Source organism: Zea mays, chromosome 1 (genome assembly GCF_902167145.1).
Source record: "Zea mays cultivar B73 chromosome 1, Zm-B73-REFERENCE-NAM-5.0, whole genome shotgun sequence".
Classification (NCBI taxonomy): domain Eukaryota; kingdom Viridiplantae; phylum Streptophyta; class Magnoliopsida; order Poales; family Poaceae; genus Zea; species Zea mays.
Window position 1 is genome coordinate 183,586,403 of NC_050096.1, and position 71,846 is coordinate 183,658,248.

A 71,846-nucleotide genomic window follows, 5' to 3' on the forward strand; every position below is an offset into this window, starting at 1 on the left:
CATCGCCGACTAGCACATGTTGGAATGAAGAACTTTCACAAGCTTCTAAAGGGAGAACACATTTTGGGACTAACAAATGTTCATTTTGAAATAGACAGGATTTGTAGCGCATGTCAGGCAGGGAAGCAAGTTGGTGTTCATCATCCACACAAGAACATCATGACGACCGACAGGCTGCTTGAGCTACTCCACATGGATCTATTCGGCCCGATAGCTTATATAAGCATCAGCGGGAGTAAGTATTGTCTTGTAATTGTGGATGATTATTCTCGCTTCACTTGGGTGTTCTTTTTGCAGGAAAAATATCATACCCAAGAGACCTTAAAGGGATTCTTGAGACGGGCTCAAAATGAGTTCGGCTTGAGGATCAAAAAGATTAGAAGCGACAACGGGACGGAGTTCAAGAACTCTCAAAATGAAGGCTTCCTTGAGGAGGAGGGCATCAAGCATGAGTTCTCCTCTCCTTACACGCCACAACAAAATGGTGTAGTGGAGAGGAAGAATCGAACTCTATTGGACATGGCAAGAACCATGCTTGATGAGTACAAGACTTCGGATCGGTTTTGGGCCGAGGCGGTCAACACCGCCTCCTACGCCATCAACCGGTTGTATCTACACCGAATCCTCAAGAAGACATCTTATGAACTCCTAATCGGCAAAAAGCCCAATGTTTCATATTTTAGAGTCTTTGGTAGCAAATGCTTTATTCTTGTTAAAAGAGGTAGAAAACCTAAATTTGCTCCTAAGGCTGTAGAAGGCTTTTTACTAGGATATGATTCAAACACAAGGGCATATAGAGTCTTTAACAAGTCTTCTGGACTAGTTGAAGTTTCTTGTGACATTGTGTTTGATGAGACTAACGACTCTCAAATAGAGCAAGTTGATCTTGATGAGATAGGTGATGAAGAGGCTCTGTGCGTTGCGCTAAGGAACATGTCCATTGGGGATGTGTGTCCTAAGGAATCCGAAGAGCCTCCAAATGCACAAGATCAACCATCTTCCTCCATGCAAGCATGTCCACCAACTCAAGATGAGGATGAGGCTCAAAATAATGAAGGAGAAGATCAATAAGTTGAGCCAACTCAAGAGGAGAGCAATGATCAAGGGGGAGATGCCCATGATCAAGATGAGGAAGATGAACAAGTTCCACGACCGCCACACCCAAGAGTCCACCAAGCAATCCAACGAGATCACCCCGTGAACACCATCCTCGGCGATATTCAAAAGGGGGTAACTACTCTATCTCGTGTTGCTCATTTTTGTGAACATTACTCTTTTGTTTCCTCTATTGAGCCACACAAGGTAGAGGAAGCACTTCAAGATTCGGATTGGGTGATGGCGATGCAAGAGGAGCTCAACAACTTCACTAGGAATGAGGTATGTCATTTAGTTCCACGTCCTAACCAAAATGTTGTAGGAACCAAGTGGGTCTTCCGCAACAAACAAGATGAGCATGGTGTGGTGACAAGGAACAAAGCCCGACTTGTGGCCAAGGGGTATTCAAAAGTCGAAGGTTTGGATTTCGGTGAAACCTATGCACCCGTAGCTAGGCTAGAATCAATTCGCATTTTACTTGCCTATGCTACTTACCATGGCTTTAAGCTTTACCAAATGGATGTGAAAAGTGCCTTCCTCAATGGACCAATCAAGGAACAGGTCTATGTTGAGCAACCTCCTGGCTTTGAAGACAGTGAGTATCCTAACCATGTTTATAGGCTCTCTAAGGCGCTTTATGGGCTCAAGCAAGCCCCAAGAGCATGGTATGAATGCCTAAGAGATTTCCTAATAGATAATGGCTTCAAAGTCGGAAAGGCCGATCCTACTTTATTTACTAAAACTCTTGACAACGATTTGTTTGTATGCCAAATTTATGTTGATGATATTATATTTGGGTCTACTAACGAATCTACATGTGAGGAATTTAGTAGGATCATGACACAGAAATTCGAGATGTCGATGATGGGGGAGTTGAAGTACTTTTTGGGATTTCAAGTGAAGCAACTACAAGAGGGCACCTTCATTAGCCAAACGAAGTATATTCAAAACATTCTAAACAAGTTTGGGATGAAGGATGCCAAGCCCATCAAGACACCCATGGGAACCAATGGGCATCTCGACCTCGACACGGGAGCTAAATCCGTAGATCAAAAGGTATACCGGTCGATGATAGGTTCTTTACTCTATTTATGTGCATCTCGACCAGATATTATGCTTTCCGTATGCATGTGTGCAAGATTCCAAGCCGACCCTAAGGAAGCTCACCTTACGGCCGTAAAACGAATCTTGAGATATTTAGTTTATACTCCTAAGTTTGGGCTTTGGTATCCTAGGGGATCCACATTCGATTTAATTGGTTATTCGGATGCTGATTGGGTGGGGTGTAAAATTAATAGAAAGAGCACATCGGGGACTTGCCAGTTCTTGGGAAGGTCTCTGGTGTCTTGGGCTTCAAAGAAGCAAAATTTCGTAGCTCTCTCTACCGCTGAAGCCGAGTAAATTGCCGCAGGCCATTGTTGCGCACAATTGCTTTGGATGAGGCAAACCCTTAGGGACTATGGTTACAAATTAACCAAAGTTCCTCTTCTATGTGATAATGAGAGTGCAATCCGCATGGTGGATAATCCCATTGAGCATAGCCGCACTAAACACATAGCCATTCTATATCATTTTCTAAGGGATCACCAACAAAAGGGAGATATCGAGATTGCATATATTAACACCAAGGAACAATTAGCCGATATCTTTACCAAGCCACTAGATGAGCAATCTTTTAACAAACTTAGGCATGAGCTAAATATTCTTGATTCTAGGAATTTCTTTTGATGTCTTGCACATATAGCTCATCAATATACCTTTGATCATGTCTCTTTCTTTGCTATGACTAATGTGTTTTCAAGTGTATTTCAAACCAAGTCATAGATTGAAAGGGAAATGGAGTCTTCGGCGAAGACAAAGGCTTCCACTCCACTCTACTCATCCTTCGTCGTCGCTCCAAGCTTCTCTCCGTCTTTGGTATAATCTTCACTCATATTTTGTTTGCCAAAGGGGGAGAAAGTAGTAAGAAGAGCTTATATTTCACTCAAAGTATCCGTTTTTGGCGATTCATGCCAAAGGGGGGGAAAGTATTAGCCCAAAGCAAAAGGACCGCACCACCACCAATTTCTCAAAATTTAAAAGGTCTTGAAAAATGATGAATTTTTTCAATTAGTATAGTGTTTTCCAATTGGTATCTTATTCTTGATAGAATTTCAAATTGGAACACCATCTTTAAAAACTAATATCTAAAACCCTCTTGAACACAAAGAGGAGGATTTTATTAAGGGGGAGTTTTGTTTAGTCAAAGGAAAAGCATTTGAAACAGGGGGAGAAAATTTCAAATATAGAAAATGCTTCTCAAAATCTTATTCATTTACCTTTGACTATTTGCAAAAGTACTTTGAAAAGAATTTACAAAAGAATTTGCAAAAACAAAACATGTGGTGCAAGCGTGGTCCAAAATGATAAAAATAAAAGAAACAATCCATGCATATCTTATGAGAATTTATATTGGCTCAATTCTAAGTAACCTTTGCACTTACAATTATGCAAACTAGTTCAATTGTACACTTCTATATTTTCTTTGGTTTGTGTTGGCATCAATCACCAAAAAGGGGGAGATTGAAAGGGAAATAGGCTTACACCTTTTCCTAAATTGATTTTGGTGGTTGAATTGCCCAACACAAATATTTGGACTAACTAGTTTGCTCTAGTCTATGAGTTCTACAGGTGCTAAAGGTTCACAATAAGCCAATAAAAAGACCAAGATAGGGTTCAAACAAAGAGAGCAAAAGACAACCCAAAGGCACCCTGGTCTGGCGCACCGGACTGTCCGGTGTGCCAGGGAACTCGAAGCTGAACTTGCCACCTTCGGGAAAATGGAGGGGTGCTCTGCTATAATTCACCGGACTGTCTGGTGTGCCAGCGGAGCAATGACTACTTCACGCCCAACGGTCGACTGCAACACATTTAATGCGCGCCTGCGCGCGCAGAGGACAGAGCACGCGCAGAAGGCGCACCGGACAGTCTACAGGACCTGTCCGGTGCACCACCGGACAGCCAGGCGGCCCCACCAGCCAGAGCTCCAACAGTCGGAACCCAACGGCCCGCTGACGTGGCTGGCGCACCGGACAGTGTCCGGTGGCGCACCGGACTGTCCGGTGCGCCATGCGACAGCAGCCTCCCAACGGCCACTTTTGGTGGTTGGGGCTATAAATACCCCAACCACCCCACATTCAATGGCATCCAAGTTTCTACACTTCTACACCTTACAAGAGCTATAGCATTCAATACAAGACACACCAAAGAGATCAAATCCTCTCCCAACTCCACACAAAGCTTCAGTGATTAGAGAGAGAGAGATTTGTTGTGTTCATTTGAGCTCTTGCGCTTGGATTGCTTCTTTTCTTTCTCATTCTTTTGTGATCAATTCAATTGTAACCGAGGCAAGAGACACCAATTGTGTGGTGGTCCTTGCGGGGACTTTATGTCCCGGTTGATTGAGAAGAAGAAGCTCACTCGGTCTAAGTGACCGTTTGAGAGAGGGAAAGGGTTGAAAGAGTCCCGGTCTTTGTGACCACCTCAACGGGGAGTAGGTTTGCAAGAACCGAACCTCGGTAAAACAAATCATCGTGTCTTGCTCTTTATTCGCCCATGATTTGTTTTGCGCCCTCTCTCCCGGACTCATTTATATTTCTAACGCTAACCCGGCTTGTAGTTGTGCTTAAGTTTATAAAATTCAGATTCACCCTATTCACCCCCCCTCTAGGCGACTTTCAAGCACCAAATGGGATGACCATGAGATGGTCAAGGTTATTCTAAGATCACTTGTTTTTCTTAATCCTACACAAGTTCAATTAATTTTTGGTGATCCTAGATACAAGCTAATGTCTCCCGAGGAGGTTATATGAAAATTTGTGAGCTTTGAATTAATGATCAATGGCTCCAAGAAAATCATCGAGCAAGGCGCCACCTCCACACCCGAGGTGCAACCCGTCGCCTTCAAAGCGACGGGAGAGAAGAAGGAAGAGTCTACGTCAAGTAGGCTTCCCATCGACGCCTCCAAACTCGACAACGAGGAAATGGCTTTAATCATCAAAAGCTTTCGCCAAATCCTCAAGCAAAGGAGGGGGAAGGATTATAAACCCCGCTCCAAGAAGGTTTGCTACAAATGTGGTAAGCCCGATCATTTTATTACAAAATGTCCATTATCTAGTGATAGTGACAGGGGCGACGACAAGAGGGGAAAGAAGAAGAAGAAGAGATACTACAAGAAGAAGGGCGGTGATGCCCATGTTTGTCGGGAGTGGGACTCCGATGAGAGCTCCACCGACTCCTCCTCCGACGAGGATGCTGCCAACATCGCCGTCAACAAGGGTCTCCTCTTCCCAAACGTCGACCACAAGTGTCTCATGGCAAGAGACGGCAAAAAGAAGGTAAAATCTAGAGCCTCCACTAAATATGCAACATCTAGTGATGAGGATAACTCTAGTGATTATGAGGATAATTTGCTTGCTCTTTTTGCCAACCTCAACATGCAACAAAAGGAAAACTTAAATGAATTAATAAGAGTTATTCATGAGAAGGATGAACTCTTGGATAGCCAAGAGGACTTCCTAATTAAAGAAAATAAGAAGCATGTTAAGGTTAAAAATGCTTATGCTCAGGAAGTAGAAAAATGTGAAAAATTAACTAGTAAGCTAAGCACTTGCCATGACACTATTTCCAACCTTAGATTTGAAAATGATAAATTGATTGCTAAGGTTGAGAAATTAAATGTTAGTGACGATTCTCTTGTCAACCTTAGAAATGATAATGCTAATTTGATTGATAAGATTGACAAATTGAATGCATCTCTCTCTAGCCTTAAAATTGAGAATGAAAAATTAATTGCTAAGGCTAAAGATTTAAATGTTTGCAAAGTTTCTATTTCCAATCTTAGAGATGAGAATGCTATTTTACATGCTAAGATTGTTGAATTAAATACTTGCAAACCCTCTACATCTACCGTTGAGCATGTTACTATTTGCACTAGATGTAGAGACATTAATGTTGATGCTATTCATGATCACCTAGCTCTAATTAAACAACAAAATGATCACATAGCTCAACTTAGTGCCAAAATTAATGAGCATGACTTAGAAAATGAAAAAAATCAAATTTGCTAGAAGCATGCTCTATAGTGGGAGACGCCCAAGCATTAAGGATGGCATTGGCTTCCAAAAGGGAGACAATGTCAAGCTTAAAGCCCCTAAGAAACTGTCTAACTTTGTTACGGGCAAGGCTCCCATGGTTCAGGATAACTGAAAGGGAAATAGGCTTACACCTTTTCCTAAATTGATTTTGGTGGTTGAATTGCCCAACACAAATAATTGGACTAACTAGTTTGCTCTAGATTATGAGTTCTACAGGTGCCAAAGGTTCACAACAAACCAATAAAAAGACCGAGAAAGGATTCAAATATAAAGAGCTAAAAGTCAGCCAAAGTGTGCCCTGGTCTGGCGCATCGGACTGTCCGGTGCACCAGGGACACCAACTCCGAACTTGCCACCTTCGGGAATTCTGGAGGCCGCTCTGCTATAATTCCCCGGACTGTCCGGTGTAGCACCGGACAGTGTCCGGTGGCGCACCGGACTATCCGGTGTGCCAGCGGAGCAACGGCTACTTCCGCGCCAACGGTCGCCTGCAACCGCATTAAATGCGCTACAGTGCGCACATAAGTCAGGTACGCGCCAGAAAGGCGCACCGGGCAGTCTACAGGACCTGTCCGGTGCACCACCGGACTGTCCGGTGGCCCAGAAGACATAAGCTCCAACGGTCAGAATCCAACGACCGGATGACATGGCAGGCGCACCGGACAGTGTCCGGTGGCGCACCGGACTGTCCGGTGCGCCATGCGACAGCAGCCTTCATCAAACGGCTAGTTTGGTGGTTGGGGTTATAAATACCCCCAACCACCCACACTTCAAAGCATCCAAGTTTTCTGAATTCCCACACCTTACAAGAGCTATAGCATTACAAGACACACCAAAGAGATCAAATCCTCTCCCAAGTCCATAGATCATTCCCAATCAATTAGTGACTAGAGAGAGTGACTTGTGTTCATTTGAGCTCTTGCGCTTGGATTGCTTCTTTTTCTCATTCTTTCTTGTGATCAACTCAATTGTAACTGAGGCAAGAGACACCAATTGTGTGGTGGTCCTGGCGGGGACGTTGTGTCCCGTTTGATTGAGAAGAGAAGCTCACTCGGTCTAAGTGACCGTTTGAGAGAGGGAAAGGGTTGAAATAGACCCGGTCTTTGTGACCACCTCAACGGGGAGTAGGTTTGCAAGAACCGAACCTCGGTAAAACAAATCATTGTGTCTCACTCTTTATTTGCTTGCGATTTGTTTTTGCGCCCTCTCTCTCGGACTCGCTCATATTTCTAACGCTAACCCGGCTTGTAGTTGTGCTTAAGTTTGTAAATTTCAGATTCGCCCTATTCACCCCCCTCTAGGCAACTTTCAATTGGTATCAGAGCCCGGTGCTTCATTAGAGCTTAACCGCTCGAAGTGATGTCGGGAGATCACGCCAAGAATTTGGTGATCGGCGGTGAGAAGACCGCTACAAGCCACAAGAAGGCTCCATCAAGGGAGTCCGCCAACAACAAGAAGGATGGATCCCCTTCACGCATTTGATCGCACAAGAGTGGCAAGAAGAAGAAGAAAATTAAGAAAGTGGTCTACTACGAGACCGACTCTTCATCGCCCTCTACATCCGGATCCGACGCCGCGTCCGTCACTTCTAAGCGCCAAGAGCGCAAGAAGTATAGTAAGATTCCCCTACGCTATCCTCGCATTCCTAAACATACTCCATTACTTTCCATCCCATTAGGCAAACCACCGACATTCTAGGTGGAGTGATATGATGAGATATCACCTAACCTCACTCCACAAAAGTATATGTGATGTTGTTGAGTTTGGTGTACAGGTACCATCCGTAGGGGATGAAGATTACGATGAGGACGAGGTGGCCCAAATCGAGCACTTCAACTCACAAGCCACCACTATACTCCTCACCTCTCTAAGTCGAGAGGAGTATAATAAGGTGCAAGGGTTGAAGAGCGCCAAGAAGGTTTGGGACGTACTCAAGACCGCACACGAAGGAGATGAGGTGACCAAAATCACCAAGCGGGAGATGATCGAGGGGGAGCTCGGTCGGTTCCGACTCAACCAAGGCGAGGACCCTCAAGCCATGTACAACCGGCTAAAGACCTTGGTCAATCAAGTGCGCAACCTCGGGAGCTCCAAATGGGACGACCATGAAATTGTCAAGGTTATTCTAAGATCACTAGTATTTCTTAATCCTATGCAAGTACAATTAATTTGTGGTGATCCTAGATATAAGTTAATGTCTCCCAAGGAAGTTATAGGAAAATTTGTGAGATTTGAGTTGATGATCAAAGGCTCAAGGAAAATCATCGAGCAAGGCGACTCCTCCATGCCCGAGGCACAACCGATCGCATTCGAAGCAGCGAAGGAGATGAAGGAAGAGTCTACATCAAGTAGACTCCCCATTGACGCCTCCAAGCTCGACAATGAGGAGATGGCGCTCATCATCAAGAGCTTCCGCCAAATCCTCAAGCAAAGGAGGGGGAAGGACTACAAATCCCACTCCAAGAAAGTGTGCTACAAGTGTGGTAAGCCCGGTCACTTTATTGCAAAATGTGCATTATCAAGTGACAGTGACAGGGATAACGATAAGAAGGGTAAGAGGAGAGAAAAGAAGAGGTATCACAAGAAGAGGGGCGGCGATGCTCATGTGTGCTGCGAATGGGACTCCGACGAGAGCCCCACCAACTCCTCCTCCGACGAGGACGCCGCCAACATCGCCGTCACCAAGGGCCTCCTCTTCCCCAACGTCGGCCACAAGTGCCTCATGGCAAAGGACGGCAAAAGGAAGAAGGTAAAATCAAAATCCTCCACTAAATATGCAACATCTAGTGATGAGGATAATTCTAGTGATGAGGAGGAAAATTTGCTCACCCTTTTTGCCAACCTAAACATGCAACAAAAAGAAAAGTTAAATGAATTGATTAGTGCTATTCATGAGAAGGATGAACTCTTGGATAGCCAAGAGGACTTCCTAATTAAGGAAAACAAGAAGCATGTTAAGGTCAAAAATGCTTATGCTCTAGAAGTAGAAAAATGTGACAAACTATCTAGTGAGCTAAGCACATGCCATGATGTTATAACCAACCTTAGAAATGAGAATGCTAGATTTATTGCTAAGGTTGATTCAAATGTTAGTGATGATTCAATTGCCAATCTTAAAAATGATCATGCTATTTCTATTGCTAAGATTGAGAAATTGAATGCTTCTCTTGCTAGCCTTAGGATTGACAATGAAAAATTGATTGCTAAGGTTAAAGACTTAGATGTTTGCAATACTTCCATTTCCAATCTTAGAAGTGAAAATGACATTTTACATGCTAAGATTGTTGAACTAAAATCTTGCAAACCCTCTACATCTACCGTTGAGCATGTTTCCATTTGCACTAGATGTAGAGACATTAATGTTGATGCTATTCATGATCACCTAGCTTTAATTAAGAAACAAAATGATCACATAGCTCAACTTAATGCCAAAATTAATGAGCATGACTTAGAAAATGAAAAATTTAAATTTGCTAGAAGCATGCTCTATAGTGGGAGACGCCCTGGCATCAAGGATGGCATTGGCTTCCAAAAGAGAGACAATGTCAAACTTAATGCCCCTCCTAAAAGATTGTCTAACTTTGTTAAGGGCAAGGCTCTCATGCCTCAGGATAACGAGGGTTACATTTTGTACCCTACCTGTTATCCCGAGCACAAAATTAGGAGAATTCACTCTAGGAAGTCTCACTCTGGCCCTAATCATGCTTTTATGTATAAGGGTGAGACATCTAGCTCTAGGCAATCAACCCATGCAAAATTGCCTAAGAAGAAAACTCAAATTGCATCAAATGATTCTAACATTTCATTTAAAACTTTTGATGCATCTTATGTTTTGACTAACAAATCCGGCAAGGTAGTTGCCAAGTATGTTGGGGGCAAACACAAGGGATCAAAGACTTGTGTTTGGGTACCCAAAGTTCTTGTATCTAATGTCAAATGACCCAAAACCGTTTGGGTACCTAAAATCAAGAACTAAATTTGTTTTGTAGGTTTATGCATCCGGAGGCTCAAGTTGGATCATCGATAGCGGGTGCACAAACCATATGATAGGGGAGAAGAAGATGTTCTCCTCCTATGAGAAAAACCAAGATCCCCAAAGAGCGATCACATTCAGGGATGGAAATCAAGGTTTGGTCAAAGGATTGGGTAAAATTGCTATATCACCTGACCATTCCATTTCCAACATTTTTCTTGTAGATTCTTTAGACTATAACTTGCTTTCAGTTTCGCAATTATGTAAAATGGGTTACAACTGTCTTTTTACAGATATAGGTGTTACTGTCTTTAGAAGAAGTGATGATTTAGTAGCATTTAAGGGAGTGTTAGAGGGTCAGCTATACTTAGTAGATTTTGATAGAGCTGAACTCGACACTTGCTTAATTGCTAAGACTAACATGGGCTGGCTCTGGCATCGTTGACTAGCACATGTTGGAATGAAGAATCTTCACAAACTTCTAAAGGGAGAACACATTTTGGGACTAACAAATGTTCATTTTGAGAAAGACAGGATTTGTAGCGCATGTCAGGCAGGGAAGCAAGTTGGTGTTCATCATCCACACAAGAACATCATGACAACTGACAGGCCACTCGAGCTCCTACATATGGATCTATTCGGCCCAATTGCTTACATTAGCATCGACGGGAGTAAGTACTGTCTAGTTATTGTGGATGATTATTCTCGCTTCACTTGGGTATTCTTTTTGCAGGAAAAATCTCACACCCAATAAACTTTGAAAGGATTCTTGAGACGAGCTCAAAATGAGTTCGGCTTAAGGATCAAAAAGATTAGAAGCGATAACGGGACGGAGTTCAAGAATTCTCAAATTGAAGGCTTCCTTGAGGAGGAGGGCATAAAGCATGTGTTCTCTTCTCCCTACACGCCACAACAAAATGGTGTAGTGGAGAGGAAGAATAGAACTCTATTGGACATGGCAAGGACCATGCTTGATGAATACAAGACTTTGGATCGGTTTTGGGCCGAGGCGGTCAACGCCGCCTGCTACGCCATCAACCGGTTATATCTACACCGAATCCTCAAGAAGACATCATACGAACTCCTAACCGGTAAAAAGCCCAATGTTTCATAATTTAGAGTCTTTGGTAGCAAATGCTTTATTCTTGTTAAAAGAGGTAGAAAATCTAAATTTGCTCCTAAGGCAGTAGAAGGCTTTTTACTAGGTTATGATTCAAACACAAGGGCATATAGAGTCTTTAACAAGTCCTATGGACTAGTTGAAGTTTCTTGTGACATTGTGTTTGATGAGACTAACGGCTCTCAAGTAGAGCAAGTTGATCTTGATGAGCTAGATGATGAAGAGGCTCTGTGCGTCGCGCTAAGGAACATGTCCATTGGGGATGTATGTCCTAAGGAATCCGAAGAGCCTCCACAAGCACAAGATCAACCATCTTCCTCCATGCAAGCATCTCCACCAACTCAAGATGAGGATGGGGCTCAAGATGATGAAGAAGAAGAGCAAGAAGATGAGCCACCTCAAGAGGAGAGCAATAATCAAGGGGAAGATGCCCATGATCAAGATGAGGAAGATGAACAAGTTCCAAGGCCGCCACACCCAAGAGTCCACCAAGCAATCCAACGAGATCACCCCGTGAACACCATCCTCGGCGATATTCAAAAGGGGGTAACTACTCGATCTCGTGTTGCTCATTTTTGTGAACATTACTATTTTGTTTCCTCTATTGAGCCACACAGGGTAGAGGAAGCACTTCAAGATTCGGATTGGGTGGTGGCAATGCAAGAGGAGCTCAACAATTTCATAAGGAATGAGGTATGGCATTTAGTTCCACGTCCTAACCAAAATGTTGTAGGAACCAAATGGGTCTTTCGCAACAAACAAGATGAGCATGGTGTGGTGACAAGGAACAAAGCCCGACTTGTGGCCAAGGGATATTAACAAGTCGAAGGTTTGGATTTCGGTGAAACCTATGTACCCGTAGCTAGGCTAGAGTCAATTCGAATATTACTTGCCTATGCTACTTACCATGGCTTTAAGCTTTATCAAATGGACGTGAAAAGTGCCTTCCTCAATGGACCAATCAAGGAGGAAGTCTATGTTGAGCAACCTCCCGGCTTTGAAGACAATGAGTATCCCAACCATGTTTATAGACTCTCTAAGGCGCTTTATGGGCTCAAGCAAGCCCCAAGAGCATGGTATGAATGCCTAAGAGATTTTCTTATAGATAATGGCTTCAAAGTCGGAAAGGCCGATCCTACTCTATTTACTAAAACTCTTGCAAATGATTTGTTTGTATGCCAAATTTATGTTGATGATATCATATTTGGGTCTACTAACGAATCTACATGTGAGGAATTTAGTAGGATCATGACACAAAAATTCGAGATGTCAATGATGGGGGAGTTGAAGTACTTATTAGGATTTCAAGTGAAGCAACTCCAAGTGGGCACCTTCATTAGCCAAACGAAGTATATTCAAGACATTGTAAACAAGTTTGGGATGAAGGATGCCAAACCTATCAAGACACCCATGGGAACTAATGGGCATCTCGACCACGACACGGGAGGTAAATCTGTAGATCAAAAGGTATACCGGTCGATGATAGGTTCTTTACTATATTTATGTGCATCTCGAACGGATATTATGCTTTCTGTATGTATGTGTGCAAGATTCCAAGCCGATCCTAAGGAAGTTCACCTTAGGGCCGTAAAACGAATCTTGAGATATTTAGTTTATTCTCCTAAGTTTGGCCTTTGGTACCCCAGGGGATCCACATTTGATTTAATTGGTTATTCGGATGCCGATTGGGCAGGGTGTAAAATTAATAGAAAGAGCACATCGAGGACTTGCCAGTGCTTGGGAAGATCTCTGGTGTCTTTGGCTTCAAAGAAGCAAAATTCTGTAGCTCTTTCTACCGCCGAAGCCGAGTATATTGCCGCGGGCCATTGTTGCGTGCAATTGCTTTGGATGAGGCAAACCCTTAGGAACTATGGTTACAAATTAACCAAAGTTCCTCTTCTATGTGATAATGAGAGTGCAATCCGCATGGCGGATAATCCCTGTCGGCGTTTCAAAACCCGGGGTCCCTGGACCGACGAGTAAATTGTCGCCGCGTGCCCCAGCCCAGATGGGTCGGCGCGAGACGGAGCGCGAAGGGGGGAGAGAGGCAGGCGTGAGAGGTGGAAATTCTGCGGCCTTCGTGTTTGTCCAGCGCCCAGGTCGGGTGCGCTTGCAGTAGGGGGTTACAAGCGTCCACGCGGGAGGGAGCGAGCGGCCTCACGCGAGCGCCGTCCCGTCCTTCTCCGCGCGGCCAACCCTCTGTAAGAGGGCCCTGGTCCTTCCTTTTATATGCGCAAGGAGAGGATCTAGGTGTACAATGGGGGGTGTAGCAGTGTGCTAACGTGCCTAGCGGAGGAGAGCTAGCGCCCTAAGTACATGCCATCGTGGCAGCCGGATAGGTTTTGGCACCCGGTTCGTGTGGTGTCGTGGCCGTCGGAGGAGCGCTGGAGCATGGCGGAAGGACAGCTGTCGAGGCTGTCGAGTCCTTGCTGACGTCCTCTTGCTTCCGTAAGGGGGCTGGGAGCCGCTGTCGTCATAGAGCGTGAGGGGCGCCATCATTACTTGTCTAGCGAGCCAGATGGGACGCCGGTCTTGTTCCCCGTAGCCTGAGTCAGCTTGGGGTAGGGTAATGATGGCGCCTCTTGTTGACGTGGTCGGTCCGTGCCCTAGGTTGGGCGATGTGGAGGCTCCTCCTAGGTCGAGGTCGAGTCTGTCTTCCGAGGCCAAGGTCGAGTCCGAGCCCCTGGGTCGGGCGAGGCGGAGACCGTCGGCTAAGGCCAGGGCTGAGTCCGAGCCCTGGGGTCGGGCGAAGCAGAGTTCGTCGTCTTCCGGGGCTGAGCCCGAGTCCGAGCCCGGGGGTCGGGCGGAGCGGAGTTCGTCGTCTTCCAGGGCTGAGCCCGAGTCCGAGCCCTGGGGTCGGGCGAAGCGGAGTTCATCGTCTTCCGGGGCTGAGCCCGAGTCCGAGCCCTGGGGTCGGGCGAAGTGGAGTTCGTCGTCTTCCGGGGCTGAGCCCGAGTCCGAGCCCTGGGGTCGGGCGAAGCGGAGTTTCCCATGGCGCCTGAGGCCAGGCTTGGCTGCTGTCAGCCTCACTCTGTCGAGTGGTACAGCAGTCGGTGCGGCGCAGGCGGCGCTGTCCTCTTGTCAGACCGGTCAGTGGAGCGGCGAAGTGACTGCGGTCACTTCGGCTCTGTCGACTGGAGGGCGTGTGTCAGGATAATGGTGTCAGACCACCTTTGCATTAAATGCCCCTGCGATTTGGTCGGTTGGCGTGGCGATTTAGCCAAGGTTGCTTCTTGGTGAAGACTGGGCCTCGGGCGAGCCGAAGCTGTGTCTGTTGCTGGAGGGGGGCCTCGGGCGAGACGTAGATCCCCCGGGGTCGGCTGCCCTTGCCCGAGGCTGGGCTCGGGCGAGGCGTGATCGCGTCCCTCGAATGGACCGATCCTTGGCTTAGTCGCACCCATCAGGCCTTTGCAGCTTTGTGCTGATGGGGGTTACCAGCTGAGATTTAGGAGGCTTGAGGGTACCCCTAATTATGGTCCCCGATAGTAGCCCCCGAGCCTCGAAGGGAGTGTTAACACTCGCTTGGAGGCTTTTGTCGCACTTTTTTGCAAGGGGACCAGCCTTTCTCGGTTGCGTTTTATTCCGGTGGGTGCGCGCGAGCGCACCCACCGGGTGTAGCCCCCGAGGCCTCGGAGGAGTGGTTTGACACCTCCGAGGTCTTAATGCCTCGCGCAATGCTTCGGCTGGTCTGGTCGTTCCCTCATGCGAGCAGGCCGTAGCCCGGGTGCACGGTCGGGTCCCAAGTTCTCGGGCTGGTATGTTGACGCTGTCAACGGTTTGGCCGGAGCCGGGTTTGCGAGAGCAGCCCCCAAGCCTCTGCACAGGGCGAGAGGACGGTCAAGGACATACTCGACTTTTTTACATACGCCCCTGCGTCGCCTTTCCGCAAGGAGCAGGGGGGGAAAGCGCCATGTTGCCCTCGGAGGGCGCCGAACATGGTGTCTCTGGTGAGCTGCTGGCGGGTAATCCGAGTGGACGTCCGTGCCCCATTTGTTAGGGGTCGGCTAGAGGCCCGGAGGCGCGCCCAAAAGTACTTGCGGGTGATCTGCCGGACCCGGTCCCCTTTCTACGGGGTCCGAGGGCTCGATGCCTCCCTCTGATGGGATTCCGTTACAAGATCGTTCCCACTGGTCTTGGAAATGTCCTAGGGTACCTCGGGAGCGTAGCCCGAGCCTTGGTTATGTATCGAATGTACCCAGGGTCATCCCTCGCTCTGTGTCTGAGGCGGCTGTGAACCCTTCGAGGGCTAGCCTACGAACCCCTGATCAGTAGTGGGCATGGAGCCCGAGTGGCCTGAGGCAGCCGTTGAACCCTTCCGAGGGGCCGGCCTTCGAACCTCTGACTAGTAGTGGCCGTGGAACCCATGCGCTCTGAGGCGGCTGTTGAACCCCTCCGAGGGGCCAGCCTTCGAACCTCTGATCAGTAGGGAGGCTCGGGGCCTGTTTCCTTCGCGGGGAAGGATCCTTTTCGGGGTATCCCCCTTTCCCGGTCCCTGTTGTAAGAGAGAGAAAGAGGAAAAGGAAAAGGATACGAAATCGAATGACGTGGCGTACCTTTTCTGACGCGGTCATTATGGCGAAGGCGAAGCGTCGCTCGCTTCTCCTGCCAGGGGCGCCGCCTGTCCCACCACGGATTTAATGCGACGGGGCGAGTGGTTCGCGAGGCGGCCGTTGCGCGTGCGCGAGCCGTTCGAGGAACGGAACACGGGCGCGTCGTCTTCACGCCGTGAGAGAGGGTTCTCTCGCTGCCCCTGGATGGGACGTAAGCTTGGATGACGACGTGACCGCTGCTCCTGCCCGCCTGCCACCACCATTACTGACGGCCCACTTTTGGCCGTATTGACCGTCGCGCCTGGCTGGCACTGCTGGGCCGTACGCAGGGTTGCCTCGAGTCGCGGTACTGGTTCTGCAGTCGAGGAGGCATGGTAGTGGTGCAAGTGGCGGTGCAGTCGTTCGCACGTAGCAACCGGCGCGCCAGTTGAATGACACGTGGGCCTGGGCCCCCATGCTGGGTGCGTTGGAAGTCGGAGGGATGCGCCCACTTGGCGCGGTTGCATGCCGCCTGCATGGCTGCCCGCCCTTTCACCCGCTGGTCTGGGCGAAAGTGGAGGAATGCTTGTAACCGCCGGGCAGTTGCATGCACCGCGCGCGGCGGTTTGGATTCTTCTGCCCTGGGCCAGCTTGCATGACGCGTGGGACCCGGCCCTCGCGCCATGGGGGGAGGACCTTGGAGCGTGTTGGAGAAGACTCAGCCCGCGACGGCTGGGTACGCAGGTAGGGAGAGTCGCCTTTAAAAGGAGGGTGACCCCCTTGGAAAGCGACCATGTCTTCGCGCTCCCTCATGCATCGTGTCTTTCCACCTTCCGAGCCCCCGGATGGGGAACACCCGCAGTCCCTCCTTGTCGTTGGAGGAACGCAACTTCGTGGAAGTTGGTACCTTTCAGCCATCGTTCGGCTTCAAGGATTTTCATCAGTCAGCCCGGCTGCATCCCCTCGTCGGTGGTCACCCAAGACGGTGACCACCAGCCCCCTGGGTGGGGAGAAGCAAGCCGGGCTGCGATCTTGGTCCCGCCCTCAGCTTCAAGGATGTTCATCATCCTCGCTGGGGCGGAGGACGGGCTGGGCCGGAGCTCTACCTCCCGCGCGGGTTCGTGGGTCAGCCTCTCCTTCAGCATTTGAGGGAGAGGGCGCTCACTGGCCCTGCGAGAGGGGCGGACTTCGACAACGCGGGGCTGGTCGATGGCGGGCGTCGTCAGCTTCAGCGCGTTGGGTTCGTCGGCTTGGCTCCCGGCGCCCCCTCCTACCGCAAGGGCGGTTGTCGCGCCGCGCGCACGGGAGGACCGCCCAAGACGTCGCGCGTTGCTAGGGCGGCGTTCGTTTTCTGGGGCTGTCCTGCCTTTGCACCGGTATGGCGCCTCCGCGCGGAGGTCGGTGCCCCGCTCGTTCGGGAGGATCTGAGTGGGGATCTGCCGATGGGCTGACGGCCCCTGTCGTCGGTACCGAGGTGGAGGCGGCTCGAGAAGTCCCCGTCGCCGACGGTATCACCGCCACCATCCGCGCTCCGGGCCTCCGGCTCTTTGTACTTGTCCTCGCCCCTCGAGCATCGGCGTGGGCGAGGGCAAGGTTGCAGCGGCGTTCGCCTTGTGGGGGCCTCGTTGCTCCGCGGGCCCCCTGATGTGGGGGGTTGTTCGTACCCGCGGAGGTGGAACCGGAGCTCCGTTCGTGATGGCATCTTGAATGCCGGTGTCTTGTTCATTGTGGCTGCCGAGGCCTGAACATGTGTGTATTTTTGGCGCGGAGCCGTGTTTTTTCCTCATTTCGAGCACTAAGACTCGCCTGTCGGCTATTTGAACCGCTTCACCAAGCGTGAGTTGCCCCGTGCAAAGGTGACGAGTGAGGTATCCGTATCCCGGAGGCGTAGGAGTCCCTCGGCTCGGTCGGCCTTGCTGTCCGAGGCTTCTCTTACTTAGTTAAAGGAACCCCTCGGCTGCTCTTCGATGAGCCGAAGCCAGGGGTAGCGGAGTTAGCACGGACAGAGGTAGAGTTGGCTCGAAAAGAAGGCTTGGTCGGCCGGAGCCTGGCCGGGTCGTCAGCTGGCGGGACCGACGCCGGAGTTGAGTCGCCGAGGCCTCGGGCCGGGCTGATATCTTCGGGGGACAGCTGGCCGAGGCCTCGGAGTGACCGGCCGAGCCGTCTGCTCGGGCCGGATTCTTGGAGAAGACCCTGGCGGCGATGGCCCAGGCGTGGCGACGATGTCGTCCTTCAGAGTGGAGATTCTCCGACTGCTTCGCCGTCCGAGGCTAGGTCGGACCCCACTGAAGGTGTGGTTGACGCCGAGGGTGCTGCTGCTCCCTTCAACTTGTCAAGATCCGAGCCTGCAGGATCGGATTATCTTGTAGTGTGTGTTTTCTGCGGCCGCCGAGGCCCAAACACACCATCGTCGTGTTGTAAAGCTGTGTTTCCTTTCCTCTTGCTTCCAGTATCTGGACTTGTTTGTTGGTAACAGAATTGTTTGTGCGAGCGAGAGTTGCTTTTCACGGAAGGTGATGAGTGAGGTATCCGTATCCCGGAGGCGTAGGAATCCCTCGGCTCGGTCGGCCTTGCCGCTTACGCGCACTCTTTACTCGTCCATTGGGTTATGCCGCCGACACAGTCGAGAAGGCCCGAAATATCGTTCCGGCAGAGGAGCTTTCGGGCGTGAAGACTTGTTCGGTCCGCGGAATCACTTATCCGAGCGTGAGTTACTTATCGCAGAAGGTGACGAGTGAGGTATCCGTATCCCGGAGGCGTAGGAGTCCCTCGGCTCGGTCGGCCTTGGCTGCTTACGTGTACTCCATCGTTTTCAGGATCCACTTTCGAAGTAGTCGAAAAGCACGAAAGACATTCTGGCAGAAAAGATCTTTTTTCGAGGAAAAATTCGACGCAGAGGGGGTTCCCCCCTTTTAGCCCCCGAGGGAGGGTCGGGCTTTGCCGAGGCAAGGCTGACCCTTCCTTGATGACTAAACTTTGTGTGTGAACGAGGTGTACGAACAACTTGAAAGCATCTTAAGGGTAGAAGCAACGTAGCTGTTGGATGTTCCAAGCGTTGTCGTAGACCTCGCCTTGACTGTTGGCCAGCTTGTATGTTCCGGGCTTCAGAACTTTGGCGATGACGAACGGCCCCTCCCAGGGAGGCGTGAGCTTGTGCCGCCCTCGGGCGTCTTGTCACAGCCGAAGCACCAGGTCGCCCACTTGGAGGTCTCGGGACCGAACCCCTCGGGCGTGGTAGCGTCGCAGGGACTGCTGGTACCGCGCCGAGTGTAGTAGGGCCATGTCCCGAGCCTCTTCCAGCTGGTCCAGTGAGTCTTCTCGATTAGCTTGGTTGCTTTGGTCGGCGTAGGCCCTCGTCCTTGGGGAACCGTATTCTAAGTCTGTGGGCAAGATGGCCTCGGCCCCATAGACTAGAAAGAACGCTTTGAAGCCTGTGGCTCGGCTCGGCGTTGTCCTCAGACTCCAGACCACCGAGGGGAGCTCCTTCATCCATCGCTTGTCGAACTTGTTGAGGTCGTTGTAGATCTGAGGCTTGAGTCCTTGTAGAATCATGTCGTTGGCACGCTCTACTTGCCCATTCGTCATGGGGTGAGCCACGGCGGCCCAGTCCACCCGGATGTGGTGATCCTCGCAGAAGTCCAGGAACTTTCTGCCGGTGAACTGGGTGCCGTTGTCGGTGATGATGGAGTTCGGAACCCCAAAGCGATGGATGATGTTGGTGAAGAACGCCACCGTCTGTTCGGACCTGATGCTGTTTAGGGGTCGGACCTCGATCCACTTGGAGAATTTGTCGATGGCGACCAACAGGTGCGTGTAGCCCCCGGGTGCCTTCTGCAAGGGGCCGACGAGGTCCAGACCCCACACAGCAAAAGGCCAGGTCTGCAGGGCCTGAGCGGGCAGGTGGGTCTGCCTTGCGTAGAACTGACACCCTTCGCAGGTGCGGACAATTTTAGTGGCGTCGGCCACCGCCATCGGCCAGTAGAAACCTTGTCGGAAGGTGTTTCCAACAAGGGCTCAAGGCGCTGCGTGATGGCCACAAGCCCCCGAGTGTATCTCTTGTAGGAGCTCCTAGCCTTCGGCGATGGGAATGCATCGCTAGAGGATGCCTGAGGGGCTGCGGTGGTAGAGCTCCTTCCCGTCTCCCAGCAAGACGAACGACTTGGCGCGCCGCGCCAACCGCCGAGCTTCGGCTCGGTCGAGGAGTAGCTCTCCTCGGTGGAGATATTGCAGGTACGGGGTCTGCCAGTTTCGATCAGGCGTGACCCCGCTTTGCTCCTCCTCGACGTGCAGTGCCTCACCCTCGGGGGCCGAGGGTGCCTCGGGCTGGGCCGAGGGTGCCTCGGACTGAGCCAAGGGTGCCTCGGGCTCAGGCGTGTCGTCGATCTTGACGGAGGGCTGATGCAGGTCTCGGGAGAAGACGTCTGGGGGAACAGTTATTCGCCCCGAGGCTATTTTAGCCAGCTCATCCGCAGTCTCGTTGTAGCGTCGAGCGATGTGGTTGAGCTCGAGCCCGTAGAACTTGTCTTCTAGGCGCTGAACCTCATCGCAGTAGGCCTCCATCTTCGGGTCGCAGCAGTGGGAGTTCTTCATGACTTGGTCGATGACGAGTTGCGAGTCACCGCGAGCGTCGAGGCGTCGGACCCCTAGCTCGATGGCGATGCGCAACCCGTTGACCAGAGCCTCGTACTCAGCCACGTTGTTGGATGTTGGGAAGTGGAGGCGCAGCACGTAGCGCAGGTGCTTTCCGAGGGGTGAGATGAAGAGCAGGCCTGCGCCTGCTCCTGTCTTCATCAGCGACCCGTCGAAGAACATGGTCCAGAGTTCCGGTTGGATCGGAGCTGTTGGGAGCTGGGTGTCGACCCATTCAGCCACGAAATCCGCCAGCACCTGGGACTTGATGGCCTTCCGAGGGGCGAACGAGATCGTTTCGCCCATGATTTCCACTGCCCACTTTGCAATTCTACCTGAGGCCTCTCGGCACTGGATGATCTCCCCCAGGGGGAAGGATGACACCACAGTCACCAGATGAGACTCGAAGTAGTGTCGCAACTTCCGCCGCGTGAGGATCACCGCGTACAGCAGCTTCTGAATTTGTGGGTAGCGGATTTTGGTTTCGGACAGTACCTCACTGACGAAGTAGACTGGCCTCTGGACGGGCAGTGCATGCCCCTCTTCTCGTCTCTCAACCACAATCGCAGCGCTAACCACCTGAGTGGTCGCGGCGACGTAGATTAAGAGGGCTTCTCCGGCAGCGGGAGGCACCAAGATGGGCGCGTTCGTGAGGAGCGCCTGTAACGCCCTGAATTTGGGGGTAGAATTTTTTCTTCTTTTCTCTCACCAAATTCGGCCGTTACTCTCTTTTCTCTTTCCTGTTTCGCTACTTCTTCCCAATTTCAAACCAGTATAGCGACAGTTGTCCGTGTCATGTATAAACCAAAACCTAAGTGTCATGGGTGTTGCATCATGCCGAAGCACATTTCTTTGTCTGATGTTGAGTGTTCGTCTCGTTCCGTTCCGGATTTCGATTCGCGATTTAATTCCGTTTAGTGGCCGTGCACGTCGTGGGTTTTCGATCCGCGAAGTGGCCCGGCCCAACCCAACCCAACCCAGCCCGGCCCGGCGCGCCCCTGGCGCCCACACCTCCCATGCGCCCCCTCTTCTCTCTCTCTCTCTCTCATTTGGATCTCCCGCGCAACAACCTCCCTCTCCCTCTTCCACCTCTCTCTCCCCGTGGTGCCCTAGGAATTGGAGACGGCGATCACCGGAATTTGGACCCCGAGGTGAGCCCCCCTCCCCTCCCCTTCTCCTCTCTCTCTCCCTCTCCCTCCCCTTCCCTTCCCTGCGCGCCCCCCTTCTCTCTCCCCTGCGCGCGGCGGCGCCCGCCCCACCCCGACCCCTCGCGGCGGCGGCGCCCGCCCCCATCCCGGCGCGGTGGCGGCGCCCGCCCCCCACCCTGGCCCGCGCGGCGGCGCCCGCCCCCTGCCCACCCGGCCCCGCGGCGCCCGCCCTCTGCCCTCCCAGCGCGGCGGTGCCCGCCCGCCCCCTGCCCCCCGGCGTGGCCCGCTCGCCTCTGCCCCCGGCGCGGCTCGGCCCCCGGCGCCCCCCCCGGCAGCTCGGCCCCCGGCGCGGCCCCCGCCCCCTGCCCTGCCCGGCCCCCGGCGGCTTGGCCCCAGCGTGCGTCGTTCTGGCCCTTGGCGTGGTTCGCGTGGCCTTGGCGTGGCTTCGCGCCTCCCCGTTTACCGCTAGCGCGTTCCCGCGTGCGCAAACCCGCGCTCGCGGTGATTATTTTGGTTGGTAGTCAATGTCAAACTCCGTTAGTAAGCGTGCTGCGTCGCGCGCTTCGTCGCGCGACGGATTTGTCTAATTTCAGATTCTATTTATGTCTTGCGTCGTGCGCTTCGTCGCGCGACGATCCATTTTAATTGCAGGTTGTTTAAGGTGTAACGTCACGCGTGTATTCACGCGACGTTCCACTTTAGACTCAGTTTAGTCGACGTATGCCATCGTGCGTTTCGTCGCGCAACGCTTAACGTCTCTTTTTAATTAGTGTGAAGTGTCTCGTTGCGTGCTCGGTCGCGCGACGAGTCGTTAATTGCTTAATTCGTTTTAGAGTGCTATGTCGCGCATCTCGCCGCGCGACAATCCTTTTTATTTATCTTCATCTGCTTATAATGATTAGACATGAAACATGACTTTACTTTATGCTAAACATAGTGTCTACATTAATTTCCTTCTATTAAGCGAGTGGTTAATTTATAATCATGTAACGTGACCGTTTCTCGACTGTATTTTTCTCTTTCTCTCTTAACCGTAATTGCGAGCCCGCGTGGAACGTCTGCTTACTTACTTCATTCTATTGTATGGTGTATTGTTCTTTCGTATTAAATATGTGGATGTATGTGTGTTTGCGCTCGCATAGAGAACGATCCGGTCGGAGAACCCGAAGAACTCGCAGGAGAAGCCCCTGAGCAGCAGTCGGTTGGTGGAGGCAAGTGTCCCTTGACCTATCTCTGTCCTATTCATTCTTTAATTCATCTCCCGCTTTACACATGTATACCTAAGGATTGACTAGCTTTTGTTATCCATGTCCTTGTTTACCTATATGGGTTGGATTATTATTGTTTAGCTTTATGCTATTGCTCAACTCTAATCAATGAACATGATGAGATTATCTATGATACGCTGTTTCCCTTCTCTTATTATGATGTTGTACTCGTGGCCTTTAAGGGGGCTCGAGCGGTTTCTCGAGTGCCTCTCCGTAAGGACCTGTTCTATGGATGACCGCCCGGGAAAACAGTGCAACCATGAGGGTGGAATGGGGTGCCCTTAGCTGAATAATTAGAGGATCCGGGGTGTAGTTCGCTTAGCCGTTGTGCCGTCAATGGGGCTCGGTGTATGCGGCTCGCTCTGCCAAGTTTGGGTTCGCCCCTTGGGGAGGAGTGCGGTGCATTTAGGAAACCTAACGGGCGGCTACAGCCCCGGGGAACCTTCGTAAAGACTACGTAGTGAGACCCTGCCTATTCACCTTGGTAGTGTTTAAGGGTTTGATCGGCCCGAGGCAAGAGGGAATCACGGCTTGTGGGTAAAGTGCACAACCTCTGCAGAGTGTTTGAAAACTGATATATCATCCGTGCTCGCGGTTATGAGCGGCCAAGGGAGCTCCAGTGATTAGTGGTACTTGATCAGAGACATTATGGTACAGGTGGCTATGAGATCGATGGTTCTCGTTATGACTATAGTGCTGGTAAGTGGTATTCTTTCCGTTTGGAAAGGGTACATCGGGCTAATAACTTGGGTTAATGCTAAAACCTGGCTTTCTATTAGTAAATAATAATCTGACCAACTAAAAGCAACTGCTTGACTTATCCCCACATAAAGCTAGTCCACTATAGCCAAACAGGATACTTGCTGAGTATGTTGATGTGTACTCACCCTTGCTCTACACACCAAACCCGCCCATCCCTAGGTTGTCAGCATTGCAACCACTGCTCAGGAGAAGATGAAGTTGTGGAAGGAGACTTCCAGGAGTTCCAAGACTACGACGAGTTCTAGGCGTGGGTTAGCGGCAACCCCCAGTCGGCTGCCTATGAAGGCCGCGGTTATCTACGTTTCGTTTTCGCACTTTGATTTATTGTAAAGACTATATGGACGTCTCAGACGTATGATGTAATCGACTATTATTTCCCTTTTTGATACTATTTGAGCACTGTGTGATGAAGTCCATGTTATGTAACTGCTGTGTACGTGAATTGCTGATCCTGGCACGTACATGGTTCGCATTCGGTTTGCCTTCTAAAACTGGGTGTGACAGCGCCTTCAGGTTCCCGAGGGCTTCCTCGGCCTCAGGGGTCCAAGTGAAGCACTCGGCCTTCCTTAAGAGGCGGTACATAGGCAGACCCCTTTCGCCGAGACGCGAGATGAAACGGCTCAGAGCCGCAAGGCATCCCGTGACTCTCTGTACGCCTTTCAAGTCCTTGATGGGCCCCATGCTGGTGATGGTCGCGATCTTCTCCGGGTTGGCCTCGATGCCCCGCTCGGAGACGATGAACCCCAAGAGCATGCCTCGGGAACCCCGAAGACACACTTCTCAGGATTGAGCTTCACGCCTTTCGCCTTGAGACATTGGAATGTCACTTCAAGGTCGGAAAGGAGGTCAGAGGCTTTCCTCGTCTTGACTACGATGTCATCGATGTAAGCCTCGACCGTTTGGCCAATGTGTTCGCCGAACACGTGGTTCATGCACCGTTGGTACGTTGCACCCGCATTCCTCAGACCAAACGGCATTGTAACATAGCAGTACATGCCGAAGGGTGTGATGAAAGAAGTCGCGAGCTGGTCGGACTCTTTCATCCTGATTTGGTGATACCCTGAGTAGGCATCGAGGAAAGACAGGGTTTCGCACCCAGCAGTGGAATCCACGATTTGGTCGATGCGAGGCAGAGGGTAGGGAACCTTCGGACATGCTTTGTTTAGACCAGTGTAGTCTACACACATCCGCCATTTCCATCCTTTCTTTCTCACAAGCACGGGGTTGGCAAGCCATTCGGGATGGAATACCTCTTTGATGAACCCCACCACCATTAGCTTGTGGATCTCCTCGCCTATGGCTCTGCGCTTTTCTTCGTCGAATCGGCGCAGAGGCTGCTTCACGGGTTGAGCTCTAGCTCGGATATCCAGCGAGTGCTCGGCGACATCCCTCGGTATTTCGGGCATGTCCGAGGGACTCCACGCGAAAACGTCGGCGTTTGCGCGGAGAAAGTCGGCGAGCATTGCTTCCTATTTGGGGTCGAGCTCGGAGCCGATCCGGATCTGCTTGGAGGCGTCGCTGCTAGGGTCGAGGGGGACGGATTTAACCGTCTCCACTGGCTCGAAGTTGCCGGCGTGGCGCTTCACGTCTGGCGCCTCCTTAGAGAGGCACTCCAGGTCGGCGATGAGGGCCTCGGATTCGGCGAGGGCCTCGGCGTACTCCACGCACTCGACGTCGCATTCGAACGTGTGTCAGTACGTGGGGCCGACGGTGATGACCCCGTTGGGGCCCGGCATCTTGAGCTTGAGGTAGGTGTAGTTGGGGACGGCCATGAACTTCGCGTAGCATGGCGTCCCCAATACTGCGTGGTAGGTTCCTCGGAACCCGACCACCTCGAACGTGAGGGTCTCCCTTCGGAAGTTGGAGGGTGTCCCAAAGCAGACGGGAAGATCGAGTTGTCCGAGGGGCTGGACGCGCTTCCCGGGGATGATCCCGTGGAAAGGCGCAGCGCCAGCCCGGACCGAGGATAGATCAGCACGCAGGAGCCCGAGGGTCTCGGCGTAGATGATGTTGAGGATGCTGCCTCCGTCCATGAGGACCTTGGTGAGACTGACGTCGCCGATGACGGGGTCGACGATGAGTGGGTATTTCCCCGGGCTCGACACGCGGTCGGGGTGGTCGGCTTGGTCAAAGGTGATGGGCTTGTCGGACCAGTCTAGGTAGACTGGCGCCGCCACCTTTACCGAACAGACCTCCCGACGCTCTTGCTTGCGGTGCCTAGCCGAGGCATTCGCCGCTTGCCCACCGTAGATCATGAAGCAGTCGCGGACCTCGGGGAACTCTCCTGCCCGGTAATCTTCCTTCTTGTCGTCGTCGCGAGCCCTGCCACCCTTTGCGGGTGGCCCGGTCCTGTGGAAGTGGCGCCGAAGCATGGCGCACTCCTCAAGGGTGTGTTTGACGGGCCCCTGATGATAGGGGCACGGCTCCTTGAGCATCTTGTCAAAGAGGTTGGCACCTCCGGGAGGTTTCTGAGGGTTCTTGTACTCGGCGGCGGCGACAAGGTCCGCGTCGGCGGCGTCGCGTTTCGCTTGCGACTTCTTCTTGCCTTTCTTCTTGGCGCCGCGCTGAGTTGACGCCTCGGGGGCGTCTTCCGGTGGGTGGCCCTGGGGCTGCTTGTCCTTCCCGAAGATAGCCTCAACCGCCTCCTTGCCAGAGGCGAACTTGGTGGCGATGTCCATCAGCTCGCTCGCCCTGGTGGGGGTCTTTCGACCCAGCTTGCTGACCAGGTCGCGGCAGGTGGTGCTGGCGAGGAACGCGCCGATGACATCCGAATCGGTGATGTTGGGCAGCTCGGTGCGCTGCTTCGAGAATCGTCGGATGTAGTCCCGGAGAGACTCTCCCGGCTGTTGTCGGCAGCTTCGGAGATCCCAGGAGTTCCCAGGGCGCACGTGCGTGCCCTGTAAATTGCCGGCGAAGGCTTGGACCAGGTCATCCCAGTTGGAGATCTGCCCCGGAGGCAGGTGCTCCAACCAGGCGCGAGCGGTGTCGGAGAGGAACAGGGGGAGGTTGCGGATGATGAGGTTGTCATCGTCCGTTCCACCCAGGTGGCAGGCTAGCCGGTAGTCCGCGAGCCACAGTTCCGGTCTCGTCTCCCCCGAGTACTTTGTGATAGTAGTCGGGGTTCGGAACCGGGTCGGGAACAGCGCTCGTCGTATGGCTCGGCTGAAAGCCTGCGGACTGGGTGGTTCGGGCGAGGGACTCCGATCCTCCCCACTGTCGTAGCGTCCCCCACGCCTGGGGTGGTAGCCTCGGCGCACCCTCTCGTCGAGGTGGGCCCGACGGTTGCGGTGATGGTGCTTGTTGCCGAGGCAACCCAGGGCCGCAGGCGCTGTGTTGCGCGTGCGCCCGGTGCGGACCGAGGCTTCCCGCATGAATCGGGAAGTCGCGGTGCGATGTTCCGATGGGCATCCCTGCCTTCGGGAGGCGGAGCATTCGGCCCGTCGGGCCGCGGCGTCCTCCAGGAGATTCTTGAGCTCTCCCTGAATTCGCCGCCCCTCGGTGGTGGATGGCTCCGGCATCGCGCGGAGAAGCATTGCTGCTGCAGCCAGGTTCTGGCCGACCCCACTAGAGGTGGGTGGCGGCCTTACCCTGACATCGTCGGCGATGCGGTGTTGGATACCCTGGGGTAGATGACGCACTTCTCCGGCCGGAGGTTGACTAGCCCACTCCTGCCCGATGTCCCGGCGGATTAGCTCAAGTGTTCCTGCTCCCTCGTCGAGCCTGGCCTGCACCCCGTGGATTTGCTCGAGCTGTGGGTCATGAACCCCCGCCGGAACGGGGACCATAGCTAGCTCCCGTAGGATGTCAACACGAGGCACAGGCCTAGGGAGATCATCATTCTCCGGCATACCAAGATGGTTGCCTTCGTTGGGACCCCCTAGATCGACGTGGAAACATTCACGACTTGGGCCGCAGTCCTCGTCGCCGAGGCTGCGGCTACCATCGGAACAGTCGGAAAGGCAGTAGTCGCATGCGGTCATGAAGTCCCGCATGGCACTGGGGTTACCAAGTCCGGAGAAATCCCAACCGAAGTCGGGCTCGTCATCTTCCTCGGACCCCGAGGGCCCGTAGGTCGAGACGTCCGTCAGCCGGTCCCAGGGTGACCGCATACGATACCCCAGAGGGTTCGGACTCGCCTCTATGAGAGCGTCCACCAAAGCGGAGTCGCTTGGTGGGTCGAGGTTGAATCCGAAAGGTGTGAGATGGGAATCGGTTGGTACCTCTTGGTCGACGGGCGGTGACGAAGTGATGTCAGGGACTGACTGCACCGTCGTCTCAGGTACGAGGGTGACGCCCAGCAAGTCCTTCGCGAGCGTGCTGGCGTCGTCCGCTTGCTTGGGATGGGCGTGTTGCGGGGAGACGGCGCTCGTCTTCGTCTCAGACGCGAGGTCGATGCCCGACGTGCCCCCCGTTGGGGCGCCGGAGCCGTCGACTCGCTCGACAGCTGACGAGGTGTCGCCTCCTGCTTGGCCTTGGTTTCCCCGCCTACTCCTCCGTCGGCGGGGGAGAGGACGGGGCGAGCTCGAATGTTGTTCTTCCACCACGCGGGGAAGACGTCATCGATTCCGCCACCGGCAGGCGGGCTGTCGGCCGCCATTGTCGCTGTCGCGCGGCGGGGGAAGGAGTATCATGTCGTAGCCGCCGTCGAGGGACATGAACTCAAGACTCCCAAAACGGAGCACCGTCCCGGGCTGGAAAGGTTGCTGGAGACTGCCCATCTGGAGCTTGACGGGAAGCTGTTCGTGAACGCGCAGCAGGCCCCTACCTGGCGCGCCAACTGTCGGCGTTTCGAAACCCGGGGGTCCCTGGACCGACGAGTAAATTGTCGCCGCGTGCCCCAGCCCAGATGGGTCGGCGCGAGACGGAGCACGAAGGGGGGAGAGAGGCAGGCGTGAGAAGTGGAAATACTGCGGCCTTCGTGTTTGTCCCGCGCCCAGGTCGGGTGCGCTTGCAGTAGGGGGTTACAAGCGTCCACGCGGGAGGGAGCGAGCGGCCTCACGCGAGCGCCGTCCCGTCCTTCTCCGCGCGGCCAACCCTCTATAAGAGGGCCCTGGTCCTTCCTTTTATAGGCGCAAGGAGAGGATCCAGGTGTACAATGGGGGGTATAGCAGTGTGCTAACGTGTCTAGCGGAGGAGAGCTAGCGCCCTAAGTACATGCCATCGTGGCAGCCGGAGAGGTTTTGGCACCCGGTTCGTGTGGTGTCGTGGCCGTCGGAGGAGCGCTGGAGCCTGGCGGAAGGACAGCTGTCGGGGTTGTCGAGTCCTTGCGGACGTCCTCTTGCTTCCGTAAGGGGGCTGGGAGCCGCCGCCGTCATAGAGTGTGAGGGGCGCCATCATTACTTGTCTGGCGGAGTGAGCCAGATGGGACGCCGGTCTTGTTCCCCGTAGCCTGAGTCAGCTTGGGGTAGGGTAATGATGGCGCCTCTTGTTGACGTGGTCGGTCCGTGCCCTAGGTTGGGCGATGTGGAGGCTCCTCCGAGGTCGAGGTCGAGTCTGTCTTCCGAGGCCGAGGTCGAGTCCGAGCCCCTGGGTCGGGCGAGGCGGAGACTGTCGCCTGAGGCTAGGGCTGAGTCCGAGCCCTAGGGTCGGGTGAAGCGGAGTTCGTCATCTTCTGGGGTTGAGCCCGAGTCCGAGCCCTGGGGTCGGGCGGAGCGGAGTTCGTTGTCTTCCGGGGCTGAGCCCGAGTCCGAGCCTTGGGTCGGGCGAAGCGGAGTTCGTCGTCTTCTGGGGCTGAGCCCGAGTCCGAGCCCTGGGGTCAGGCGAAGCGGAGTTCGTCGTCTTCTGGGGCTGAGCCCGAGTCCGAGCCCTGGGGTCGGGCGAAGCGGAGTTTCCCATGGCGCCTGAGGCCAGGCTTGGCTGCTGTCAGCCTCACTCTATCGAGTGGTACAGCAGTCGGTGCGGCGCAGGTGGCGCTGTCCTCTTGTCAGACCGGTCAGTGGAGCGGCGAAGTGACTGCGGTCACTTCGGCTCTGTCGACTGGAGGGCGTGTGTCAGGATAAAGGTGTCAGGCCACCTTTGCATTAAATGCCCCTGCGATTTGGTCGGTTGGCGTGGCGATTTGGCCAAGGTTGCTTCTTGGTGAAGACTGGGCCTCGGGCGAGCCGAAGGTGTGTCCGTTGCTGGAGGGGGGCCTCGGGCGAGACGTAGATCCCCCGGGGTCGGCTTCCCTTGCCCGAGGCTAGGCTCGGGCGAGGCGTGATCGCGTCCCTCGAATGGATCGATCCTTGGCTTAGTCGCACCCATCAGGCCTTTGCAGCTTTGTGCTGATGGGGGTTACCAGCTGAGATTTAGGAGCCTTGAGGGTACCCCTAATTATGGTCCCCGACAATCCCGTTGAGCATAGCCGCACTAAACACATAGCCATTCGGTATCATTTCTTAAGGGATCACCAAGAAAAGGGGGATATCGAGATTGCATATATTAACACCAAAGAACAATTAGCCGATATCTTTACCAAGCCATTAGATGAACAAACATTTACCAAACTTATGCATGAGCTAAATATCCTTGATTCTAGGAATTTCTTTTGATGTTTTGCACACATAGCTCATTGATATACCTTTGATCATATCTCTTTCTTTGCTATGACTAATGTGGTTTTCAAGTGTATTTCAAGCTAAGTCATAGATTGAAAGGGAATTGGAGTCTTCGGCGAAGACAAAGGCTTCCACTCAACTCCATTGAATTACTCACCCTTCATCGTCGCTCCGCAACGCTCTCCAACTTTGGTATAATCTTCACTCATATGTTATTTACCATAGGGAGAGAAAGTAATAAGGGCTTATATTTCACTCAAGTATCCGTTTTTGGCGATTCATGCCAAAGGGGGAGAAAGTATTAGCCCAAAGCAAAAGGACCGCACCATCACCAATTTCAAAATTTTAGTCTTTCAAATATGGATTAAGAAAAGAATTTTTCAATTGGTATTTAAAGTAGTATGTTCAAATTAGTATCTTATTATTGATATATTTTCAAATTGGTGTACCCTCTTCAAAATTAATTTCAAAACCCTCTTGAACACTAAGAGGAGGATTTCATTAAGGGGGAGTTTTGTTTTAGTCAACGGAAAAGCATTTGAAATAGGGGGAGAAAATTTCAAATCTTGAAAATGCTTCTCAAAATCTTATTCATTCACCTTTGACTATTTGCAAAATGACTTTGAAAAGAGTTTACAAAAGTATCTGCAAAAACAAAACATATGGTGCAAGCGTGGTCCAAAATATTGAAAAAGAAGAAATCAATCCATGCATATCTTATTAGAATATATATTGGTTCAATTCTAAGTAACCTTTTGCACTTACATTATGCAAGCTAGTTCAATTATGCACTTCTATATTTGCTTTGGTTTGTGTTGGCATCAATCACCAAAAAGGGGGAGATTGAAAGGGAAATAGGCTTACACCTTTTCCTAAATTGATTTTGGTGGACGAATTGCCCAACACAAATAACTGGACTAACTAGTTTGCTCTAGATTATGAGTTCTACAGGTGCCAAAGGTTCACAACAAACCAATAAAAAGACCGAGAAAGGATTCAAATATAAAGAGCTAAAAGTCAGTCGAAGTGTGCCCTGGTCTGGCGCACCGGACTGTCCGGTGTGCCACCGGATAGTGTCCGGTGCACCAGGGACTCCAACTCCGAATTTGCCACCTTCGGGAATTCTGGAGGCCGCTCTGCTATAATTCACCGGACTGTCTGGTGTGCCAACGGAGCAACGGCTACTTCCGCGCCAACGGTCGCCTGCAACCGCATTAAATGCGCTACAGTGCGCGCTGAAGTCAGGCACGCGCTAGAAGGCGCACCGGACAGTCTACAGGACCTGTCCGGTGTACCACCGGACTGTCCGGTGGCCCAGAAGACAGAAGCTCCAACGGTCAGAATCCAATGGTCGGATGACATGGCAGGCGCACCGGACTGTCCGGTGCGCCATGCGACAGCAGCCTTCATCAAACGGCTAGTTTGGTGGTTGGGGTTATAAATACCCCAACCACCCACACTTCAAAGCATCCAAGTTTTATGAATTCCCACACCTTACAAGAGCTATAGCATTCAATACAAGACACACCAAAGAGATCAAATCCTCTCCCAAGTCCATAGATCATTCCCAATCAATTAGTGACTAGAGAGTGACTTGTGTTCATTTGACCTCTTGCGCTTCGATTGCTTCTTTTTCTCATTCTTTCTTGTGATCAACTCAATTGTAACCGAGGCAAGAGACACCAATTGTGTGGTGGTCCTTGCGGGGATGTTGTGTCCCGTTTGATTGAGAAGAGAAGCTCACTCGGTCTAAGTGACCGTTTGAGATAGGGAAAGGATTGAAAGAGACCCGGTCTTTGTGACCACCTCAACGGGGAGTAGGTTTGCAAGAACCGAACCTCGGTAAAACAAATCATTGTGTCTCACTCTTTATTTTCTTGCAATTTGTTTTTGCGCCCTCTCTCTCGGACTCGTTCAAATTCTAACGTTGACCCGGCTTGTAGTTGTGCTTAAGTTTGTAAATTTCAGATTCGCCCTATTCACCCCCCCTCTAGGTGACTTTCAATAACGAGGGTTACATTTTATACCCTGTCGGTTATCTCGAACACAAAATTAGGAGAATTCATTCTAGGAAGTCTCACTCTGGCTCTCATCATGCTTTTATGTATAAGAATGAGGCATCTAGTTCTAGGCAATCCACTCATGCCAAATTGCCTAAGAAGAAAACTCCTATTGCATCAAATGAGCCTAACATTTCATTTAAGACTTTTGATGCTTCATATGTTTTAACTAACAAATCAGGCAAAATAGTTGCCAAATATATTGGGGCCAAACACAAGGGCTCAAAGACTTGTGTTTGGTACCCAAGGTGCTTGTTTCTAATGTGAAAGGACCCAAGACCGTTTGGGTACCTAAGAACAAGGCCTAAATTTGTTGTGTAGGTTTATGCATCCGGAGGCTCAAGTTGGATAATTGATAGCGGGTGCACAAACCACATGACTGGGGAGAAAAGGATGTTCTCTTCCTACGAGAAAAACCATGATCCCCAAAGAGCTATCACATTCGGGGATGGAAATCAAGGTTTGGTCGAAGGACTTGGTAAAATTGCTATATCTCCTGATTATTCTATTTCTAATGTTTTTCTTGTAGATTCTTTAGATTACAACTGTTGGAGACTTGTTCTCAAATGCTTAAAGTTAAGAACAAGGCAACATAAAAAGTGTTAAATGTTATAGTTCTTCGTCCTTCGAAACATTATGAGTTTCGGAGGACGAAGGTTACGAGAGACAAACCTTCGTAAGCACAACAAATAATAACGAAGGGTTCATATATGAAGCAAAAGATATAATATAAATATTTAAACATTATCATAAAATCATTTCTATTTTATTACAATGGAGGAATAGAAATGATTTTATATTGCAAATGTACCTTTGACTTGAGGGAAGGTAAAAGTACAAGCGTGACGCGAAAACAAATGCCAAGTCAGCGTGAACAGTACGGGAGTACTGTCCAACTATTTATAGGCACGGGACGCAGCCCATGTAAAATTACACTCATGCCCTTTACATTTGCTAATAACTCTATAACAATCCATAGGGGTCCAAATAGCCTTTTCCCCTTTAAGTCGGTTCGCTTTTCTGTTATCACGCCGAAGCTCCCCTGCGCGTAGCTTCGGCTCTTTACCATCCTTCGTATTTTTTGTACTTCAGTCCGAAGGTACCTGTTCATGTATCATACTCCAGAAACATTGTTGTTAAATCCTGTTTTTGAGGACCTTCGTAAGCCGAAGGCCCCCAACAGTAGCCCCTCGCAATATTAATTTGTTTTTAGAATAATAAATTTAGATTGCGACACGGACGAAGGCTTTATGCCGAAGGTCCGAAAAAACACCTTCCCTTTGCTAGAATAGCATCATTTACTGACAGGCGGGGTCTTTCAATTTTCAACGCACTGAGCGTATAAATAAGATCATACCGCAAACTCATTTGGCACGCTTTCTTGCCATCTGCTCCTGCTTACTCAATTTTTAGCTCTTGCGGACTGAGATTTGCTGAGCTTTTAGCTTGAAGCTTCGGCTTTGATAACAATTTTTTAGTGTGTCCGAAGATGTCTGAAGATAAGAAGGCTGTTGCTGAGATGAAGCTAAGTCTCGACGAAGAGAAGAACTTGGGGTTTCTTATAGCGATGTCGAAGACCAATACAGAAAAAATCACCAAGGAAATTCTGGAAGGTTTGTCTGAAGATACTGGTGACAGCGACAGTTATGATGTGGACAGTGGTGGTGAAGACTCCGAAGATCGTCCCTGGCGACCAAGCCATTCAGTTTATGGTAAATCAACTATCAAAGAGAATCATCTTGCCAACATGAGAGGAAGGTATTTCCGGGATTTGTCCGTTGTGAGGGCCGACGAAGGGGAGAAGACTTGTCCACACCCTGAAGAGAATGAAGTCGTAGTGTTCCGAAGCTTCTTGAAAGCTGGATTGCGTTTTCCCCTGAGCAGTTTTGTCGTAGAAGTGCTGAAAACATTTGAAATCTACCTTCACCAACTTATCCCCGAAGCAATCATAAGGCTAAATATCTTCGTATGGGCCGTGAGAAGCCAAGGTTTGGAGCCTGATGCAAAAAGTTTCTGCAACATACATGAATTATTATACGAGACAAAACCCTGGGGTAAAGAACAGTATCACAATAATTTTTGTTGCTACAGTTTTGTTTCTCGGTCTGGGTCAAGCTGTCCCGTGCCAACCTTTCGTAAGAGATGGCCCGGCGACTGGATGACAGAATGGTTTTATGTAAAAAATGATCTGAAAGCACGGGAAGACATCAAAGATGTAATCATGCGCCCTATTTGGCAAAGCTTCGGTCTTCGAAGGCCGAAGGTTGAAATGAATGAAGCTGCCGAAGAATGCCAGAGGGCCTTCGGCGTTGTTTGTTCTTTTATAGGAACGAGGGATTTGGTCCAAGAACATATTGCCTTTAGAGTATGGCCGCTTGTAGAAAAATTGGAAATGCCGCAAGAAACCATAAAGGAGGCTGACGAAGGTGGACTTATCAGACTGAAGTATACTTTCAAGTTCGGAGATAAATTCGCAGAGCCAGATGATGACTGGCTAAAAAGCATTGAAAACTTAAGTGATGAACTACTTGGGACTTACTCGAAGGCCGAAGATACTGCATTATCAGCAGCCTTCGGAGGCCGGAAAAAGAAAAGGCTGAACCGAGTGTTTGACGCAATTGGGTTCGTCTATCCTGACTATCGTTATCCCATTCGAGGGCAGAAAAGAAAAAACACAACCTCTGCGAAGGAAGAAATTGCAACTGCCCCTAGCGAGCCAGAACCGGAGAGAAAAAGGATAAAGGTCCTCACACATCGGCCACGCTATATTGAACCAGCTTCGGTGCCCGAGTATACCGGAGAGACTCCTTCGGCCACCGAAGCTGAAAAGTCAACCAAACCAACCTTGTTGCCAGAAGTCGCACAAATGGCCGAAGCTTCAACAAGAATAAATTTAAAAGAACCAAAGGTTTTGCTACCAGAAAGCAAAGAGGTGGCTGAAGCGCCATTAAAGAAAAAATGGAAAAAGCAAAAGGATCCACTGAGGGATCAAAAGTACCAGCAGTTTTAAGTCCTTCAGCAGATGTTGAATCAATAAAAAACCAAAAGGGGCCAGCGGTGACCCCAAAAAGAAAAAGAATGATCACTGTGCTAGATGTTTTAGAGACAATTGAGTCCTCGAACTTGACTCCGAAGCAGGCTGCTAAAACATCCGAAGCAGAAACTGAAATCCTCGATGCTGAAGCTCCGAAGCAACAGGCTGAGACCGAAGCTGGGCCTTCAGAGCCCACAAAAGAAGAAGAAAAAATATCAGAGCCACTCCCGGTTGAAGAAGTCAGTGCTGCTGCCCCCGAAGCATCCCCCATAGTCCCTGATTACATTGTTCGTCATGCTTCGAGGAAAAAACTATCAGAAAAAGAAAAGCAAGAAGCCCAACATTACGCCCAAAAACTGAAGTATCCAAAAGGGGCGTTAATATTCAATGGCAGTGGAGAAGAAGACTTTTTGTATTGTCTCCCTGACAACAAAGAGATTTCTGTCTGTCGGGAGATGAGCAAGAGCTTCGGATTCCCAACATTAGAAGACGGGCTCTCGGTGCTGTCGAAGAACGATCTGGCTGACAGCCTGGCCTATAATAGCTTAAAGGTGCAACAAATGGGAACTTTGTATTTTTTTGTTGAGATCAAAATTTTTCGTTTGTTTAAATCTATTAACGCACACATATTTCTCTTTGCAGGGCCTGATACTTAGCAATGCCCTCAGGGCACAGAAGGATGCTGAAGACGAAGGGTGTACTATAGCCCTGAGCAACCTTCGTTCCGAAGTAATTGAACTGAGGAACGAAGGTCTTGAAAAAGATAAAATATTATACTCATTGATAAATAAAATAAAGGAGGACGAAGCTGCTTTTAAAGGTCAAGCTGAAGCTCAAAAACGCGAAATTGAAGATCTTCGGAAACAACTGGCAAGAGCCAAGGAAGAACGCATACTTGAAGAAACAAAGCGAGAACTTAGCGACCAATGGGCAAATCACTTAGAAGGAACTGTTGAAGAGCTTCGTTCGTCCAAGAAGAGATGCTATAACAAATCTATAGAGTGTGTTAAGAAATTAAAAGCTAGCTTCGCCAGGGTCGGCGCATTCTCAAGCGAAGAAAACTTTACAAGAGGCAATCCCGAAGGTCCCATCGAATGGATCGACCATGAAGCTGAGGCCTTCGAGGAAATTTTAAATAGCCGTGGAGATATATGTGCTTTCTCGGGTGCCAGAGGAATTGCCACCATTTTAGAGAAAAAGGGCTGTGAGCATGTAAAGATTTTAGCGCAATCCGAAGCTGCCTTATCCTTCGAAGATGCAAGGGATCCTTCGGCCGAAGCTAGTATGGTCGGTGGAAAATTTTTCACCGACATCTGGGATAATGGTGGCCGAGAAATGGCCCGAGAAATTATTCGAAAAAGCGAAAAGGGCATTCACGATGCTAGAGAAGTAGCTGAAGCCGCTGAGAAGAGTGCAGAGCCCGAAGGGCAGTTAGGTATTAACTAACAGTTTTTATTGTGTTGTAATTTTTGATTTTAAGCTTCGTTTGCAATTTGTAATAGCAATGTAGCCGTATCCTGTCCTACTTCAGACCCTGCTAAAGCGTTTCCGGGCCCTCAACCGAAAGGAGACGACGAAATTAAAAAGATGGTTGAAGCTATTATGGACGAAGTCGTCAATCAACTCCTGAATGAAGCTGCAGAAATTGTTCTGAGAGAGGATTAAATACTATTGTAACTTAAACTTCTGAAATGTAATATGTGTGACATCTTGTGGCCCTGAATGTAATATACCTGTTTTTATTGTTTAACTCTTTACGATGCATGAAATTTTAAACACGTACCGTTTTTGAGTCTTCGACGAAAAAACACCTTCCCTTCTTTTCATGCTTCGTGATCACAACAATATTTTCCGAACTTCGTAAAAATATTTTCCGAAGCTATACTTCGAAGATCAATATTGTTTCTCCTTGTGACGTGGCATGATTTGCCCCTTTTTCGAAGCATTTTGTCGAATATCGATATGATGCCCCCTTCTTGTGCCATATGCAGCATGATGTATGATGCTTATGTTATGCAAAATGATGTGATGATGTTATGCTATGTAAGATGGTATTCCGAAGGTACACACACATCAGCGTTGACTTTTCGCTGTAAGCTCTGCATTCCCTTAGGAACGACTTTGGAGCTTCTTCGCCTTTTACTTAGGCGGTATCAGCGTTGACTTTTCGCTGTAAGCTCTGCATTCCCTTAGGAACGACTTTGGAGCTTCTTCGCCTTTTACTTAGGCGGTATCAGCGTTGACTTTTCGCTGTATGCTCTGCATTCCCTTTGGAACGACTTTGGAGCAGAAAACTTACACTGCGCTCCCTTTAGAACGGCTTTTTGTGACTTCTTCAAACTTACTCTGCGTTCCTTAGAACGACTTTTCGTTGCTTCGAAGAATTTTCGATAATTCGAAGGTCCTCTTTATTATAACAAATCTTTAAATTTTAACAACTGAAGCCTGTGAAGAAAATATATTTTCCTTGTGGGAATCAACGAAACTATTTACATGAAATCTAAACAGTGTCATTTATTACACAGAAAATAAAACTGAATGAAAAAGATTACTATTAAGGTAGGATATTTGTCAATAGATGTGCTTTGATTCTGGCACAGTGCTGTTGACCGTGCGAGCTTCGGACTGTTCTCTGAAGTCCCTTTGGTGCGGAGCATATTGGCTCCCTTTTGGCTGCTGGCCTTGTTGCAGCGGTGGTGGAGGCAGAGGCTGTTGCCAGGAAGCTTGAGGTTGACTTGCCGAAGCAACAGAAACTGCAGGGTGATTGCCTACATACTCTGGAATGTAAGGCGAATGAAACGAAGCAGTGTGCATGACCTGCTTCGGCTGAGTTTGTTGCGCTGCAGCTTCCGCTATTTCCTTTTGCTTCTGGATGGTAACATGGCACATCCTGGTGGTATGGCCTTTGTTCTCTCCACAAAACAAGCAAAAGATTCTTCTTGGTTGATCTCCAAATCTTCCGCCGAAGCCCCTGGCGCCTCTGCCTCTTGGAGCTGGTGGTCGGAAGGAGCTTTGTTGTTGCCCCGAAGCCTGTGAGGAGTATTGTGGCCTTTGCTGCTGACTCCCTTTATCATCATTTTGAGAAGAATTGTGAATTGACCTGACATGCCTCGGGTAGAATCTTCCTCCGAAGCCCCTGGTCATCTCAGAAAACCTGAAAGCCTCCTCCCTTCTTTGACGAACATCATTATCAGCTCGAATGTATTCGTCCATCTTCTGGAGTAGCTTTTCCAGCGTTTGTGGTGGCTTCCTGGCAAAATACTGTGCTGACGGCCCCGGCCGAAGCCCCTTGATCATGGCCTCAATGACAATCTCATTGGGCACTGTCGGCGCCTGTGCCCTCAGTCGCAGAAACCTTCGGACATACGCCTGAAGGTATTCTTCATGATCCTGGGTACACTGGAAGAGAGCCTGAGCGGTGACCGGCTTCGTCTGAAACCCTTGAAAGCTAGTTATCAGCATATCCTTCAGTTTCTGCCAAGAAGTGATTGTCCCTGGCCGAAGAGAAGAGTACCAAGTCTGAGCAACGCTTCTGACGGCCATGACAAAGGATTTTGCCATGACTGCCGTATTGCCACCGTACGAAGATATGGTTGCTTCATAGCTCATTAGGAATTGCTTAGGGTCTGAGTGACCGTCATATATGGGAAGCTGGGGTGGCTTGTAGGTCTGTGGCCAAGGTGTAGCATGCAATTCTGTTGAGAGAGGAGAAGCATCATCAAAAGCAAAGTTTCCATGATGGAAATCGTCATACCAGTCATCCTCATTGCGGAAGTCTTCCTGGTGAAGCTCTCTGCGTGGAGGCCTTCGGTTTTGATCATCTTGAACAAGATGACGAACCTCTTCGGAAGCTTCATCTATTTGTCTCTGAAGATCAGCCAGACGAGCCATCTTCTCCTTTTTGCGTTGAACCTGCTGTTGAAGGATTTCCAGATTCTGAATTTCCTGATCGAGATCATCCTCCGGAGGTGTTGGACTGACAGCCTTCCTCTTCTGGCTTCGGGCCTCTCTAAGAGAAAGGACGTCTTGATTGGGGTCCAGTGGCTGTAGCGTGCCAGCCCCTGCTGCTGAAGCTTTCTTCGGCGGCATGACGAAGGTGATGCTTGCCAAAGGTGTTCAAAAGCTCAAGAAATGGAAGTGAGTTCACCGGAGGTGGGCGCCAATGTTGGAGACTTGTTCTCAAATGCTTAAAGTTAAGAACAAGGCAACATAAAAAGTGTTAAATGTTATAGTTCTTCGTCCTTCGAAACATTATGAGTTTCGGAGGACGAAGGTTACGAGAGACAAACCTTCGTAAGCACAACAAATAATAACGAAGGGTTCATATATGAAGCAAAAGATATAATATAAATATTTAAACATTATCATAAAATCATTTCTATTTTATTACAATGGAGGAATAGAAATGATTTTATATTGCAAATGTACCTTTGACTTGAGGGAAGGTAAAAGTACAAGCGTGACGCGAAAACAAATGCCAAGTCAGCGTGAACAGTACGGGAGTACTGTCCAACTATTTATAGGCACGGGACGCAGCCCATGTAAAATTACACTCATGCCCTTTACATTTGCTAATAACTCTATAACAATCCATAGGGGTCCAAATAGCCTTTTCCCCTTTAAGTCGGTTCGCTTTTCTGTTATCACGCCGAAGCTCCCCTGCGCGTAGCTTCGGCTCTTTACCATCCTTCGTATTTTTTGTACTTCAGTCCGAAGGTACCTGTTCATGTATCATACTCCAGAAACATTGTTGTTAAATCCAGTTTTTGAGGACCTTCGTAAGCCGAAGGCCCCCAACAACAACTTACTTTCTGTTTCTCAATTATGCAAAATGGGCTACAATTGTATTTTTACGGATGTATGTGTTACTGTCTTTAGAAGAAATGATGATTCAGTAGCATTTAAGGGAGTGTTAGAGGGTCACCTATACTTAGTTGATTTTAATAGAGCTGAACTCGACACTTGCTTAATTGCTAAGACTAACATGGGTTGGCTCTGGCATCGCCGACTAGCCCGCGTTGGGATGAAGAATCTTCACAAGCTTCTAAAGGGAGAGCACATTTTGGGACTAAACAATGTTCATTTTGAGAAAGACAGGGTTTGTAGCGCATGTCAAGCAGGGAAGCAAGTTGGTGTTCACCATCCACACAAGAACATCATAACGACCGACAGGCCGCTTGAGCTACTTCACATGGACCTATTCGACCCGATAGCTTACATAAGCATCGGCGGGAGTAAGTACTGTTTAGTCATTGTGGATGATTATTCTCGCTTTACTTGGGTGTTCTTTTTGCAGGAAAAATCACAAACCCAAGAGACTTTAAAGGGATTCTTGAGACGGGCTCAAAATGAGTTCGGATTCAGGATCAAAAAGATTAGAAGCGACAACGGGACGGAGTTCGAGAACTCACAAATAGAAGGCTTTCTTGAGGACGAGGGCATCAAGCATGAGTTCTCTTCTCCCTACACACCTCAACTAAATGGTGTAGTGGAGAGGAAGAATAGAACTCTACTTGACATGGCGAGGACCATGCTTGATGAATACAAGACTTCGGATCAGTTTTGGGCGGAAGCAATCAACACCGCTTGCTACGCCATCAACCATCTCTACCTTCACCGAATCCTCAAGAAGACATCATATGAACTCCTAACTGGTAAAAAGCCCAATGTTTTGTATTTTAGAGTCTTTGGTAGCAAATGCTTTATTCTTGTTAAAAGAGGTAGAAAATCTAAATTTGCTTCTAAGGCTGTAGAAGGTTTTTTACTTGGTTATGATTCAAACACAAGGGCATATAGAGTCTTTAACAAGTCCACTGGACTAGTTGAAGTTTCTTGTGACATTGTGTTTGATGAGACTAACGGCTCTCAAGTAGAGCAAGTTGATCTTGATGAACTAGATGATGAAGAGGCTTCGTGCGTCGCACTAAGGAACATGTCCATTGGGGATGTGTGTCCTAAGGAATCCGAAGAGCCTCCACATGCACAAGATCAACCATCATCTTCAAATCAAGCATCTCCACCAACCCAAGATGAGGATCAAGCTCAAGATGATGAAAATGAAGATCAAGAGGAGGACAATGATCAAGGGGGAGATGCTAATGATCAAGACAAGGAAGATGATGAGGGTCAAAGACCGCCACACCCAAGAGTCTACCAAGCAATACAACGAGATCACCCTGTGAACTCTATCCTCGGCGATATTCATAAGGGGGTAACCACTCGATCTCGTGTCGCTCATTTTTGTGTCTTCTATTGAGCCATACAGGGTGGAAGATGCATTAAGAGATTCGGATTGGGTGTTTGCAATGCAAGAGGAACTCAACAACTTCACGAGGAATGAGGTATGGCATTTAGTTCCACGTCCTAATCAAAATGTTGTAGGAACCAAATGGGTCTTCCGCAACAAGCAAGATGAGCATGGTGTGGCGACAAGGGATATTCACAAGTCGAAGGTTTGGATTTCGGTGAAACCTATGCACCTGTAGCTAGGCTTGAATCAATTCGTATATTACTTGCCTATGCTACTTACCATGGCTTCAAGCTTTATCAAATGGACGTGAAGAGTGCCTTCCTTAATGGACCAATCAAGGAGGAGGTCTATGTTGAGCAACCTCCCGGCTTTGAAGATAGTGAGTACCCTAACCATGTCTATAAACTCTCTAAGGCGCTTTATGGGCTCAAGCAAACCCCAAGAGCATGGTATGAATGCCTAAGAGATTTTCTCATCACTAATGGCTTCAAAGTCGGAAAAGCCGATCCTACTCTCTTTACCAAAACTATTGCAAATGATTTGTTTGTATGCCAAATTTATGTTGATGATATCATATTTGGGTCTACTAACAAATCTACTTGTGAAGAGTTTAGTAGGATCATGGTTCAAAAATTCGAGATGTCTATGATGGGGGAGTTGAAGTATTTTCTAGGATTTCAAGTGAAGCAACTCCAAGAGGGCACCTTCATCAGCCAAACGAAGTACATTCAAGACATACTCACCAAATTTGGGATGAAGGATGCCAAGCCCATCAAGACACCCATGGGAACCAATCGGCATCTCGACCTCGACACGGGAGGTAAATTCGTAGATCAACAGGTATACCGGTCGATGATAGGATCTATGCTTTATTTATGTGCATCTTGACCGGATATTATGCTTTCTGTTTGCATGTGTGCAAGATTCCAAGCCGATCCTAAGGAAGTTCACCTTAGGGCCGTAAAACGAATCTTGAGATATTTAGTTCACACTCCTAAGTTTGGCCTTTGGTACCCTAAGGGATCCACTTTTGATTTAATTGGTTATTCAGATGTTGATTGGGCAGGGTGTAAAATTGATAGAAAGAGCACATGAGGGACTTGTCAGTTCTTGGGAAGATCCCAGGTGTATTGGGCTTCAAAGAAACAAAATTTTGTAGCTCTTTCTACCGCCGAAGCCGAGTATATTGCCGCAGGCCATTGTTGCGCGCAATTGCTTTGGATGAGGCAAACCCTTAGGGACTTATCGGCGTTTCGAGACCGGGGGTCCCTAAGCCGACAAGTGAGATGTCGCCGCGTGCCCCAGCCCAGATGGGTCGGCGCGAGGCCGAGCGCGAAGGGGGGAAGTGAGGTGGCCGGAGATGGGTGTGAGAGAGGTGGAAATCCCGCGGCCTTCGGGTTCGTCCCGCGCCCAGGTCGGGTGCGCTTGCAGTAGGGGGTTACAAGCATCCACGCGGGAGAGGGAGCGAGCGGCCTCACGCGAGGGCCTGTCTCGTCCTCGTCCCCGCGCGGCCCACCCTCTCTAAGAGGGCCCTGGTCCTTCCTTTTATAGGCGTAAGGAGAGGATCCAGGTGTACAATGGGGGGTGTAGCAGAGTGCTACGTGTCTAGCGGAGGAGAGCTAGCGCCCTAAGTACACGCCATCGTGGCGGCCGGAGAGATTTTGGCACCCGGCTGGTGTGATGTCGTGGCCGTCGGAGGAGTGCTGGAGCCTGGCGGAGGGACAGCTGTCGGAGCTGTCGAGTCCCTGCTGACATCCTCTTGCTTCCGTAAGGGGGCTGAGAGCCGCCGTCGTCACAGAGTATGCGGGGCGCCATCATTGCCTATCTGGCGGAGCGAGCCAGATGGGATGCCGGTCTTGTTCCCCGTGGCCCAAGTCAGCTTGGGGTAGGGTGATGATGGCGCCTCCTATTGACGTGGCTGGTCTGCGCCCTAGGTTGGGCGACGTGGAAGCTCCTCCGAAGTCGAGGTCGAGTCTGTCTTCCGTGGCCGAGGTCGAGTCCGAGCCCCTGGGTCGGGCGAGGTGGAGACCGTCGGCTGAGGCCAGGGCGGAGTCCAAGCCCTGGGGTCGGGCGAAGTGGAGTTCGTCGTCTTCTGGGGCTGAGCCCAAGTCCGAGCCCTGGGTCGGGCGGAGCGGAGTTCGCCGTCTTCCGGGACTTAGCCCGAGTCCGAGCCTTGGGTCGGGCGGAGCGGAGTTCGCCGTCTTCCGGGACTTAGCCCGAGTCCGAGCCCTGGGTCAGGCGGAGCGGAGTTCGCCGTCTTCCGAGACTTAGCCCGAGTCCGAGCCCTGGGTCGGGCGGAGCGGAGTTCGCCGTCTTCCGGGACTTAGCCCGAGTCCGAGCCCTGGGTCGAGCGGAGCAGAGTTCGCCGTCTTCCAGGACTTAGCCCGAGTCCAAGCCCTGGGTCGAGCGGGGCGGAGTTCGCCGTCTTCCGGGACTTAGCCCGAGTCTCAACCCTGGGTCGGGCGGAGCGGAGTTTCCTATGGCGCCTACGGCCGGGCCTGACTGCCTGTCAGTCTCGCTCTGTCAAGTGGCACCGCAGTCGGCGCTGTCTTTCTGTCAGGCCGGTCAGTGGAGCGGCGAAGTGACGGCGGTCACTTCAGCTCTGTCGGCTGAGGGGCGCGCGTCAGGATAAAGGCGTCAGGCCACCTTTGCATTAAATGCTCCTGCGATTTGGTCGGTCGGCACGGCGATTTGGTCAGGGTTGCTTCTTGGCAAAGACAGGGCCTTGGGCGAGCCGGAAACACGCTAGCCGCTGGAGGGGGGCCTCGGGCGAGGCGGAGATCCTCCGGGGTCGGCTGCCCTTGTCCGAGGCTAGGCTCGGGCGAGGCGTGATCGAGTCCTTCGAATGGACCGATCCCTGACTCAATCGCACCCATCATGCCTTTGCAGCTTTATGCTGATGGGGGTTACCAGCTGAGAATTAGGAGCCTTGAGGGTACCCCTAATTATGGTCCCCGACAGTAGCCCCCGAGCCTCGAAGGGAGTGTTAGCACTCGCTTGGAGGCTTTCGTCGCACTTTTTTGCAAGGGGACCAGCCTTTCTCGGTTGCGTTTTGTTCCGGTGGGTGCGCGCGAGCGCACCCGCCGGGTGTAGCCCCCGAGGCCTCGGAGGAGTGGTTTGACTCCTCCGAGGTCTTAATGCCTCGCGCAATGCTTCGGCTGGTCTGGTCGTTCCCTCATGCGAGCTGGTCGTAGCCCGGGTGTACGGTCGGGTCCCAAGTTCTCGGGCTGGTATGTTGACGCTGTCAACGGTTCGGCCGGAGTCGGGTTTGCGAGAGCAGCCCCCGAGCCTCTGCACAGGGCGAGAGGGCGATCAGGGACAGACTCGACTTTTTTACATACACCCCTGCGTCGCCTTTCCGCAAGGAGGAGGGGGGGGAAAGCGCCATGTTGCCCTCGGTGAGCGCCAAACATGGTGTCTCCGGTGAGCTACAGGCGGGTAATCCGAGTGGACGTACGTGCCCCATTCGTTAGGGGTCGGCTAGGGGCCCAGAGGCACGTCCAAAAGTACCTGCGGGTGATCTGCCGGACCCGGTCCCCTAGCGACGGGGTCCGAGGGCTCGATGCCTCCCTCTGATGGGATTCCGTTACAAGATCGTTCCCGCTGGTCTCGGAAATGTCCTAGGGTACCTCGGGAGCGCAGCCCGAGCCTTGGTTATGTATCGAACGTACCCATGGTCATCCCTTGCTCTGTGTCTGAGGTGGCTGTGAACCCTTCGGGGGCCAGCCTTCGAACCCCTGATCAGTAGTTGGCGCGGAGCCCAAGTAGCCTGAGGCGGCCGTTGAACCCTTCCGTGGGGCTGGCCTTCGAACCTCTGACCAGTAGTGGGTGTAGAGCCCACGCGATCTGAGGCGGCTGTCGATCCCTTCCGAGGGGCCAGCCTTCGAACCTCTGATCAGTAGGGAGGCTCGGAGCCTGGTTCCTTCACGGGGAAGGATCCTTTTTGGGGTATCCCCCTTTCCCGGTCCCTGTTGCAAGAGAGAGAAAGAGGAAAAAAGGAAAAGGATACGAAATCGAACGACGCGGCGTACCTTTTTTGACGCGGTTATTATGGCGAAGGCGAAGCGTCGCTCGCTTCTCCAGCCAGAGGCGTCGCCTGTCCCGCCGCGGAGTTAATGCGACGGGGCGAGTGGTTCGTGGGGCGGCCGTTGCGCATGCGCGAGCCGTTCGATGAACGGAACACGGGCGCGTTGTCTTCACGCCGTGAGTGAGGGTTCTCTCGCTGCCCCCGGATGGGACGTGAGCTTGGCTGACGACGTGACCGCTGCTCCTGCCCGCCTGCCACCGCCATTACTGCCGCCCCATTTTTGGCCGTATTGACCGTCGCGCTAGGCTGGCGCTGCTGGGTCGTGCGCTGGGTCGCCTCAAGTCGCGGTATTGGTTCCGCAGTCAAGGAGGCGTGGTGGCGGCGCAAGCGGCGGTGCAGTTGCATGCACGAAGCATTCGGCGCGCCCGTCGCCTGACGCGTGGGCCTGGGCCTCCATGCTGGTCGTGTTGGGAGTCGGAGAAGTGCGCCCACTTGGCGCGGTTGCATGTCGCCTGCATGGCTGCCCGCCCTTTCGCCCGCTGGTCTGGGCAAAAGTGGAGAGCCGCTTGTAACCGCTGGGCGGTTGTATGCACCGCGCACGGCGGTTTGGCTTCTTCTGCTCTGAGCCGGCTTGCATGACGTGTGGGACCCAGCCCCCGCGCCGTAGGGGAGGACCTTGGAGTGTGTTGGAGAAGACTCAGCCCACGACGGCTGGGGACGCAAGTAGGGAGAGTCGCCTTTAAAAGGAGGGTGACCCCCTTGGAAGGCGACCATGTCTTCGCGCTCCCTTATGCATCGTGTCTTTCCACCTTCCAAGCCCCCGGATGGGGGATACCCGCCGTCTTTCCGCCTCGTCGTTGGAGGAACGCAACTCCGTGGGAGTTGGTACCTTTCAGCCATCGTTCGGCTTCAAGGATTTTCATCAGCCAGCCCGGCTGTACCCCTCCGCCGGCGGTCACCCAAGACGGTGACCACCAGCCCCTAGGTGGGGAGAAGCAAGCCGGGCTGCGATCTTGGTCTCACCCTCAGCTTCAAGGATGTTCATCATCCTCGCTGGGGTGGAGGCCGGGCTGAGCCGGAGCTCTACCTCCCGGACGGGTTCGTTGGTCGGCCTCTCCTCCGGCGTTCGAGGGAGAGGGCGCTCACTGGCCCTGCGGGCGGGTCGGACTTCGACAACGCGGGGCTGGTCGACGGCGGGCGTCGTCAGCCTCAGCGCGTCGGGCCCGTCGGCTTGGCTCCCGGTGCCCCCTCCTGCCGGAAGGCGGCTGCCGCGCCGTGTGCACGGGAGGACCGCCCAAGATATCGCGCGCATGCCAGGGCGGCGTTCGTGTTCTGGGGCGGTCCTGCCTTTGCACCGGTACGGCACCTCCGCGCGGAGGTCGGTGCCCCACTTGTCCGGGAGGACCTGAGTGGGGATTCGCTGGAGGGCTGACGGCCCCTGTCGTCGGTGCCGGGGTAGTGGCGGCTCGAGAAGTCCCCGTTGCCGATGGGATCACCGCCACCACCCGCGCTTCGGGCCTCCGGCTCTTTGTACTTGTCCCCGCCCCTCGAGCGTCGGCGTGGGCGAGGGCAAGGTTGCAGCGGCGTCCGCCTTGTGGGGCCCTCATCGCTTCGCGGGCCCCCCTGACGTGGGGGGTTGTTCGTACCTGCGGAGGCGGAACCGGAGCTCCGTTCGTGATGGCATCTTGGATGCCGGTGTCTTGTTCATTGCGGCTGTCAGGGCCTGAACATGTATGTAATTTCGGCACGGAGTCGTGTTTTTTCCTCATTTTCGAGCACTAAGACTCACCTGTTGGTTGTCTGAACTGCTTCACCAAGCGTGAGTCGCCCCGTGTAAAGGTGACGAGTGAGGTATCCGTATCCCGGAGGCGTAGGAGTCCCTCGGCTCGGTCAGCCTTGTTGTCCGAGGCTTCCCTTGCTTAGTTAGAGGAACCCCTCGGCCGCTCTTCGATGAGCCGAGGCCAGGGGTAGCGGTGTCAGCGTGAACAGAGGCAGGGTTGGCTTGAAAAGAGGACCTGGTCAGCCGGAGCCTGGCCGGGTCGTCCGTTAGCGGGACCGACGCCGGAATTGACCTGTCGAGGCCTCGGGTCGGGCTGATGTCCTCGGGGGACAGCGGACCGAGGCCTCGGGGTGACCAGCCGAGCCGCCTGCCCGAGCCGGATTCTCGGGGAAGACCCTGGCGGATCGGAGACCCTTGGACCGCGTCGCCGCCCGAGGCTAGGTCGGACCTCGCCGAAGGTGTTGTCGACGCCGAGGGTGCTGCTGCTCCCTTTAGCCGTCGAGATCCGAGCCTGCAGGATCGGATTATCTTGTAGCGTGTGTTTTCTGCGGCCGTCGAGGCCAAAACACACCCTCGCCGTGTTGTAAAGCCGTGTCTCTTTTCCTCTTATTTCGAGCATCTAGACTTTTTTGTCGGTAACAGAATTGTTTGTGCGGGCGAGAGTTGCTTATCACGGAAGGTGATGAGTGAGGTATCCGTATCCCGGAGGCGTAGGAGTCCCTCGGCTCGGTCGGCCTTGCCGCTTACGCGCACTCTTACCCGTCCATGGGGTTCTGTCACCGACGCAGTCGAGAAGGCTCGAAGAATCGCTCCGGCAGAAGAGCTTCCGAGCGTGAAGACTTGTTCGGTCCGCGGAATCACTTGTCCGAACGTGAGTTACTTATCGCAGAAGGTGATGAGTGAGGTATCCGTATCCCGGAGGCGTAGGAGTCCCTCGGCTCGGTCAGCCTTGGCTGCTTACGTGTACTCCGTTGTTTTCGGGATCCACTTTCGAAGTAGTCGAAAAGCACGAAAGACATTCTGGCAGAAAAGATCTTTTTTCGAGGAAAATTTCGACGCAGAGGGGGTTCCCCCTTTTAGCCCCCGAGGGAGGGTCGGGCTTTGCCGAGGCAAGGCTGACCCTTCCTTGACGACTAAACTTTGCGTGGGAGCGAGGTATATGAACAACTTGAAAACATCTTAAGGGTAAAAGCGACGTAGTTGTTGGATGTTCCAAGCGTTGCTGTAGACCTCGCCTTGACTGTTGGCCAGCTTGTACGTTCCGGACTTCAGAACTTTGGCGATGACAAACGGCCCCTCCCAGGGGGGCGTGAGCTTGTGCCGCCCTCGGGCGTCTTGTCGGAGCCGAAGTACCAGGTCGCCCACCTGGAGGTCTCGGGACCGGACCCCTCGGGCGTGGTAGCGTCGCATGGACTGCTGGTACCGCGCCGAGTGTAGTAAGGCCCTGTCCCGAGCCTCTTCCAGCTGGTCCAGCGAGTCTTCTCGACTAGCTTGGTTGCTTTGGTCAGCATAGGCCCTTGTCCTCGGGGAGCCGTATTCTAGGTCTGTGGGCAAGATGGCCTCGGCCCCATAGACTAGAAAGAACGGCGTGAAGCCCGTGGCTCAGCTCGGTGTTGTCCTCAGGCTCCAGACCACCGAGGGGAGTTCCTTCATCCATCGCTTGCCGAACTTGTTGAGGTCGTTGTAGATCCGAGGCTTGAGTCCTTGTAGAATCATGCCGTTGGCACGCTCTACTTGCCCATTTGACATGGGGTGAGCTACGGCGGCCCAGTCCACCCGGATGTGGTGATCCTCGCAGAAGTCCAGGAACTTTCTTCCGGTGAACTGGGTGCCGTTGTCGGTGATGATGGAGTTCGGGACCCCGAAACGATGGATGATGTTGGTGAAGAACGCCACCGCCTGCTCGGACCTGATGCTGTTTAGGGGTCGGACCTCGATCCACTTGGAGAATTTGTCGATGGCGACCAACAGGTGCGTGTAGCCCCCGGGTGCCTTCTGCAAGGGGCCAACGAGGTCCAGACCTCACACAGCAAAAGGCCAGGTGATGGGTATCATCTGCAGAGCCTGAGCGGGCAGGTGGGTCTGCCTTGCGTAGAACTGACACCCTTCGCAGGTGCGGACAATTCTTGTGGCATCGGCCACCACCATCGGCCAGTAGAAACCTTGTCGGAAAGCATTTCCGACAAGGGCTCGAGGTGTTGCGTGATGGCCGCAAGCCCCCGAGTGTATCTCTCGGAGGAGTTCCTGACCTTCGGTGATGGAGATGCATCGCTGGAGGATGCCTGAGGGGCTGTGGTGGTAGAGCTCCTTCCCATCTCCCAGCAAGACGAACGACTTGGCGCGCCGCGCCAGCCGCCGAGCTTCGGCTCGGTCGAGGGGTAGCTCTCCTCGGCGGAGATATTGCAGGTACGGGGTCTGCCAGTTTTGATCAGGCGTGACCCCGCTTTGCTCCCCCTCGACGTGCAGCGTCTCGCCCTCGGGGGTCGAGGGTACCTCGGGCTGAACCGAGGGCGCCTCGGGCCGAGCCGAGGGTGCCTCGGACTGAGCTGAGGGTACCTCGGGCTGGGCCGAGGGTGCCTCAGGCTCGGCCGTGTCGTCGATCTTGACGGAGGGTTGATGCAGATCTCGGGAGAAGACGTCCGGGGGAACCGTTGCTCGCCCCGAGGCTATTTTAGCCAGCTCGTCCGCAGTCTCGTTGTAGCGCCGGGCGATGTGGTTGAGCTCGAGCCCGTAGAACTTGTCTTCCAGGCGCCGAACCTCATCGCAGTAGGCCTCCATCTTCAGGTCGCGGCAGTTGGAGTTCTTCATGACTTGGTCGATGACGAGCTGCGAGTCACCGCGAGCGTCGAGGCGTCGGACCCCTAGCTCGATGGCGATCCGCAACCCGTTGACCAGAGCCTCATACTCGGCCACATTGTTGGACGCCAGGAAATGGAGGCGTAGTACGTAGCGTAGGTGCTTCCCGAGGGGCGAGATGAAGAGTAGGCCTGTGCCGGCCCCTGTCTTCATCAGCGACCCGTCGAAGAACATTGTCCAGAGCTCCGGTTGGATCGGAGCTGTTGGGAGCTGAGTGTCGACCCACTCAGCTACGAAGTCCGCCAAGACCTGGGACTTGATGGCCTTCCGAGGGGCGAACGAGATTGTCTCGCCCATGATTTCCACCGCCCACTTTGCAATCCTACCCGAGGCCTCCCGGCACTGGATGATCTCCCCCAGGGGGAAGGATGACACCACAGTTACCGGATGAGACTTGAAGTAGTGTCGCAACTTCCGCCGTGTCAGGATCACCGCATACAACAGCTTCTGAACTTGTGGGTAGCGGATCTTGGTTTCGGATAGTACCTCGCTGACGAAGTAGACTGGCCTCTGGACGGGGCAATGCATGCCCCTCTTCTCGTCTCTCAACCACGATCGCGGCGCTAACCACCTGGGTGGTCGCGGCGACGTAGATCAAGAGGGCTTCTCCGGCAGCGGGGGGCACCAAGATGGGCGCATTTGTGAGGAGCGCCTTCAGGTTCCCGAGGGCTTCCTCGGCCTCAGGGGTCCAAGTGAAGCACTCAGCCTTCCTTAAGAGGCGGTACAGAGGTAGGCCTCTTTCGCCGAGGCATGAGATGAAGCGACTCAGAGCCGCAAGACATCCCATGACCCTCTGTACGCCTTTCAAGTCCTTGATGGGCCCCATGCTGGTGATTGCTGTGATCTTCTCCGGGTTGGCTTCGATGCCCCGCTCGGAGACTATGAACCCCAAGAGCATGCCTCGGGGCACCCCGAAGACACACTTTTCGGGATTGAGCTTGACGCCTTTCGCCTTGAGACATCGGAATGTCACTTCAAGGTCGGAAAGGAGGTCGGAGGCTTTCCTCGTATTGACTACGATGTCATCGACGTAGTCCTCGACCGTGCGGCCAATGTGTTCGCCGAACACATGGTTCATGCACCGCTGGTACGTCGCGCCCGCATTCCTCAAGCCGAACGGCATGGTGACATAGCAGTACATGCCGAAGGGTGTGATGAAAGAAGTCGCGAGCTGGTCGGACTCTTTCATCCTGATTTGGTGATACCCTGAGTAGGCATCGAGGAAAGATAGGGTTTCGCACCCAGCAGTGGAATCCACTATTTGATCGATGCGAGGCAGAGGGTAGGGAACCTTCGGACATGCTTTGTTTAGACCAGTGTAGTCTACACACATCCGCCATTTCCCTCTTTTCTTTCTCACAAGCACAGGGTTGGCAAGCCATTCGGGATGGAATACCTCTTTGATGAACCCTGTCGCCATTAGCTTGTGGATCTCCTCGCCCATGGCTCTGCGCTTTTCTTCATCGAATCGGCGCAGAGGCTGCTTGACGGGTCGGGCTCCGGCTCGGATGTCCAGCGAGTGCTCGGCGACATCCCTCGGTATGTCGGGCATGTCCAAGGGACTCCACGCGAAGACGTCGGCGTTCGCGCGGAGAAAGTCGACGAGCACTGCTTCCTATTTGGAACAGAGCTCAGAGCCGATCCAGATCTGCTTGGAGGCGTCGCCGCTGGGGTCGAGGGGGACGGACTTAACCGTCTCCGCGGGCTCGAAGTTCCCGGCATGACGCTTTACGTCTGGTACCTCCTTAGAGAGGCCCTCCAGGTCGGCGATGAGGGCCTCGGACTCGGCGAGGGCCTCGGCGTACTCCACGCACTGCACGTCGCATTCGAACGCGTGTTTGTACGTGGGGCCGACGGTGATGACCCCGTTGGGGCCCGGCATCTTGATCTTCAGGTAGGTGTAGTTGGGGACGGCCATGAACTTCGCGTAGCATGGCCTTCCCAGTACTGTGTGGTAGGTTCCTCGGAACCCGACCACCTCGAACGTCAGGGTCTCTCTTCGGAAGTTGGAGGGTGTTTCGAAGCAGACGGGGAGGTCGAGTTGTCCGAGGGGCTGGATGCGCTTCCCGGGGATGATCCCATGGAAAGGCGCAGCACCCGCCTGGACCGAGGACAGATCGATACGCAGAAGCCCGAGGGTCTCGACGTAGATGATGTTGAGGCTGCTGCCTCCGTCCATGAGGACCTTGGTGAGCCTGACGTCGCCGATGACGGGGTCGACGACGAGCGGGTATTTCCCCGGGCTCGGCACATGGTCGGGGTGGTCGGCTTGGTCGAAGGTGATGGGCTTGTCGGACCAGTCTAGGTAGACCGGCGCCGCCACCTTCACCGAACAGACCTCCCGGCGCTCTTGCTTGCGGTGCCGAGCCGAGGCGTTTGCCGCTTGCCCACCGTAGATCATGAAGCAGTCGTGGACCTCGGGGAACTCTCCTGCCTGATGATCTTCCTTCTTGTCGTGGTCGCGGGCCCTGCCACCCTCCGCGGGTGGCCCGGCCCTGTGGAAGTGGCGCCGAAGCATGACGCACTCCTCAAGGGTGTGCTTGACGGGCCCCTGGTGATAGGGGTACGGCTCCTTGAGCATCTTGTCGAAGAGGTTGGCACCTCCGGGGGGTTTCCGAGGGTTCTTGTACTCGGCGGCGGCGACAAGGTCCGCGTCGGCGGCGTCGCGTTTTGCTTGCGACTTCTTCTTGCCCTTCTTCTTGGCACCGCGCTGAGTTGACGCCTCGGGGGCATCTTCCGATGGGCGGCCCTGGGGCTGCTTGTCCTTCCGGAAGATAGCCTCGACCGCCTCCTGGCCGGAGGCGAACTTGGTGGCGATGTCCATCAGCTCGCTCGCCCTGGTGGGGGTCTTGCGACCCAGCTTGCTCACCAGGTCGCGGCAGGTGGTGCCAGCGAGGAACGCGCCGATGACATCCGAGTCGGTGATGTTGGGCAGCTTGGTGCGCTGCTTCGAGAATCGTCGGATGTAGTCCCGGAGAGACTCTCCCGGCTGCTGTCGGCAGCTTCGGAGGTCCCAGGAATTCCCGGGGCGCACGTACGTGCCCTGGAAATTGCCGGCGAAAGCTTGGACCAGGTCGTCCCAGTTGGAGATCTGCCCCGGAGGCAGGTGCTCCAACCAGGCGCGGGCGGTGTCGGAGAGAAACAGGGGGAGGTTGCGGATGATGAGGTTGTCATCGTCCGTTCCACCCAGCTGGCAGGCTAGACGGTAGTCCGCGAGCCACAGTTCCGGTCTCATCTCTCCCGAGTACTTTGTGATAGTAGTCGGGGGTCGGAACCGGGTCGGGAACGGCGCCCGTCGTATGGCCCGGCTGAAGGCCTGCGGTCCGGGTGGTTCGGGCGAGGGGCTCTGATCCTCCCCGCTGTCGTAGCGTCCCCCACGCCTGGGGTGGTAGCCTCGGTGCACCCTCTCGTCGAGATGGGCCCGACGGTCGCGGTGATGGTGCTCGTTGCCGAGGCGACCCGGGGCCACAGGCGCTGTGTTGCGCGTGCGCCCGGTGTAGACCGAGGCTTCCCGCATGAATCGGGAAGTCGCGGCATGAGGTTCCGAGGGGTACCCCTGCCTTCGGGAGGCGGAGCTCTCGGCACGTCAGACTGCGGCGCCTTCCAGGAGATTCTTGAGCTCTCCCTGGATTCACCGCCCCTCGGTGGTTGATGGCATCAACTCCGGCATCGCGCGGAGGAGCATTGCTGCTGCAGCCAGGTTCTGGCCGACCCCACTAGATGCGGGTGGCGGCCTGACCCTGACGTCGTCGGCGATGCGGTGCTGAAAGCCCTGGGGTAGATGACGTATTTCTCCGGCTGGAGGTTGGCCCGCCCATGCCTGCCCGACGTCCCGGCGGATCGGCTCAAGCGCTCCTGTTCCCTCGTCGAACCTGGCCTGCACCCCGCGGATTTGCTCGAGCTCTGGGTCATGGCCCCCCGCCTGAACGGGGACCACAGCTAGCTCCCGTGGGATGTCAACGCGAGGCACCGGCCTAGGGAGATCACCGTCCTCCGGCATGCCGAGATGGTTGCCTTCGGAGGGATCCCCTAGATCGACGTGGAAACATTCGCGGCTTGGGCCGCAGTCCTCGTCGCCGAGGCTACGGCTACCGTCGGAACAGTCGGAAAGGCAGTAGTCGCATGCGGTCATGAAGTCCCGCATGGCACTAGGGTTGCCAAGTCCAGAGAAATCCCAACAGAAGCTGGGCTCGTCGTCTTCCTCGGACCCAGAGGGCCCGTAGGTCGAGACGTCCGTCAGCCGGTCCCAAGGTGACCGCATACGAAACCCTAGAGGGTTTGGACTCGCCTCTACGAGAGCGCCCACCAAAGCGAAGCCGCTAGGCGGGTCGAGGCTGAATCCGAAAGGCGTGGGATGGGAATCGGTCGGTACCTCTTGGTCGACGGGCGGTGATGGAGTCACGTCGGGGACTGACTGCACCGTCGTCTTAGGTACGAGAGTGACTCCCAACAAGCCTTCCGCGAGCGTGCTGGCGTCGTCCGTTCGCTCGGGATTGGCGTGTCGCGGGGAGATAGCGCTCGTCTTCGTCTCAAGCGCGAGGTCGATGCCCGGTGCGCCCCCCGTTGAGGTGCTGGCGCTGTCGACTCGCTCGACAGCCGACGAGGCGCTGCCTCCTGCTTGGCCTTGGTTGCCCCGCCCCCTCCTCCGTCGGCGGGGAAGAGGACGAGGCGAGCTCGAGGGTTGTTCTTCCACCACGCGGGGAAGACGTCGTCGATTCCGCCGCCGGCGGGCGGGCTGTCGGCCGCCATTGTCGTTGTCGCACGGCGGTGGAAGGAGTATCATGTCGTAGCTGTCGTCGAGAGACATGAACTCAAGGCTCCCTAAACGGAGCACCGTCCCGGGACGGAGAGGTTGCTGGAGACTGCCCATCTGGAGCTTGACGGGAAGCTGTTCGTCAACACGCAGCAGGCCCCTACCTGGCGCGCCAACTGTCGGCATTTCGAGACCGGGCGGTCCCTAAGCCGACAAGTGAGATGTCACCGCGTGCCCCAGCCCAGATGGGTCGGCGCGAGGCCGAGCGTGAAGGGGGGAAGTGAGGTGGCCGGAGATGGGCGTGAGAGAGGTGGAAATCCCGCGGCCTTCGTGTTCGTCCCGCGCCCAGGTCGGGTGCGCTTGCAGTAGGGGGTTACAAGCGTCCACGCGGGAGAGGGAGCGAGCGGTCTCACGCGAGCGCCTGTCTCGTCCTCGTTCCCGCGCGGCCCACCCTCTCTAAGAGGGCCCTGGTCCTTCCTTTTATAGGCGTAAGGAGAGGATCCAGGTGTACAATGGGGGGTGTAGCAGAGTGCTACGTGTCTAGCGGAGGAGAGCTAGTGCCCTAAGTACACGCCATCATGGCGGCCGGAGAGATTTTGGCACCCAGCTGGTGTGATGTCGTGGCCGTCGGAGGAGCGCTGGAGCCTGGCGGAGGGACAGCTGTCGGAGCTGTCGAGTCCCTGCTGACGTCCTCTTGCTTCCGTAAGGGGGCTGAGAGCCGCCGTCGTCACAGAGTATGCGGGGCGCCATCATTGCCTATCTGGCGGAGCGAGCCAGATGGGACGTCGGTCTTGTTCCCCGTGGCCCGAGTCAGCTTGGGGTAGGGTGATGATGGCGCCTCCTATTGACGTGGCTGGTCTGCGCCCTAGGTTGGGCGACGTGGAAGCTCCTCCGAAGTCGAGGTCGAGTCTGTCTTCCGTGGCCGAGGTCAAGTCCGAGCCCCTGGGTCGGGCGTGGCGGAGACCGTCGGCTGAGGCCAGGGCGGAGTCCGAGCCCTGGGGTCGGGCGAAGCGGAGTTCGTCGTCTTCTGGGGCTGAGCCCAAGTCCGAGCCCTGGGTCGGGCGGAGCGGAGTTCGCCGTCTTCCGGGACTTAGCCCGAGTCCGAGCCCTGGGTCGGGCGGAGCGGAGTTCGCTGTCTTCCGGGACTTAGCCCGAGTCCGAGCCCTGGGTCGGGCGGAGCGAAGTTCGCCGTCTTCCGGGACTTAGCCCGAGTCCAAGCCCTGGGTCGGGCGGAGCGGAGTTCGCCGTCTTCCGGGACTTAGCCCGAGTCCGAGCCCTGGGTCGGGCGGAGCGGAGTTCGCCGTCTTTCGGGACTTAGCCCGAGTCCGAGCCCTGGGTCGGGCGGAGCGGAGTTTCCTATGGCGCCTACAGCCGGGCCTGACTGCCTGTCAGCCTCGCTCTGTCAAGTGGCACCGCAGTCGGAGCGGCGCAGGCGGCGCTGTCTTTCTGTCAGGCCGGTCAGTGGAGCGGCGAAGTGACGGCGGTCACTTCAGCTCTGTCGACTGAGGGGCGCGCGTCAGGATAAAGGCGTCAGGCCACCTTTGCATTAAATGCTCCTGCGATTTGGTCGGTCGGCACGGCGATTTGGTCAGGGTTGCTTCTTGGCGAAGACAGAGCCTTGGGCGAGCCGGAAACACGCTAGCCGCTGGAGGGGGGGCCTCGGGCGAGGCGGAGATCCTCCGGGGTCGGCTGCCCTTGTCCGAGGCTAGGCTCGGGCGAGGCGTGATCGAGTCCTTCGAATGGACCGATCCCTGACTCAATCGCACCCATCAGGCCTTTGCTGCTTTATGCTGATGGGGGTTACCAGCTGAGAATTAGGAGCCTTGAGGGTACCCCTAATTATGGTCCCCAACAGGACTATGGTTACAAATTAACCAAAGTTCCTCTCCTATGTGATAATGAGAGTGCAATCCGCATGGTGGATAATCCCGTTGAGCACAGCCGCACTAAGCACATAGTCATTCGGTATCACTTTTTGAGGGATCACCAACAAAAGGGGGATATCGAGATTGCATATGTTAGCACCAAAGAACAATTAGCCGATATCTTTACCAAGCCATTAGATGAGAAAACATTTACCAAACTTAGGCATCAGCTAAACATTCTTGATTCTAGAAATTTTGATTGATACTTTGCACACATAGCTCATTTATATACCTTTGATCATCTCTTTCATTTGTTATGACTAATGTGTTTTTCAAGTGCATTTCATGCTAAGTCATAGATTGAAAGGGAAATGGAGTCTTCAGCAAAGACAAGGCTTCCACTCCACTCCATCAAATTATTCATCCTTCGTCGTCACTCCGCATCGCTCTCTACTTTGGTATAATCTTCACTCATATATTATCTGCCAAAGGGGGAGAGAAAGTAATAAAGGGCTTATATTTCACTCACAAGTATCCATTTTTTGCAATTCATGCCAAAGGGGGAGAAAGTATTAGCCCAAAGCAAAAGGACCGCACCACCACCAATTTTGAAAAATGTAATCTTTCAATTTGTATTGAAGAAGTTTTTCAAATGGTATCTTATTTTTTTGATATAATTTCAAATTGGTATGACCTCTTTCAAAATTAATATCTAAAAACCCTCTTGAACACTAAGAGGAGAATTTCATTAAGGGGGAGTTTTGTTTAGTCAAAGGAAAAGCATTTGAAACAGGGGGAGAAAATTTCAAATCTTGAAAATGCTTCTCGAAACTTCATTTATTTACCTTTGACTATTTGCAAAAAGACTTTGAAAAGAATTTCCAAAAGAATTTGGAAAAACAAAACAAGTGGTGCAAGCGTGGTCCAAAATGTTAAAATGAAGAAAGCAATCCATGCATATCCTATGAATGTATAAATTGGTTTAATTCCTAGTAATCTTTGCACTTACCTTATGCAAACTAGTTCAATTATGCACTTACATATTTGCTTTGGTTTGTGTTGGCATCAATCACCAAAAAGGGGGATATTGAAAGGGAAATAGGCTAAAACCTTTTCCTAATTGATTTTGGTGGTTGAATTACCCAACACAAATAATTGGACTAACTAGTTTGCTCTAGATTATAAGTTCTACAGGTGCCAAAGGTTCAACACAAACCAATAAAAATTCCAAGAAAGGGTTCAAATAAAAAGAGCAAAAGACAACCGAAGGCAGCCCTGGTCTGGCGCACCGGACTGTCTGGTGTGCCACCGGACAGTGTCCGGTGCACCAGGGTGGATCAACTCCAACTTGCTAGCTTCGGGTTTTCTGGGAGCCACTCCGCTGTAATTGACCGGACTGTTCGGTGTGCTAGCGGAGCAACAGCTAACTGTGCCAACGGTCGTCTGCAAAAGTCTACAATGAACAGTGAACAGTGCAACTACGCGCGCAGAATTCAGAGCAGACGTCAGATGGCGCACCGGACAGTGAACAGGACCTGTCCGGTGGCCCACATGTCAGAAGCTCCAACGGTCGAACCCTAACGGTTGGGTGACATGGCTGGCGCACCGGACAGTGTCCGGTGGCACACCGGACTGTCCGGTGCGCCCTTCGACAGCAGCCTTCCCCAACGGCCATTTTGGTGGTTGGGGCTATAAATACCCCCAACCACCACTCTTCAAGGCACCCAAGCATTCACTACTCCACATTCAATACAAGAGCAATACACAACACTCCAAGACACAAATCAAAGCCTCCGATCAAATCAAAGTCCACAATTCAACTCTAGTTTTTTAGGACTTGTGAGGAGATCGACTTGTGTTCTTTTGTTGTTCTTGTTGCTTGGTTGGCCTTTCTTCTTTCTCTCACTCTTATTCTCAAAGCCTTGTAAGAAAAGCAAGAGACACCAATTGTGTGGTGGTCCTTGCGAGGTCTAGGTGACCCGGGAAATCAAGGAAGGAAGTTCACTCGGTCTAAGTGACTGTTTGAGAGAGGGAAAGGGTTGAAAGAGACCCGGTCTTTGTGACCACCTCAACAGGGAGTAGGTTTGCAAGAACCGAACCTCGGTAAAACAAGTCACCGTGTCATTCGCCTTATTCGCTTGTGATTTGTTTTCGCCCTCACTTTCCGACTCGATTATTTTTCTAACGCTAACCCCGACTTGTAGTTGTGCTTAAAGTTTATAAATTTAAGATATGCCTATTCACCCCTCCCCCTCTAGGCGACTTTAACAACCGAAGGTTGCCCTGGTCTGGTGCACCGGACTGTCCGGTGTGCCACCGGACAGTGTCCGGTGCACCAGGGAGAATCACTCCGAACTGCTCAGCTTCGGGTTTCTAGAAATGGCTCTCCGCTATAATTCACCGGACTGTCCGGTGTAGCACCGAACTGTCCGGTGTGCCAGCATAGCAACGGCTAACAGCGCCAATGGTCGTCTGCAAAAGTCTACAGTGAACAGTGAACAGTGCAACTGCGAGCGCAGAATCAGAGCAGGCGCCAGATGGCGCACCGAACAGTAAATAGTGGTTGTCCGGTGCACCACCGGACTATTCGGTGGCCCACATATCAGAAGCTCCAACGGTCGAACCCTAACGGTTGGGTGACGTGGCTGGCGCACCGGACATTGTCCGGTGGGGCACCGGACTGTCCGGTGCGCCCGTCGATAGCAGAGTTCCCCAACGGCCATTTTAGTGGTTGGGGCTATAAATACTCCCCAATCACCACTCTTCAAGAAACCCAAGCATTCACTACTCCTCATTCAATACAAGAGCAAAACACAACACTCCAAGACACAAATCAAAGCCACCGATCAAATCAAAGTACACAATTCAACTCTAGTTTTAGGACTTGTGAGAAGATCGACTTGTGTTCTTTTGTTGTTCTTGTTGCTTGGTTGGCTTTCTTCTTTCTCTCATTCTTACTCTCACAGCCTTGTAAGCAAAGCAAGAGACACCAATTGTGTGGTGGTCCTTGCGGGGTCTAAGTGACCTAGTGTTGGGGGCTTGTTCTCAAATGCTAAGAGTTAAGAACAAGGCAACATGAAAAGTGTTAAGTGTTAAAAGTCCTTCGTCCTCCGGAACATTATTTCCCTTTGGGGTATAATGAATTTTGAACGAAGGTTATGAAGGACAAACCTTTATAAGCATGACAAGCAATGGAGAAGAACTTATACAAAGCATGATATCCAATATAAACATTTAAACATTATCGTAAAATCATTTCTATTTTATTATCATGAGAAAATAGGAATGATTTTAAATTACAAATGTACCTTCGGCTTGAGGCAAGGCAAAAGTACAAGTGTGACGCAAAAGTAAATGCCCAGTCAGCCTATCCAGTACGGGGATACTGTTCACCTACTTATAGGCACGGGTCGCAGCCCATGCAAGATTACATTAATGCCCTTTACATTTATCAATAACTCTATAGTAATTCTTCGAGGTCTAATCTGGCTTTTCATCTTTAAGTCGGTTTCCCTTTCCGCCGTTATGCCGAAGCTCTTCTGCGCATAGCTTCGTGATCATCTTATCCTTCGTCGTGATTGCCAGCTCAATTAAGCTTCGTCTTGACCATACTCTTATATACTCCTAATCCAATTCCGAAGATACCTGCTCACACATTTCACTTGGAAAACATTATCAAATCATGTTTTTGAGGACCTTCGGAAGCCGAAAGCCCCCAACAGTAACCCCTCTCAGTATTAATTTACTGTACTAATAAATTCATATTGCGATATGGACGAAGGCCTTAGGCCGAAGGTCCGAAAAAACAGCTTCCCCTTGCTAGAATAGCAATCAGTCTTTGACAAGTGGGACCCTCCAGTTTTCAACGCTTTGGGTGTATAAATAAGAGCGCACCACAATTTATTTGGCACGCTTTCTTGCCATCTGCTTTGCCTGCTCAAATAGCTTTCTGGCCACAAATATTTGGTTGCCTCCATAGTTTTAAGCTTCGGAAGCGAGAGGTAGGATTTCCGAAGGGATGTCTGAGGAGAAGAAGGTTGCTGCCGAGATGAAGCTGAGCCTTTCTGAGGAGAAAAATCTGGGCTTCATTGAATCAATAGCAAAAACAAATACAGAAAAAATTACTAGGGAGATTTTGGAAGGCTTATCTGAAGATACTGGTGAAAGTGATAGTTATGATGCAGACAGTGGGGGTGAGGATTCTGAAGATCGACCATGGCGACCAAGCCACTCAGTCTTCGGAAAATCAACTATTGGGCAAAGTCACCTTGAAAACATGAGGGGGAGATATTTTCGAGATATGTCCATTGTGAGAGCAGATGACGGAGAGAGAACTGTGCCGACTCCCGAAGATAATGAAGTCGTTATCTTCCGAAGCTTTTTTAAAGCTGGGCTACGATTTCCTATAAGCAGGTTTGTGGTAAAAGTTCTGAAAATATATCAGGTTTACCTTCATCAACTTACCCCTGAAGCAATAATAAGAATGGGAATCTTCATCTGGGCTGTGAAGAGCCAGGGCCTGGAGCCAAGTGCGAAAAGCTTTTGCAATATACATGAATTATTATACGAAATTAAACCCTGGGGTAAAGAGCAATATCATAACAACTTTGGTTGCTACAGCTTCGGTGCTCGCTCTGGATCAAGCTGTCCCGTGCCAACCTTTCGGAAGAGGTGGCCCGGAGAATGGATGAAAGAATGGTTCTATGTAAAAAATGATTTGAATGTTCGGGAAGATATTAAGGATGTTATCATGTGCCCCATCTGGCAGCGCTTTGGACTCCGGAAACCGAAGGTAGAAATGGATGAAGCAGCCAAAGAATGCTCACGGGCCTTCGGCGTAGTCTGCTCTTTTATTGGGACAAGGGATTTAATACAAGAACACATTGCCTTCAGAGTGTGGCCTCTTGCAGATAATTGGGAAATGCCGAAAGAAACTGTTAAAGAAACTGACGAAGGTGGGCTAGTCAGACTGAAGTATACATTCAAGTACGGAGACAAGTTTGTTGAACCAGATGATGATTGGTTAAAGAGCATTGAGACTGTAAATGATGAATTGCTTGGGGTATATTCGAAGGCCGAAGACACTGCATTGTCAGCGGCCTTCGGAGGCCGAAAAAAGAAAAGACTCAACCGAGTGTTTGATGCAGTCGGGTTTATCTACCCCGACTACCGCTATCCAGTGCGGGGGCAAAAAAGAAAAAGCACAACTTCTGCGAAAGAAACAGCTGCAGCTGCTCCTAGCGAGCCAGCGCCGAAGACAAAAAGGGTAAAGGTTCTCACACACCGGCCACGCTATATTGAACCAGCCACGGTGCCTGAGTTCGTCGGTGATACCTCTTCGGCCATCGAAGCTCAAGAACCAACCCTGCTGCCAGAAGTCAAAGAAATGGTCGAAGTGCCAGTGACAGAAAAGATGGAAGAACCAAAGACGGAAGAAGCGAAAGCATCAGCTGAGGGGGTAAAAATATCAGAAATTTTAAGTCCTTCGGAAAAAATTGAAGCAGCAAAAATTAAAAAGGGGCCAACAGTGACCCCAAAAAGAAAAAGAATGGTTAATGTGTTAGATGTTTTGGAAACAATTAAACTTCCAAGCACAACCCCAAATAAGACTGCTGAAACATCTGAGGCGCCTGCTGAAGTATTCGTTGCTGAAGCTCCGAAGCAACAGACTGGAGTTGAAACCTGGTCTTCAGAACCAACTAAGGTAATGCCTTCGGAAGCAGAAGAGACAAAAATTGCAAAGGCACCCGAAAAAATGAAACTGTCAGAGCCAACTTTGGTTGAAGAAATTGATACGGCTGCCCCCGAAGCATCTTCCAATATATACGATTATATCGTGCGACATGCTTCGGGGAAAGAGCTATCGGAAGAAGAAGTTTTTGAAGCTAACCACTATGCCAAAGAATTGAAATATCCAAAGGGGGCACTAGTGTTCAATGGGACGAATGAAGAAGATTTCCTATACTGCCTCCCAGACAACAAAGAATTATCCGTCTGTCGGTAGATGGCTAGAAGTATGGGTTTCCCGAAGCTTGAAGCTGGATTATGCGCTATGACGAAGGACGATCTTGCGGATAGCCTTGCGTACAATAGCCTGTAGGTACAAGAACTGCGCGTTTGGAAATTTTATGATTTTAAATCCATTCTTTTATTCTTATGCCAACTCTTTTACATATAGGGTTTAATACTAAGCAACGCGTTGAGAGCGCAAAAGAATGCCGAAGACGAGAGCTATGAAATTGCTTTCAACAACCTACGATCAGAGGTTATTAAACTGAGAAACGAAGCTCTGGAAAAGGATAAAATTCTGCTTACATTGGTGGACAAGGTAAAAGAGGACGAAGTTGCTTCAAAGGCCCAGGCCAAAGCCCAAAAACGCGAAATTAAAGATCTTCAGAAACAGCTAGCTAGAGCCAAAGAAGAACGTATACTTGAAGAGACAAAACGAGAACTTAGTGATCAATGGGCCAATCATTTAGAGATAAGTGTTAAAGAGCTTCGTGCATCCCAGAGAAAATGTTATGTTAAATCCATAGAGTGCGTTAAGAAGATAAAATCCAGCTTCGCCAACGTTGGCGCTTTCTCTAGTGAAGAGAACTTCTCCAGAGGCAATCCTGAAGGTCCAATGGAATGGATTAGTCATGAAGCAGAGGCCTTCGAGGAAATCCTGAATAGCCGCGGTGACATCTGCGCTTTTTCGGGTGCTAGAGGGATTGCTGCTGTTTTGGAGAGAAAAGGTTGCGAGCATGTAAAATCCTTGGCGCAGTCCGAAGCTACCTTGTCCTCTGAAGACATTAAAGACCCCTCAGCCGAAGCAAGCATGGTAGGCGGAAAATTCTTCACCGATATCTGGGACAACGGCGGCCGAGAAATGGCGCAAGAAATTATTCAAAAGAGTGAAAAAGGCATCCACGATGCTAGAAAAGTAGCCGAAGCTGCCGGGAAAAGTACAGAGCCCGAAGGGCAAATAGGTATTAATTAGTGGTTTTTATTATGCTGTAATTTTTAATTCCAGACTTTGTTCGCGGTTTGTAATAGTAATATAGCTGTATCTTCTCTTCCCTCAGAACCTGCTGAGGGACCTCCGAGCCCCCACCCGAAGGGGGACGATGAAATTAGAAAAATGGCCGAAGCCATTATGGACAAAGTTGTCGACCAGCTACTGAATGAAGCTGCGGAAATAGTTCTTAAGGAGGATTAAACACTATCGTAAAAACATTTGAAACGTGACATGTGTAATATATTGTAACCTTGAATGTAATATATAATTTATTTATAGTTTAAGTCTTTACGATGCATGAAATTTTGCATACATACCATTTTTTGAGCCTTCGGCGAAAAAAAACACCTTCCCTTCTTTTCATGCTTCGTGAAGAAAATCTTTTTTATATCACAAGAATTTGTTTACTTCTCTGCCGAAGAATATCCAAGCTTCGTGAAATATTCTCCGAAGCTACAAAAAAGTTTTGTGTTGCCCCTCTAATGAGGCTACACTTCGTCTTGATTTGTCTTGTGCCTTAGCACGATCTTCTCTTTTCCAAAATATTCTCCGAAGATCCACACTGTATCCCCTTCTTGTTCCACATGCAATATGATGTATGATGCTTATGTTATGCAAAAATGATGTGATGATGTTATGTTATGCAAAATGATATTTGTGTCACAGATATAAGTCTCTGTAATAGAGCACACATACTTTATGTAGGTTCGGAAAACTTACTCTGCGCTCCCTTAGGAACGACTTTTCACTGTTTTGCAGAATTTGCACTGTGTCTGTTAGAACAATTTTTTGATAATACAAAGGTCCTTCATGCCACCATAAATTTGTATGCTTCGGCAACTCAAGCCTATGGAAAGGACATATTTTTATTATGGTAAAAAGACAAAAGTGTTACAAGAAATTAAAAAACGATAAAAGACACTTAAACTTCTCATAATTGTTCCTTATTAACAAGAAGGTAATACTGGATGTAAAAATACGAAAAAATTGTTGTTGAGGTAGGATATTTGTCAGTAAATGTGCTTCGACTCTGGCACAGTGCTATTGACTGTGCAAGCTTCGGACTCCTCTCTGAAATCCCGCTAAAGGTTGTTGCGCTGACTCCCTTCTGGCTGCTGACCTCTTTGTGTTAGTGGTGGCGGTGGACGCTGCTGCCAAGATGCTTGGGGTTGGCTTGCCGAAGCAACAGAAGCTGCAGGGTGGTTGCCTACATATTCTGGAATATAAGGCAAATGATACGAAGCAGTATGCATGACCTGCTTCGGCTGACTTTGTTGTGCTGCTGTTTCAGCTATCTCCTTCTGCTTCTGGATAGTAACGTGGCACATCCTGGTGGTATGGCCCTTGTCTTCACCACAGAATAGGCAATAATTTTTTCTTGGCTGATCTCCAAACCTTCCCCTGAAGCCCCTGGCGCCTCTGCCCCTTGGCGCTGATGGCCGAAAAGAACTTTGCGGCTGCCCCCCGAAGCTTGTGAAGAGTATTGTGGCCTTTGCTGCTGGCTCCCTCGATCATCACTCTGAGCAGAGTTATGAATTGACCTGACATGCCTCGGATGAAACCTTCCTCCGAAGCCCCTGGTCATCTCAGAGAACCTGAATGCCTCCTCCCTTCTCTGGCGGAAATCATTGTCAGCTCGGATGTACTCGTCCATCTTCTGGAGCAGCTTCTCCAAAGTTTGTGGTGGCTTCCTGGCAAAGTATTGTGCTGAAGGTCTCGGCCGAAGCCCCTTAATCATGGCCTCAATGACAATTTCATTGGGCACTGTTGGCGCCTGTGCCCTCAGACGCAGAAACCTTCGGACGTACGCCTGGAGGTATTCTTCGTGGTCCTGGGTGCACTGAAATAGAGCTTGCGCAGTGACTGGTTTCGTCTGAAACCCTTGGAAGCTAGTTATCAGCATATCCTTCAACTTCTGCCAAGAAGTGATTGTCCCTGGCCGAAGAGAAGAGTACCAGGTCTGAGCAACGCTCTTGACGGCCATGACAAAAGATTTTGCCATGACTGCAGTGTTGCTACCATACGAAGATATGGTTGCTTCATAGCTCATTAAGAATTGCTTCGGGTCTGTATGACCGTCATACATGGGGAGCTGGGGTGGCTTGTAAGACTGGGGCCATGGTGTAGCCTGCAATTCAGTCGAGAGAGGAGAAGCAGCATCGAAAGCAAAGTTTCCATGATGGAAATCTTCATACCAGTCGTCCTCATTGTGGAAATCTTCCTGATGGAGCTCTCTGCGTGGAGGCCTTCGGCTCTGATCATCTTGAACAAGATGACGAACCTCTTCAGAAGCTTCGTCTATCTGCCTCTAAAGGTCAGCTAGACGAGCCATCTTCTCCTTCTTGCGCTGCACCTGTTGCTGAAGGATCTCAAGGTTTTGGATTTCCTGATCCAAGTTATCCTCCGGAGGTGGACTAACAGCCTTCCTCTTCTGGCTTCGGGCCTCTCTAAGAGAAAGGACGTCTTGGTTAGGATCCAGCGGCTGTAGAGTACCAGCCCCTGTCGCTGAAGCTTTTTTCGGCGGCATGACGAAGGTGATGCTTGCCGAAGGTATTCAAAGCTCAAGAAATGGAAGTGAGTTCACCGGAGGTGGGCGCCAATGTTGGGGGCTTGTTCTCAAATGCTAAGAGTTAAGAACAAGGCAACATGAAAAGTGTTAAGTGTTAAAAGTCCTTCGTCCTCCGGAACATTATTTCCCTTTGGGGTATAATGAATTTTGGACGAAGGTTATGAAGGACAAACCTTTATAAGCATGACAAGCAATGGAGAAGAACTTATACAAAGCATGATATCCAATATAAACATTTAAACATTATCGTAAAATCATTTCTATTTTATTATCATGAGAAAATAGGAATGATTTTAAATTACAAATGTACCTTCGGCTTGAGGCAAGGCAAAAGTACAAGTGTGACGCAAAAGTAAATGCCCAGTCAGCCTGTCCAGTACGGGGATACTGTTCACCTACTTATAGGCACGGGTCGCAGCCCATGCAAGATTACATTAATGCCCTTTACATTTATCAATAACTCTATAGTAATTCTTCGAGGTCTAATCTGGCTTTTCATCTTTAAGTCGGTTTCCCTTTCCGCCGTTATGCCGAAGCTCTTCTGCGCATAGCTTCGTGATCATCTTATCCTTCGTCGTGATTGCCAGCTCAATTAAGCTTCGTCTTGACCATACTCTTATATACTCGTAATCCAATTCCGAAGATACCTGCTCACACATTTCACTTGGAAAACATTGTCAAATCATGTTTTTGAGGACCTTCGGAAGCCGAAGGCCCCCAACACCTAAGAAATCAAGGAAGGAAGCTCACTCGGTCTAAGTGACCGTTTGAGAGAGGGAAAGGGTTGAAAGAGACCCGGTCTTTGTGACCACCTCAATGGGGAGTAGGTTTGCAAGAACCAAACCTCGGTAAAACAAATCACCGTGTCATCCGCTCTTATTCGCTTGTGATTTGTTTTCACCCTCTCTTCCGGACTCGACTTTATTTCTAACGCTAACCCCGGGTTGTAGTTGTGCTTAAAGTTTATAAATTTCATATTTGCCTATTCACCCCCTCTAGGCGACTTTCAATTATTTAAGAATCATAGGAAAGAAAATCTTTTCACTAATCGGGTATGCATCTGCTTACAACTATACTCATTTGAATTTCATCTGCTTGCAACTATACTCATTTAAACTGGCCTCAAATATTTGACCTTTTTATGTCAAGAAAAGGGATGTCATTGATTTTGGTGACTTTGTCCGATCTTTGAATGTGTTTCATACATGTGTTTGGTAATAATGATCAACATATTTCTAAACTCTAAACTGACCATCTCAAATCTCAAAAGCAGTCGGTATTTCTGTTTATCTCGGTTTGGATTGTCAATTCTAAAAATTGATTTATGCATCTGTAATTAAGTTGACCTATTAACATCTTGTTAGGCTAGCATAATATAACAGCGAGCATACAAAATGGGTTAGTCTTTAAATTTTAAAACATGTTTACATTTTCCCCCATGTATTGAACCTGTTGAGCCTTGAAATAATGAGGATTTTTTTTGTTGAGAATGATATCTCTACTACTTATTAAGGCTGCAAGGGTAGCATGTCATTCCCTGTTCTGCCATTCACATTCCTTGTTCTGCCTTTCTCATTCCCCACTCCCGGCACAGCCTATTCTCATTCTCATTCCTCCGCACAGCCCACGTCTAGCTAAAATTAAAAATCACACATGACCCAAGGGGATTCAAACCTGTGATCCCTCAGGCAAATGTGAGTAGTAGCTACCGCTACACCACATGTGTGTTTATGTCTACATCTATGACAGGAAAAACATCTATTACATCTCTCCTCAAGCCCACCTGCTACCCTTGCACAATGCATAATAGTAGATAAGTATCACTGAGATTCTTGGATTATATTTTTGGATGGAGGAAGTAGTATTTAAAGAAGAGCCTTGTATGCAATTCTTTTGTTTGAATAATGTTTTCAACTTAAATTTCTTTTTTTGCATGCGTGGCATTTATTCTCCTAATATTTTTCCATTGATCTAACTTGTGAGTTATTTTCATAAACCAACGCCAAGGATGAATCCATGTTTCTTACTTGGAAACCCTAAACAAACACCACTAGCAGGAGGCGCTCGCGTTGGCGTCGCTCATCGATGACGAGAAAAAGCTTGGCGACTATCAGTTCAACCTCTATAAGCAGTCCTACGTGGCCGCATGCGCCGCTATAGACGACAAGCTCTGGCACAGCCGCCGCTTAGACGCGGTCCAGAGTGGCTGCACCGTGTTATCCATCGTCAAGCAGGGTGTCCTCATGGTCGTCACCAACTTCAGCGACTCCCGGGTTGTTCTGAGCACCGCATCCGATAATGGCGTCATCACGCCGTCCAGCTCATCGTCCACCTGAAGCCCAACCTGACACGTAAGTCGCTACTGACCGTCATGAATTCTTGTGCGCTGGGACGACGACCGTTGCTGACGTTGTGTGAGTGTCCTCGAACATGATATATGTAGAGGAGTAGCGCATCTGGTGGTGCAATGGTCAGGTGTACTACCTCGCTGATGAGCCTAGGGTGTACTTCATCTGGCAGCCCAGCCAAGAGTCATCGGGACTCGTCATGTCACACGCGTTCGACGACTAATATATCAAGATTGTGGCGCCATCTCGGCGCCGAAGTTGACACAGAGGATGACTAATAGCAATGACCAGTTCGTCATCCTCACCACCGCTGGGGTAGCTTTTGTGCTGGTCTGCCTTTAATTCTCTTTGCAAACACACGAACTTGCCTTTTTGTTTAAGCAAGCGCGTATGGTGGTGCATGCCTGATGACTGACGATGTACGAGGAAAGCGACATGCTCTTCAACGATGAGACCATGTAAATCGTGGCATATATTAAAGTCCGCATGGTACTGATGGTTGGAATGTAGTGGTGAAACAGCTAGATTAAAATAACAAAATTTATGTATGGCCAGAATCATAAATGAATTATAAATTTTTTATCATAATTGTATAGCATATATTTTGTATATAAATTATAATGCTATTATATGTTACCGTTGCAACACACGGCTACTCACTACTCCCTCTGGTTTCCTATTAGTTGTCCTTTTGGATAAGGTTCGAGTCAAACTTATAAAATTTTGACTACAAATAACTATTTTGTTATTTAGTTTTGGAACCTAATATTTATATGCACCAATTTGTCATAAAAAGTACTTTTATAAAAATATAAATGTATTAAGAATTCATTTGTATTTTAACAAAAAACATTGGTCAAAGTTATATTTTGGAGACCGTGTCGTTGTCCTAAACGACAACTAATAGGAAACCGGAGGGAGTAGTACTAAAGAAAGCAGCGAGGCCGACTCCTTTAATCTGCAACGTCAGCGACACAATCACCAAGACTCAAACTCAAGACACGCTGTCGGCAAATGGCAATGGATGGGCCGAGTCGTCAGAACGATGGGCTTAATTGTATGTAAGGTTTATTGGCCAAACGATCCCCATGATGATTTTAGCTTGGTCCAAATATATAATGCCTCTTTTTTTTCTTTTCGCTTTGAAAATAAAGAAGATGAATTGGGCTTATGTTTTGGTTAGGACTGGATATAGAACCAGCTCGGCTCGCCCATAGAGTCCGCTCAGCTCGCTCATTTAGCTCGCGAGTCATAGTAGAAAAAAAATAATATTATGTATAATAATAAATTTCTAGTTAATTTTAAACTAATTTAATAATAGAAAATAGTAATTATACTCATAGTTTCACATACCACATCAATGTAACATCAAATTAACACAACTCATCACTCATCAATTCACTATTCACACATGTGTCCAGCAGTTTAAACCACACTTATATTTGTATAGACCAATTTAACACATAAACACAGTTCATCAATCATTAGTTTAACTCACACGCCATAGACACCACACATACATATAACATGTTCATCAATTGTTACGTAAATGATATACATATAGTTTTGTTTTGCTGAAATGTGATAGCTCGTTTAGCTCACGAGCTGGCTCACGTTAACAAATCGAGTTGGCTTGTTAATTAACGAACCGAGCTGGCTCGTTAACGAGCTGAGCTAGAAAGACAGCTCAGCACGAGAAAAAATTCAAACAAGTTGATCCGAGCCGAGCGAGTCGACAAGCCACGAGCATTTTGTCTAGCTCTAGTTCTGGCGCAGATAGATCTATTAATTATTTTTGTCAATAATTGGGACAAGCACGGGCCACACAGTATTTTATTTATTTTTCCCACGCGATAGCTAGCTAGGAAGCTAATTGTAAACGCACGCAGTCCTGATTACCTCCTAGAGGTTTTGGAAATTATCTTGGTTTTCTAGCAGGTCGCTGTGATTGGGGCTAGCAATTTTCTCACGATTCCTTTTTTTTTAGCTAGACAACAGACAAACACTGTGTGTACTCTGTCGTCCTAGAAAAGGCACAATCCATCGTCTTTTTGTGTGTGTGTGTGTGTGGCCCATGCCTTTTGGTGATCGTACACCAGATCTTCAGATCATATATATGTAGGACGGCAACCATGGTTACGCATTCAAAGTTGTAGACTTGGATTTTTTTTATAAAAAAAAAGCCCTGGAAGCTGTACCCTTTGCTTTGATATGTTAAGACGACGCACGGGCTGGGCTGGCAACTGTTCCAATAACCAAAGGGCGGTCTTATGCAAGCTAATTCGCACGCACTTGATTATATATAGTTCCTTGCAGAAAAGAAAGAGAGAGAGAGAGAAACAACAACATTAGCTAGCAGAGACGCGTCATCGACAAACGGCTCCAGACCAATGGAGTATAATAATAAAACGTCTTAGCTAGCTGGCTAATTAATGTGCAAACAAATGAGCTGAGACTGAGAGAGAAGGGGGGTAGCAAGCATGACCATAGCCTTTGCAGGCCAGCAGATGCCTGCTCCATCTGGTTGTAGTTGTAGCACCGTACCTGACAGTTTAGCTATAGCGGTTGCCTAGCTAATCATTGCAAGGGGATGATTAACTAATCGCACAAAAACAATCCATGGCCGGCTTTGGTAGGGTAGCTAGTAGCTCTTCTCTGCCTACGCATGCAGTATTATTGCAGTGAACTGTGAACCTGCCTATCTTCCTTGGCATTGTGCTGAAGGCTGAACCTATACACATATGGCGCGATACGGCATGCCTGGCCGCCTCTGCGTGCTGCCTACTCCCCCCATGTCAAAAGATGAGACAGGCACAGACGACTACTCCGGAGTCCGGACGGGCCCATTGAATGAACCAACCAGTCAGGATCTCTGTATCAATGCACTGTCTGCCAGTAGAGTACCAGGTCTTGGAGCCAGCCACACAGGCTGCAGCTTTAGCTTTAGCTGCGGCTAACAGAATGTTGCCATGAACAGAGCGACGAAAGCTGGTGCCATTAGTGCGCCTCTGCATGCTCGTCTCCGCGCGCTCAGCTAAACAGCTGACTGGCTACTTCTGCAAAAGCTCACATGTGATCGAATACTACCGCCCAAGGTTTTCTGTTACCC